The 72,089-nt window shown below is 34.8% G+C and overlaps 4 protein-coding genes and 1 long non-coding RNA gene across 6 annotated transcripts; 3 read left to right on the forward strand and 2 right to left on the reverse strand.

Moving 5' to 3' along the window:
* The first annotated feature begins 11,482 nt into the window (after positions 1-11,482).
* Positions 11,483-19,472, forward strand: LOC105646404 (Mitochondrial import inner membrane translocase subunit Tim17/Tim22/Tim23 family protein). Its single transcript, XM_012232259.4, has 6 exons — positions 11,483-11,881; positions 12,308-12,423; positions 18,397-18,523; positions 18,829-18,983; positions 19,122-19,184; positions 19,263-19,472. Exons 1-6 carry the CDS (start codon positions 11,606-11,608, stop codon positions 19,300-19,302), a joined length of 777 nt encoding a protein of 258 aa, XP_012087649.1. The 5' UTR covers positions 11,483-11,605; the 3' UTR covers positions 19,303-19,472.
* An 11,057-nt stretch (positions 19,473-30,529) lies between these two features.
* BIN4 (double-stranded DNA binding protein) lies at positions 30,530-36,219 on the forward strand. The gene is made up of 12 exons (XM_089721186.1): positions 30,530-30,868; positions 31,012-31,243; positions 31,381-31,430; positions 32,511-32,757; positions 32,994-33,055; positions 33,138-33,191; positions 34,384-34,501; positions 34,828-34,874; positions 35,090-35,116; positions 35,409-35,484; positions 35,591-35,730; positions 35,926-36,219. Exons 1-12 carry the CDS (start codon positions 30,821-30,823, stop codon positions 36,025-36,027), a joined length of 1,203 nt encoding a protein of 400 aa, XP_089577312.1. The 5' UTR covers positions 30,530-30,820; the 3' UTR covers positions 36,028-36,219.
* LOC149496308 (Pathogenesis-related thaumatin superfamily protein) lies at positions 36,018-38,457 on the reverse strand. Of its 2 annotated transcripts, none has more exons than XM_089721188.1 (3): positions 37,554-38,457; positions 36,723-37,002; positions 36,018-36,557 (listed from the first exon to the last, which is right to left on the reverse strand). In XM_089721188.1, exons 1-3 carry the CDS (start codon positions 38,038-38,040, stop codon positions 36,533-36,535), a joined length of 792 nt encoding a protein of 263 aa, XP_089577314.1. In that variant the 5' UTR covers positions 38,041-38,457; the 3' UTR covers positions 36,018-36,532. The 2 variants fall into 2 exon arrangements, with proteins under 2 accessions (XP_089577314.1, XP_089577313.1); XM_089721187.1 differs by having other exon boundaries at positions 36,211-36,595.
* Positions 38,458-38,612: 155 nt separating this feature from the next.
* On the reverse strand, positions 38,613-40,871 carry LOC149496309 (cyclic AMP-responsive element-binding protein). The gene has a single exon (XM_089721189.1). The coding sequence runs from the start codon at positions 40,869-40,871 to the stop codon at positions 40,434-40,436; it is 438 nt and encodes a 145-aa protein (XP_089577315.1). The 3' UTR covers positions 38,613-40,433.
* Positions 40,872-60,217: 19,346 nt separating this feature from the next.
* Positions 60,218-62,766, forward strand: LOC149496310 (uncharacterized). Its single transcript, XR_016320827.1, has 2 exons — positions 60,218-60,772; positions 62,487-62,766. It is a non-coding gene; the product is annotated as an uncharacterized LOC149496310 (long non-coding RNA).
* The last annotated feature ends 9,323 nt before the right edge of the window (positions 62,767-72,089 follow it).

Below are 72,089 nucleotides of genomic sequence, written 5' to 3' on the forward strand. Positions count from 1 at the left end.
CAATTAATAAGCTGTAATTTTTTAATTGGCCATCATTAAGGGTATTTAAGAATATTTTAAATTTTATTAAGGGTGATATAGGTAATCTCATTATTCCCCTCATTCCCACTTTTATATATAGTATAGATTTATATATGTTTTTAAAATAATTATTTTATCAACACCATTGTCTTTTATGCACCTACTTTCTAAAATTTATTTATAAATAAATCTAACTGAGATTAATTGAATTTCATATATATATATAGATATGACCTAAAGTTGGAGTCGTGAGAAGTAGAAGTCCTGTTACATTGAAATTGATGTTGGTTGTCAATCTATGTAATTGAATTATGTACATCTATTTTTTAATCTTTGAATTTTTTTTCTGTTTCCTATTTTAACATGATCACTTAAAAAGTAATTTTATTTTCATTATGATATATTAATTTACTAAATTTTTATGATTTAATTTAATTTAATTTAATTTTAAAAAAATAATATTTAACATATTAAAGAATTTGAATACCTAATCACTTATATTTTTAAAATGTTGACCTTATCATTTAAAAATTAATTTTATTATCTAAATATTAAAAATTGTATTTAGTAACTTCCTTTAAAAAACAATTACTATATTATTTGAAAAAATTATATATACACACATCTATATCTTAAATTTTGAATTTTTTCTTTCACTTATGCTATTTTATTATAGAATAGGTATTTCATTAAAATTAAACATTAAGAATAATTCATTATAGCTTTTACATCTATTCTTTATTTTTTATTATTATTTTTTAAAAAAATAATTAAGATGCATAATTTATTTGGATTATATATTATTCTATATTTTTTAAAAAAAAAGTGAGAAGAAATCAAGTTAAGGTAGAAATAAAAAACTTTGATTGAGCGGTTTTTATATATTTCTTAGTCAATAAATTATATTGATGTTTATTTTTCATTTTTATTTAAAAAAGCTTTATCTAATTTTTTTCTAAGTTCATAAATTAAGATATATATTTAAAATTTTATATAAATAATATATTAATTTCGTGCGAGATTCTGACTAATTATGTAATAGATAGCAGTCCTTTTCTTGGCTCTCATAAAAGTCCTTGGCTCCCACTTTTCATAAAAGTGAGAAGATCAACCGGACCACACTAGAACGGTAAATTATATTACCTCCTTTTCATAATACTTGTCACATTTGAGAAAATAGTTTGTTGTAAAATACTTGTCACATTTGTGATTTTATGGAGTAATAAATATTTTTTTCATGTTTACTCTTTGCATGTGACCGATAATTTAATAGTTTTCTTAAAAAATTAATATTAAATTAAAGATAATATGGTCAATTTAGTCAACAATTTATTATAACTTAAACAAATTTAATAATTTTTTTAAAGAATGTGAAATTCCAAATGTGATAAGTATTATGGTATTTTATTAATAAAAGTCAAAATACTTTTATCACATCAAATTGACTTAATTGCCCTTACTAATTTGAAGGGAGATATAAAAAGAAAAAAAAAAAAAAAAAAGAAGACAAAAACTAAATTTTAAGAGAAAGCAAACAGACCAGCAATCTAATTAGAATCAATCAAATACTAAAATCTACATATATCTTAAAACATGTATCAGTTCTTTCTCAATCGCTATATTTTTCTTGTTGCGTTTTACTTACAAGCGTAATGAATGCTAAGGCAAGTAAAACAAGACACACGTGTAAATGAATCTACGGCTGAAATGAAGATGTGGAAATTGATTCATAAGAGAAATCCGCATGGAATTTCACAGTGAAATGTCAATTCAGGTTTCAGGTTTCAGGTTTCCGATTGACATTACATTCTTATCCAGTGATTTGTGAGGGGGATTCCCCAAACAATAGCAACAGAAATAACTTTACTACTACTATTTTTATGGGCTTTTGATAAAAATAATGTTCTTCAAAAAACTATTTCTGAATCTACTGCCAAATTAAGATTATTTACCAATCTAATGTTTATCCTGCTATGAAGAGAGAGTGTTGCACTGAAGGAAACCAATTCCGTCCTATTGCATTGATCATGAAACAATATATACAAATTACAAGAGGAATGTTAGGCTACAAATCAGTTAACTGATTGCTAAAACTATGGTAACTAAATATATACTAACTAAAAATAGATATATACAATAACAACAGAATATATGCAAGATATATTCTAACACACCCTCTCAGTCGAAGCGGAAGGTTCTCGTATGCATAGACTGTCCCTGAAATCATTAAATAAAACGCGCGGAAGCCCTTTTGTAAAAATATCTGCAATTTGGTAACGGGACGGTACATGAAGCACACGAACTTCGCCACGAGCCACTTTCTCACGAACGAAGTGAATATCCATCTCAATGTGTTTGGTGCGTTGATACTGAACAGGATTGCCGGATAAGTATATCGCACTCACATTGTCACAATAAACTAGAGTAGCCTTTTGAATAGGACAATGCAACTCTAGAAGCAAATTTCTGATCCAGCACGAATCAGAAACAACATTAGCAACACCCCTGTGTTCCGCCTCAGCACTACTACGGGAGAGAGTGGGTTGCCGTTTGGAAGACCAAGAAATCAAATTATCTCCGAGGAATACACAATAACCAGAGGTAGAACGACGGGTGTCAGGACAACCACCCCAATCTGCATCTGTATATGAGATAATACAATTAATATGGGATTTGTACAAGTGGAGACCAAAAGAAAGAGTTCCCTGAAGATAGCGTATGATACGCTTAAGAGCACTCATATGCTCATTAGTTGGAGCATGCATATGAAGGCAGATCTGCTGCACGACATAGGAAATGTTTGGCCGAGTGAATGTAAGATATTGAAGAGCACCGACAAGACTATGATACGTAGTCGGATCATCATAAGGAGTATTTGCGGTAGCACTGAGTTTGGACTTAGTGTCAACAGGAGTAGGACATGAACTGCAGTTAGACATTCCGGCACGTTCTATAATTTTTGCAGCATATTGTGTCTGAGATAGGAAAAGACCATAGGCATGACGAGTGACGGCAATACCCAAAAAGAAACTCAGAGGACTAATATCCTTCATAGCAAATTCAGAAGCTAAGAGAGTCATAATATACTTACGAAAATGATCAGAAGAAGCTGTAAGTATAATATCATCCACATATAACATAATATAAGCAATATCAGAACCGTTCTTGTAGATAAACAAAGAGTGATCTGACTTACTGTGAGAGAACCCAATGGTAGCAACAAAATCAGCAAATCTTTGGTACCAAGCACGAGGAGCCTGTTTTAACCCGTATAAAGATTTCTTCAAAAGGCAAACATGATCTGGATTATTTTTGTCACGAAAACCCATGGGTTGATGCATATAAACTGTTTCATTGAGATGACCATGTAAGAAAGCATTCTTGACATCCATTTGATGAATGGGCTAAGATTTAGAGAGAGCAATGCTGAGAACCGCTCTAATGGTGGCAGGTTTAACCACGGGGCTAAACGTCTCATCACAATCAATATCCTGCTGCTGAGTATTCCCATCACCTACAAGATGAGCTTTATAGCGCTCAAAAGAACCATTAGATTTATGTTTGTGATGAAAAATCCACATAGACCGAATGACATTCACATTAGGAGGTCTAGGCACTAATTCCCAAGTCTTATTATCAATTAAAGCATTAAATTCATCCAACATTGCACTTTTCCAATTATGGTCACTAAGGGCACTAATAGGATTTTTTGGAATAGGAGATATATCCGTAGTGGTGGAAGTGTGGTAATTGGAAGAGTATTTAGGGTTGGGTTTAAAAATGCCATGCGAAGCACGAGTGGTCATGCGTATTGAAGCTGGATTAGTAGGCCTTGGAGTGGTGTGAGGAATGGACAAAGGTGTGGAGTGCATAGACGGGGTTGGGCCAAGGGGAAGAGAGGATGGGCCAGAGGAGTGGACCGGACAACTTGAGGTAGAGCCGTCCAAGTGAGAAGAAGGAGCAGTGGACTGCAGTTGCATTGGGCCCAAAGGAGTGGCAGACCGTGTGTGGGCAGCAGGAGAAGCTGCTGAATTTGGGCCCGTGTGAGATTGTGGCCCAGAGTGAGAAAGAGAGGACGAGTTGGGCTGTGGGTTTGGGTCAGGCTGCAGATTTTGTGGTGTGGTATTTTGAGTGATATAATGTAATACTTGAGGATTAATATTATCACTCAAAAAATCATAATTTGAAGGTTGTGGGTTGTGTAGTTTGGAAAAGGGAAATTCGGTTTTAACAAAACGAACATGACGACAAATTATGATTTTACCACTAGACATGTCATAACATTTGGAGCCACGATGATTAGGAGCTAGACTTAAATAAGCACAAGGAGTCGACCTTTCTTGTAATTTATGAATAGTAGAAGAGGGAAATAATGGGAAACATAAGCAACCAAAAACACGCAAACCCGAATAATCAGGATCACTTTGATAAAGGATTTGAGCGGGTGATTGATAATTCAAGACATTGGAAGGAAGGATATTGAGGAGATATGTAGCCATGGAGAGAGCATGATGCCAAAAGGATGGTGGCATAGATGCATGAGAGAGAAGAGTCCGGATGATATTATTTATGGATTTTATGTGTCTTTCGGCCTTCCCATTTTGAGGAGAAGTATGAGGACATGCGAGACGGAAAAGCATGCCATGTTGCTCAAAAAAATCCTGAAAAGTTCCATTTATGTATTTCGTTCCATTATCACACTGAAAGGTTTTAATATTACGTTCAAATTGAGTCTTGACTAAAGCATGAAAAGATAAGAAGAGTTGTTTGACTTGAGATTTCTTAGGAACAGGAAATGTCCACAAAAATTTGCTATAGTCATCAAGAAACAGAACATAATAGCAATGGCCAAAAGTACTAACAATAGGAGAAGTCCAAAGATCACTATGAATAATATCAAATGGTAGAAAAGTAAATGACACCGAATCATAAAAAGGTAGTTTAGAATGCTTCCCAAGAGGACAAGAAGAACAAAAAGTTTTACAAGCCTTATTACAATCAATAAACTTTTGACTACGAAGAGACTTAAGGATAGCATCGCCCGGATGACCTAAACGGTTGTGCCAGATATCCGAAGGTAAAGCAGTAAAAGCGGACTGATTGTTGAAAGAAATGGCTTGAGAGTTAGAGAAAAGTGGATATAAGTCCCCAGTACTATCACATCTCAATAGTCTGGTCCCCGTTTGTAAGTCATTAACAGAGAAACCAAAAGGGTCGAAAGAGATAGAAACCATATTATCAGTAGTAAATTTACGAACAGAGACCAGATTTTTAATGAGCTGGGGAGCATGTAACACATTGTTTAGGGTAAATGGTGGATAAGGGGGAGGCAATGTAGTGCGATCGTTACCAACAATTGGAATTAAATGGACACTACCAACAACAATGTTATGATGCTTATTGCTTGAATTGAAATAAGAAGAGAGAATACCTGCATCCGTCGTCATGTGAGATGTAACACCGGTATCCATGTAGTAGTTCCCATTGGGTTGAGAGAATGAAAGGGCATGCATAGCGGCCTTAATGTCGGTGGGCGCGTAGCTAGGAGCAGGAGGAGCAACAACATTGAAAGCTTGAGGTCGGGGCCCAAGTAAGCCTGACCCAGGAGAGGTAGGACGTTGGGTCGCTGGATTGGGCCTTGGCTGCTAGGAGTAAGTGGGAAAAGGGCAAGGCAAAATAGTCCACCCACCCCAACCAGGCTGCCACATCTATTGCCAATGTGGCGGAGGGGCCTGCTGACGTGGCTGCCACTGTTGCTGATGATGTGTCGGCTGACTAGCACCGACCATTAGAATTTTGTTGGGCCTTTTTCTTCCCATTGTTTTTCGAATTCCCCCTCTCTGCCATTTTCAACCTCGAACAACAACTCTCAAAGGAGGGCAAAGGCTCTTGATTTTGTATAAAGTCCACCGTACCACCATACGCCTCCGGTAAGGATCCGGTGAGACGTAAAACCAGACGACCATTTGTTATCGGAGCATCAACATCAGCCAACCTGTTCGCCAGAGATTGTAGGTGATTATAATAATTATCAATCGAGTTGAAATCCTCAAAAACAGCGTTTGTAAAGTCCTCCTTGAGATGGGTAGCCCGAGAGGCTTTGTTGTCCTAAAAAAGAGCTTCAAGACGATTCCACGCCCCCTCTATTGTGTCATTGCGTTTGAAGATAGCGTGAAGAAGGTCATTAGAAATGGTGCTGTAAATCCATTGTAAGACAACGGCATCCAAACGCCTCCAAAGAGTCGGATCAGCCGACTTAGCTGCCTCATAGGCAGTCTTAGCTTTCTCCTCCATTGGTGGAACCAAATTATCGTAAAGATCATGCACCCTAGCAAGATTGGTAAACAAGGTAGCCCAAGAATGATACAAACCGTGCTCATTGTCTAATGTTACGGGAACAAGAGATTTAACATTAGTAATGGTGAGGGCGGAATGAAACTTGGGTGAGTCTGCCATATAGAAGAGTTTGAAAAAGAGAGAAGGAGAATGGAGAAGAAGAGAGGTGTGGCTAGGGTTAGGAGAAAAGGATCGTAAGAGGCACTGATACCATGAAGAAAACCAATTCCGTCCTATTGCATTGATTATGAAACAGTATATACAAGTTACAAGAGGAATGTTAGGCTACAAATTAGCTAACTGATTGCTAAAACTATGGTAACTAAATATATACTAACTAAAAATAGATATATACAATAACAACAGAATATATGCAAGATATATTCTAACATGCACTAAAACCACCAACTCAATTGACGGTGTTTCTTAAACCTTAGCCGTTCAATGACTCTGGTTCTCTCTTTTTTGTAATTTTCTAGATTTTGTTTCTACACTACCGTTGACCATCTTCCTTGGTGGACTGTAGTTTCTTTCCATCTCTCACTATCATTTTTGTTTATTTTATTTATTCTCCGTTTGTTTTCGTAAAATAATTTGTTGAAAAATATTTTGATATAAATATTTAAAGTCTTTATCTAATAAGATCGTAAAAAATACTAATAATAATAGAAATTTTATAATTTAAAAATTTGATTGTTAAATATGAAAAGAATGGAAAAAAATGTAAATTATGAAAGTCATCGGTGGCCGGTGATGGGTGGTGGTGGCTGCTGGTACCCTTTGGTGGTGGTCAGTGGTGGTAGCCAGTGGTGGTCGGTGATAAATGGTGACTGGTGGTAGTGACTTTGATGATTAATAAATTAAAAAATATAGATTTATAAGGTTTACCAATGTCTGAAAAATGTTTTACACTCTCAAAAATGGAAAGTTATTTTCCTTAAAAAATGCTTAATTTTCTTTTGACCAGGAAAATATTTTCCTTTGACTTATCTTCCTGAACACCCTAAATAGCGAAAAGTTATGAAAAATATTTTTTTACAAGTTATTTTACAGAAATAAATGGAGCCTTAGTTTTTCTTCTAATAATTTTCAAACCTATGATCATTTGGAACAAAATTTTGATTTAGTCTCTCAGATCTATAATAGTTGATAGATCTTGAGTGTTTTTGATACCTCCTATTAGGATTATTAATTCTCTCCTTTCATGGAGCTGTTCCTTATTATTGAGGCGTTTTTATGTATATCTTTTATTTATCTGGCAATTCGAAATACAAGATGGATTTTTGATTCTTATGGTTGGAGATTTCAGATCTTCAAGTTCGGGTAAGTTTCTTTTACCAATAGAGTCTAGTAATACGGTGTGTTTCTCCATTCAAGTTTGTTATATTAAACTCTTCTGTGGATGTTAATTATAACAAGTTTTCCAAAAAATAATGATCGGGACAATATCGTAAAAAGTTTCTTTTGTCGTACTATTTGAAAATTGATCAGTTTTTACCCGAAAAATTAACCTCTTTTGCTAAGATCAAGAATATATCTAACAGAAGATTTCAATTTTCTATACTTGTATTTATTATTCCTATAGGAATTTTACGATGTACTCAATTTATATTCATTATTAATGAATTATTGACAGTGTCAGTGCAATATAAAAAGAAAGCAATCAGTAAAAAATAATTATATGAATAAATAATAATTTTTATTTTGTACCGAGACCACCAATTCAACTAGTGGTTTCAATACAAAATAAAAATTTTAAATTGTTAAATGGACTTTTCACTAAAACACACAATTCATTTGGTAGTTTTTGTACAAATATAGGATGTAACTACTAATCAGCAAAAATACGCGAAAAAATAATGTTTTGTTAAGAGTCCACCAGGTTAACTAATGGTTTCAATAAAAAAATATTCATTTAAGTATTTTTTTCACCAAAACACATTTGATTCATAAATATTTCAAGTTAAGTAATCAAAACATAAATTTCCTTACATGATACCTGCTTTTAATCGAACATTCATTACACTCTGATGATGGCAACCCAATAAATCCATACTTCTTTCATCGAAATGGGCAAGGGAATGCCATTTCAATATATAGTACTTGCTTTTAATATTTCTGTAGTGTCTTTTGGCACACGTGATGGATTTCTATAGCATGCTAGATACTCATTTAATGATTTCTTTGAGATGATGATAGCATCTGATCAACAAAATCACCTGGTATTTTTCAGCCCACAAAACTATCATGACCCAAAACCGTGGGTCTGACTGACACTAAGGCCCAAGTAAGTTTCAGGTTCCCGAGGCCCATATTAAGCCTAACTCACATGAATCTAGTCCTTTAAACCAGTTTTAGCAACAATAAGCCATAATGTGACATTATTAATTTATACTATCAATTTATATCTCTAGCTCAGCTCCCACATTTCAAATAATTTCGTACTTTTAGAGAGTCAATTGAAAAAAAATCCACAGATTTATTGAACAACACACTAATAACTTTACATGATACATTGTACGAAGAGGACTTAAGGGCTAGGGTTTGCCTCCCTCTTCAAGAAGATTTATGTGATTATCTTAATCACCTAAGTATTACTGTCTCCCAACTCGCCCCTAATATCATTAAAATAGTCTTATGTCTTAGTGCTTTGGCACACCAGATCAATTTAGAGTTCTCCGCTATGCAATAAATGCCTTGTATGCATTAACCAACCGGGAGAAAGAAGACCATCCCCATTTGTCTGCTCGAGACTATTGTGCTATTTTTGATGGGATGCCAGGTTTCTTGAAAGGGAGATGGAAAGAAAAGTTCTTTGTAGTAAAAAACCTGAAAGGTTTTGGCATGGGAATTTGCTAGTTTACAGATGCTCCTACCTTTCATGAGGATAGGCTCCTAACTGACAAGAAGAAAGTAAGCATTGATGGTTTTGGCTAAGTATGCTCATAAGCCTATCCATCTCGAGGGCTTATCAACTTTAAAATATCTTGTGATTTGTTCACGCAAAAGCTCATACATGTGAAGGGCAAATAAAGGTATTGTCTTGTTATTTCTTATACTCGCCTATTTTTGAACTGATTGCACAACGTTTTTCATCCTTTGCAAATATGGTGGACACGGATTATTTGAAGAAAGTGGATGAACAAAGGAAGAAGAGAGAAGCCAAAGCTACTACCAAATCAAAATGGAAAACAGTTAGAGGAGACAAGCGCCTAACACTTAGGAATAAGGAGGAAGAAGAGAATGTAGAAATAAATAGTTTGTCCTTATCTTTTGCTTTCATTGACTGCTGTGTCCTCCTGTAAATTTTTTGTATTTTTTTCATCAATAAATTTGTCCAAATTAACTAATTTGTTTATATAAAAAGTATTAAATATTAACGGAAGAATATAACAGTGCAACGGACGCAAAAAAAATAAAGGTAAAATTATATATTTCTAAAAATATAAGGGTAAAATTATACATTTTTACAAAATATGAAGATGAAATAGTAATATTTCCCTACTAATTTGTCTAAATGTCAAATAGATGCCGAACTAGCAGCGTTAGGGTTCAAATTACCAATACACCACATCAACTAATTATTTATATTTAAAAAATTTCTAAAAATAAAGAGATATATTATAATGGTAAACTTAACTACTATGATTAATAACTCTAATTATAATGATAAAAATATATAATAAATGGGTGGATCTAAATTTGAAAAAAAAAATCTTATGATATTACCATCACCGCCTTCCATTTTCCCACTTCTTTTCTTTTAACTCTTGCACTCTTTCCTTCAAAAAAATCTTTAATATAGAAAAACTGTAATTTAAGTAATCTTCTCATAAAAATCAAAATATTTATTTAAACCGAAAAAATCACATTCGAAGAAATCAGCTGAAATCCATTTCATAAATCCAAAATCAAAATAAAATCTTTAATAATAGGTTGTGATAGAAAGATGTCCATCAATTATAGAAAACAATCGTTTATTTGTGATTCAATCTATTGTTGAATGGTTGAGCTTTAAAACCCTGAGCCAAACACTATTTTTATATCTTAGTGGAAGGCATTGACCTCCTCGGACAAGATCCAACATATAAAAGATGAAAGGGCTTTAGTTTTGGTTATGGTTGCTTTTTAAAGAAAGCGCCATGGAGGAAGAGTGATTGTGTAAAGCGAGAGAGATTTGAATTTGGAAAAGTAATTAGAGCTTTGATTTTCCGATAATCATATGCTGCATTTTATTCATTAACCAACCGGGAGAAAGAAGACCATCCCCATTTGTCTGCTCGAGACTATTGTGCTATTTTTGATGGGATGCCAGGTTTCCTGAAAGGGAGATGGAAAGAAAAGTTTTTTGTAGTAAAAAGCCCGAAGGGGTTTGGCGTGGGAATTTGCTAGTTTACAGATGCTTCTACCTTTCATGAGGATAGGCTACTAACTGACAAGAAGAAAGTAAGCGTTGATACTTTTGGCTAAGTATGCTCATAAGCCTATCCATCCCGAGGGCTTATTAACTTTAAAATATCTTGCGATTTGTTCAGGCAAAAGCTCATACATAAGAAGGGCAAATAAAGGTATTGTCATGTCATTTCTTATACTCGCTTATTTTTTAACTGACTGCACAACGTTTTTTCATTCTTTGCAAATATGGTGGACACGGATTATTTGAAGAAAGTGGATGAACAAAGGAAGAAGAGAGAAGCCAAAGCTACTACCAAATCAAAATGGAAAACAATCATAGGAGACAAGCGCCTAACACTTAGGAATAAGGAGGAAGAAGAGAATGTAGAAATACAGAGTTTGTCCTTATCTTTTGCTTTCATTGACTGTTGTGTCCTCCTGTAAATTTTTTGTATTTTTTTCATCAGTAAATTTGTCCAAATTAACTAATTTGTTTATATAAAAAGTATTAAATATTAACGGAAGAATATAACAGTGCAACGGACGTAAAAAAAAAAAAAGATAAAATTATATATTTCAAAAAATATAAGGGTAAAATTATACATTTTTACAAAATATGAAGATAAAATAGTAACATTTCCCTACTAATTTGTCTAAATGTCAAATAGATGCCAAACTAGCAGCGTTAGGGTTGAGGAGGGATACATATATAAATAAATATTAAAAAAAGCAGGTTTTAAAATAAAAAAAGACAAAACAAAAGCTAACAACTCGAATCAATATTTCCTCTGCTATATCCTCATAGCAACGGCGGCAACAGCATAACAAGAAGAATCAGAAGTTGCAGAGGATAATGGAGCAGGGAAAACAAGCAATCATGGTACCTAATCAAAATCCATTAAAGCAATTGGAGCTTAAGTACAAGGAATTCGAGACTGGTTTCAAGTCTTGGCTATCCAAACAGTCTTTGCCTGTAGAGGCCGCCGTCGTTACTGCAACCTCCGCCATCCAAGGCGCTGCTATTGGTGGCTTTATGGGAACCCTAACTAACGACGTTTCTTCCTCTTTTCCTACTCCTCCTCAGGCCAACTTAGACCCTCAGGCTATGGCTTCTCTCAAGCAAGCCCAGGTATTCTTCTCTCTGCAACAATGTTACTTGTCTGTTTCATTTTTTTTTTAATAATCAAATTGTTGGTTTATAATTGAATTTTATATTTTGATTGATTTGCAGTTTGAGGATATTCATTATAAAATTAAAGATAAACAAATTAATTAGGTCAATTGACAAGAGATTAGAGATGGTATTGTTTTATAAATTATTTTATAGAGAATGTTTTTAATCAAAATTGAAGCACATTTCTGATGAATAGAAAGGCAATTACTTGTATTTGTTTCTTGATATTGTTGTATATCTAACAGTATATTTAATTGAAGCACCATACCAGTTTTAGGATGTGGATTGTTAAGTTTGGCTCCTATTTATGCAATTGGCTCCACTGCATTCTTATTATCTGGTCTGCAAGGTTTTTGGTTCAATGACTTACTTTGACAATAGGCCTTATCTGGAGGTCCCTTGGTACAAGCTCGAAACTTTGCTGTCATGACAGGTGTCAATGCGGGCATTTCTTGTATCATGAAAAGAGTGAGAGGCAAGGAGGATGTTCAATCCAGGTTCTTTTTTTCGAATGATTATTCCTTCATTTATATTGATCTTTTTACACAACAGTTTTGATACTTCTGTTTCCTCTTAAAATGACTGTTTGCGTTGCTTATTTTGGCGGATTTCTGATTTTTTAAGCTTCACCGTCTTATTGATGCAAAGTAGCATAGATAAATCAAGAAGATTATCACAACTATTTTTATTATTTTCAACTACACTTCTTTTCGTTTCTTTTTTCTTTTTTTTCACATTTGTTATGTGATTTGGATGAGATGTACGATGATAATCCTATTTTCAAAACTTGCTCGAGTCCTTTTAAGGTTGATGACTACAAAAATCCAAACCTTCAATCTGATTTTCAGTTGTGGTCAATGGCTTAAATTTGTATTAGTTCATGTAGATAACAGTTAATCATGGTGTCAGTTGTACCCTAGTACTGTTAAATCTCCAAATTGATGTTAGAACTTCAGAAGTATATTTTTATTTCTCCAATAATGATTATTACTTCAAAAATTATTTTTATTGTGTTTAAAAGTTAATTTTATGTCATCTTACCATGTCCTTCTTTTTACCTCTTACTTACTTTTTAAAAATGTCATGTAAAATTCCATATCTGAAAATTTTGAACAAAATATATGCCTTATCAATTACTTGGAATGTATTGCACTTTTTAAGGTCTGGCCACTATTATAATATTAAAGGCTATGTATAGCTACACAAATTTGTTGCACTCTTGCACTCTCTTAGGTCTGGACAATTTTTTTAGCAAATCTGAGAAGAAACACCCTTTCTGAAAAGATTGAGTTTCTTGCATAAAATACATAAAATATTATTTTGAAGTACTAGCTGAGTTCCCAGCTATGCTTTTCACCATTGGAGATGTGCCGAATAAGTGCTTGAGCATTAGAAATAACTTTGGCAAAGGAACACATTATACTCCCATCGAGCAGCCCTTGGCATGTGATGTATAACCAACTTCTAATTTGCTGTATTTGTTTAAAAACCGCCTGCTTTCGTTGAACCTGATTTTTTTTGTGTCATTTCTATGTTGGATTAAAATTAGAAAAAGATGGGATAACAAATGTGTCTATGGAGTTTATTCAGATTATAATTTAATTTTTTCTGAGGGAGGAATACACTGACGTCTCTAAATTATATCCATACTAACACTTACGTCCCTCTAATTTGATGAAATAAACTTATGATTTTGTTAGATTACGGTGTCCCTCCGTCCAAAAAGAGGCCCTTTTTGCTGTCAGATGCCTTAGAAAAGTTGAAATTGCCGATGAAAATTATTTCTTAAATACCATCTCTACCCTTTGTATTCCAGTAATACCTCTAATTGCTACAAAACATAGAAAAGCAAGAGCTGGAGTTGCAGCAAGATTCACCACAGCATGAGAACTCAAGTGCTTCACACCTTCAATCATAAAACTTTTCCCATCCACATGCAAACTACACAAACAATTTAAAAATGAGAAAACCCACCGCATCCTCAACAATAGTGAGAATTTCTCGGCTTATTTTCACCCGGTGTTCCTCAACTTAAGGTCATCACTTTACAGTCCCTCATCTTAATTTTTTTCTCTTTGGGCTTATTTTTATTCGTTGTCCTTGAACTACAGCCTTTATCACATTCGTATCTAGAATTCAATTTGTAACGTAAAAATCCTTGAAATACTATTCCTGTAACAATAAAATCCCTCTGGCCGGAATTAATGGAATTCCAACAACCGAGAAGGCCATGTAGATGATACGTTGCTTTATTTATATAAAAAATTTTTACATGTCAGCATCTTTATTTCTCTCTCTTGCCAATGATCCACCACTACCATGGCCACCCCTCTCTTTCTCTCTCGAAAATCTAAAACCACTATCACATTCTCTCCTAAGGATAACCAAACATTTCCTCTACATTTCTATAACTAAGCCTAGTTCTTTTAAAACAAAAATTAAAAGCATCTAACGAGATATGATACCCACTGTTATATATCACACCATGCTTAATGAAACCATTCCTATTGCAATCAAAGTATTTACTAGAGATACCATAACCTCTTCTTGAAAGATCAATATTCCCTACCACCATGTTAATAAAGAAACTACAATTTATTCTCATTCAAAAATTCAAGCTCAAATGAATAAAGCACAGACAGATAATCAAACTGTAACCCAAAAAATCAATAATTTTTTTAATCAACTTTCTTTTTTTTTTTTTTTTTTTTTTTTTTTTTTTTTTTTTAAATAATCCCTATCAAAACCTTAGATATTAGCAAGATATTACAGATTTGATTTAGCAAACGAACAAAAATATCAATAAATAGTAATATTCAACCAGCTACAGCCATAATGAGAGGGAGAGAGAAAAAAAGCAATCAATAAAATACAAAAATCAAAATTGAAAACTGTAGAACATGAATTATGTGCTCTAGGCCGTCTATCCTTGACAAGACACAAGAACTGAAAGGCCTTACCGAAAAGAAAGAGATAGATCAAAGAGATATAAAGAAGAGGATGGAAACGACATGAAGTGGTAAGATTTTGTAGAGAGAGAGAGAGAGAGAGAAAGGTGAAAGTGGTTTTAGATTTAGGAGAGAGAGAGGAGTGGTAGTGGTTGTGGTTTTTGCATTGTTGCCATGAGAGAGAAATATGGATGTCGACATGTAAGTATTTTTTGATATGGACAAAGCCACGTGTATGACACGTGGCATTTCGGTTGTCAGAATTCCATTAATTCTGTCAAAGGGATTTTATTCTTACACAAATAGTTGTTTAGGGATTTTTTTTTATTACAAATTGAATTTTAGGTATGACAATGTGATATTGGCTATAATTCTGGGACCACGTGTGAAAATAAGCCTTCTCTCTGAAACTGTGTCATCTTTGATATTTTTAACGCTAAAGGACTCTACCTATTTCCGTTAAAAAACACAGTGAAAAAAAAATTATAAATTAAAGCCAAGTCAACTGTGGGTCCCACTCATTGCTATCCACCTCGGTTGTCCATAGAGTCCCCTAAAGCTCTTTCAAAACCCAACTTTAAGTTGAAGGTTGCTCATCTCATCATTCTTAGGAAATTTGTATTTATCAACCAGCAAGTGATCAAGTGACCAAAACTTCAGCCGTCGGATCCTTTTATATCCTCATACCTATCAAAGAAATCCTTGGATTGAGCTCCTCCAATGGCTATCTGCTCATTTAATAATTAAGAGATGAATGACAACAATAGAATCAGTAGAAGATGATGAGTTTAGGTGGAGAGGAGATGAAGATGCAAGAGGAAATGTAAGAGGCTTCACCTTCACATATTTTTGCATTACGTCTTCGGAACTTCTCATCTGAAATGGCGGCAACGGCATTTACTCTTGAAAATCACTTCTCATCTCCAACTTTTAGCTGAAAATCACCCAAATCATAATTTCCTCTTGTTCTTGTACAACATTTGCAAAGGGGAAGTGGACCACCATTCCCCTCAATGTCTCCTTTCATTTGATTTTCTTTATCAAAATGATAATAGTCCATTGCCTGAGTTTCATTTTTATCTTTCACATATGTCTCATTAAAAAGACAAGACTTATTGAAGTCACCATTGGTTGCTTCTGTTTCAAATCCTTCTGTTTTGTCTTGCAAATTCAGCAGATTTTCAAAGAGCATGACAAACTTATCCTTACTTGCACCAGTAAAGTAGTTTGGCCCATTGAAGGTTGGAGTCATGAAGGAGCCTTTGTCTTTCTTATCATACCAATAGAGGTCATTTTTTAAATCGAAATCAGGATAATTGCGTGCAATGCCAAAATGACACAACCTATCCGACGACAGTTTTGAATTAGCCCAAGACACAGAATGAAGTCCATATGGATTTGTAAATTCTGCAAAAATGAAAAATAACAAAGCATGGGTTTGATTCTTCTTTTGTTCAAGGCTTGTTCTCATCTCCAACTGGGTCAAGACCTCCATTCTCCTATAACAAAGCTTGGTTTTGATTCGAGTATTGATGCACAAAATGCATTATCAATCTTATGGCAGTTATTGTTTTGTTGATGTTGCTTTTGAAGTGTTTGAGGAAATGCGTGATAGAGATATTGTCTCATGGTCTTTAATGATTGCTTTTTAGCTAACAATGGTTTTGCTCTCTAGGTTTATTTCGATGAATGTAATTTGACGGAAATGTAAACCCTGATGTGGTGACAATGCTAAGTGTGATATTGGCTATTTCTAACTTAGGATCATTAAAATGGTGGTGTTGGTTGATGCTTATATTTCTAGAAATAACTTGGATCTTACTGTATCACTAGGTATTGTACTGATTGATGTGTATTCTAGATGTGGGTCTGTCGATGATTCTATCAAAGTGTTCGATAAAATGCCTGAAAGCAATGTGTTAACTTGGTCTGCATTGATCCTGGGCTTGGAGTGTATGGGAGACTAAGGCACTTAGAATGTTTTATGAAATGAAGAAAACCAACAATCATATTACTTATAATGGCGTTTTAGTTGCTTGCAGCCATGGTGGTCTTGTTGAAGATGGTTGGCCAATTTGATTTTCCAATTTAGGGTTTCGGGCAGGAAAGGTAGTATAAGAGAGAAAACAAGGGGAGAGAGAAATATCAACATGACACATGGGCGACTGACCTAGCTATTTAATATATTTTTATTCACTCCGGCTGGCCGCATCAGCCGCCTGATGTCCCTTCCAGCCATAGTCATTTTAGTGTTACAAAAATAGAAGATGAGACAGTTTTAAGAGAAAATTAAGATGAGGGACTGTAAAGTGACGACCCTCCCAAGTTGAGGTACTGCGGGCGGAAATGAGCCAAATTTCTTAGACGTCTTAAATTTACAATGAAGTGCAGAAAAGCTCAACATAAACCAAGCTAATCCTTGGGCAACAGGTAAAGAAATTATTAGACCAATCCATAACTTTCCCATTAACAACCTCTCTAATCAAATAAATACCATCAAACCCCAACACCAAAAATTGCAAAAAAAAAAAAAAAAAAACAAACATAAAAACAACAAAGTAAGACCAACGTAAACCAGCTAACAATTATAACCTCTCGAATCTCTTCATCGGCACTACTTCATCGAGTTAGGCTTGCATTAGCAACTGAAATATCATCCTCAATAAATCTAATCCAGCCAACACAAACAAATATTTGTCTAGCAGATATTATAAAAGAAAGACGAGAAAAAGCGTCAAATTAATGCAAATTAAGGCTAGCTCCAATACAGGCAAGCTTTGGATTGCCTTCAAAAGGGAGTGGGTTGATAGCGTGACGTTATTATCAAGCAAGAAGGCAATGCCCATTATTGAAAATGGTGAGTTGATTGAAATGAGCATGAGAAAACCCAAGGAGATAGACAAAGAGATGGGAATCAAATCTCAAAGTATGGAAACAACCCAGTTGAGAAAACACCAAAAAAATTAGTTACCTTGAAAATCATTTTTCAAGAAATGGTGACGATTGCCGAGGCAAGCCTGTGATTGCTAGGTACCTCTTTTACACCTCCTGGTGTAGCTTTTTCTCTGCACTTCCTCTGAAACCATTCACACCACACCCCCTCAAACCGAAAGAAATTGGAGAAGCCTAATGAACCCAACACTAACCAACTCTTCCACAATGAGCTACAACAAACATGAAGAAAATTTAGAGAGACAGATAGAAGACAGGAAATTACTTCACGGGCAATTTTGTCTTTTTCAAGGCATCTGATGGCATAGGGGCCTCTTTTTGGACAGAGGGACTCCATAACAAGATAGAGTCATAAATTAGGAGTTATTTCATCAACTAGAGGGACATAAGTGTTGGTTTGGACATAATTTAAGGATGTCTGTATTTTTTTCTAATACTATATCTGTAGTCAGTATTCAATATCTGCGGGATATTCATACATAAGAAAATTTGAAGTGCTGTGCTTACTAGGTTTATTTACTTGTTGAAGATCTCACTTCTGTTGAAGATTGTTTACTTTTGTCATTGCAGCATGGTAGCAGCTTTTGGATCTGGAGCCATGTTTTCATTGGTTAGTGGCATGGGTGGCCCAAATCAAGCTGCCAATGCAGTCAGTTCTGGACTATTTTTTGCACTTGTTCAAGGTGGGCTTTACCAGGTAAGCGTCAAGAAAGAGAATTGATCTCTTTGCCTTTTGTAGTGCAAATGCTTAAGCGTTTTCCCCCCCAGTCTCTTTGCTTTTAAATACATCTACATGTGGATGGCTATTGAAACTGCATGCCAAAACAGGGGCACCTTGTGATCAATCTTGCCAAGTGTATCTCATCCTTAAGTTCACTAAACCATAACCTCTAATGTCTTATATGTGTGCCAGTTGTTCTGATTTTAAAATTCTGTTCTATAGTAGCATTCTTTTTATTCATGCTTGCCCATATGGAGAGTAATTTTCATGGGATTATTCAGTTAGGGCAAAAGTTCTCTCAACAACCACAAGCAGCTGAAGATACAAATTATGTCAGAACAAGGACCATGTTAAACAACCTTGGCCTACAGAAATATGAGAAAAACTTTAAGAAAGGCTTCTTAACAGACAGCACTTTGCCATTGCTAACCGATAGGTACCTAGATGGGCTATTTTATTATTATTTTTTTCAATTGCTTTGATATTCATCAATACGATCTTATTTTGTTTGATCTTTTGTTAACTGACTGACTATATATTCTTATGGAGATTTGGTTGCTATGATATGTTTCAGTGCTCTTAGAGATGTCAGGATCCCACCTGGACCAAGGCTCCTTATTCTTGACCATATTCAGAGGTCTGACTCGCACTTTGCGTGATAATACTAAATCTCTATGATTTTGTATTCTGATTCCCAGCTACATATGGTGTTTAGGGACCCTGAGCTGAAAGGAAAGCAAGGAAGACGTGCTTGAACTTTTTTGCAGAAGCAAGTGGGTCGTTGGAGAGAACTTTCATTTAGCATGATAGAGTAGTAGTTCCTGCAGTTACTATGTTCTTTTTTCCTTCTGTGACTTATCCTTCCCAACTGTGATTGTTTGTTACGTAGAAGTTTCTCTCTGATGAGATGGTTCTATTTATTGTTTTTTATTTTATATATATATATATATATATATATATATATATATATATATATATATATATATTTTGTCTGTGTTACTCATCCTTTACAAGTTATAGAGTTGTGGAAAAGAACTTGCCATAGCTTCAAGTTTTGCTCAAGTTATACGTTGAGAGGGAGTTGAGACTAAGGTTTTGTTGTTCATAGCTCGAGAAAATTCATCGGGTTCATTCAGGTCTAAGAGTAATTATTTTTGCTTGTTTGAAAATTAGTTTTTTCTCAAATTAATTTTTGGAAGTGTAGGATTCAGGGTTTAGGGTGTCTAGCAAAGAAGGGTGGAAGAAGAGGAAGCAAATCCCATCTAATGCTGAGCTGCTTTTCATGAGATTGTGGAAGCAATTGCAAGTTTTTAGTGGGGCCATGGTGATGGAGGTAAGAGGATTCATCGAATGTGTGAGTTGGGCTGTAGTTGATTAAAGGCAAGTCTGTTGGTGGTCGCCTAATAAGTGAATGATATGAGCTTTGCGACTTCTCGTAGTTGCACTGTATTTTCTTCTTCTTCTTTTTTTTTTTTTTTTTTTTTTTTTTTTTTTTTGAAAAATACAATATAATTGGAATATAGTTCAATCGTCAACAATATGCAAAATTTAAAATATTTTTGCATTTTAAATTATTTATTAATCAATTATTGTTATTTTTTTTCAAAATATCTCTTTTTTTTTTTTTTTTTTTTTTGGAAATAGAATGAAAATTAGTAAAAAGAATCCGTTCAAACTATTTTTTTATATTAAATATTTAATGGTATTATATCTTTGAGAAAATAGAATTTTTTTGTATGAAAAATTGAAAATTTTTTAAATTATACTTTTTTAATTATCTTTCCTTGTTTATACTAAAGATATATATTGTTTTATATAATAATTTATTTCACAAATATTTTTTATTATCTTATTTATACTAAAGATATACATTGTTGTAAATAACAATTTATTTCACAAATATTTAAAAAAAAAAAAAGAAAAGAGTTAGAGACACTCTAATATCATATAAAGTAAACAATTACCCCCTCGATTCTTTTATGTAAATAAAGTTTCCATTGAGTGTTTAATTTAAATAGACAAAGTTATTTAATTTAGACTATAGGAAAAGTGCAAAGTATAAATTGTTTGCTTTGTTACTAGTAAATATTGCCTTAAATGTGGTTGAGTTACTAATGCACAACTATATTATCATTTATTGTTGTATTATCTGTATTTAAATCTTCTAATTGTAATACATTTTTGTTATATGGCTACATAATTCTTATAGCATATTGTCATGTTTGAGTAAGATAAAAAAAAGACCAAATATATAAATTTACCCTCGAACTTTGTTACTTCAATTTTATAGCACCTTCAACTTTTATTTTAACCTATTAAATACTTTAATTTTCGAAATTATTTTATTGAATACTTCAACTCTCAAAATTAGATTAATTAAACACTCATTAAGGTGTTGAAATTTATGAAAATTATTATTTCAAATATCTTGCTAATTATATATCAAGTCGATATTTTACAGAAAAAAGTCAAAAACCTTAAAAATTATCAATATTACTGTTGAAATGTGTGTAATTACAAGTTTAAGTACACAATAAATCATCTGCAAAGTTTAGGTTGCCATAAAATTAAAGTTGCAAAATTCAGAGGTGAATTTAGGCTAAACATATTTTTTGCCCTCGAACTTTAACAAAATTTTCAATTTATGCCTTTTTTAAAACATTTACCTATTGCGCACCCAAACTTCGTGTGTGATGCCCACTCGCTCCTTTTGGTGAAACTTTGATAGAGCGTACAGTAGCATTATAGAAGGAGCGCGTTAGGCGTTAAGTCTCCGTTAGCCATCAAAATGATGTCGTATTATTTACTATTTGTCTATCCTAGAATGATAAAATGGTACCGTTTCACTTACAAAACTCAGCCTCCTCCACTGTGATTATGTTTTTGAAATCAATTTATGCTTTTTAGGAAGACAGAGTATTATTAATTGCCAGCAATACAATGATCTTGGAGCAGGTAGCAATACAATCAATCTCATATTTTTGTTTTGAGCAAAATTATTTTACTTATTGAAAAAGAAGATGAAAAATCACATGCCATTATACAATTCAAAAGCCAAAGTTGCACAGTAACAAACTTAGCAACAAAGCTCCTCCCCTGCAATCAAAGCTCCTTTCCGCAACACAGTTACGATTGAGTTGGGCAATGATGGAAAAGAGAAAAAAAAGACAATAAAAAACTACTCGCGCTGTTGAGATGGTCAACTCATCTTCGTCTACTTCAATTCGCTTCCTCGTCTTGCTTGGCCCCTTCCTAGTGCAATTGATGCGATCTGCAATTGAATTCCTAGCATCATGCAAGTCAACTAGAAGTCCAATTCCATCCTCCTCTTCTCCGTCTCCCACTGCGAATTCTCCCTTTCCTTTATCATCTCCATATCTGCTAGCTCCATTCTCGACAAAGAATCGTAGAAGACACAAAACAGGAGGCGGCTAGATCATCATGCTGCGTCGATTCGTAGCTCTCGGAGTGTCATGGTCAGATAAAATTCCAGCATCGCAGGTGCACTTTAGACTGTTCTCGTCGTTGTTCGGAATTATTTTTACTCTGATTCGAAAGTTTGGTCTGCCATAGTTGAAAAGGTTGGAGTTATTTTGTTTGCCATAGCTTGAGCTATGTAGGATTGGTTTCCCATGAAAACGGTGTCATTTTCATAGTGGAGGTGGTTGAGTTTTGTAAGTGAAACGAGACCATTTTATCATTCTAGGGCAAACAAACAATAAATGATACCGCGTCGTTTTGATGGCTAATGGAGACTTAACGCTTGACGCGCTCCTTCTGTAATGCTACTGCATGCTCTATTAAAGTTTCGCCAAAAGGGGCGAGTGGACACCATGGACAAAGTTCGAAGGCCTAATAAGATAATGTTTGAAAAAAGGGTCTACGACAAATTTGATAAAGTTCAAGGGGCAAATCATGTGTTTAGCCAGTGAATTTATGTATTCAACCTAAAAAAAATGCATAGATATTATAATGTATGTTTTCATTTGTTTATTATGACATCATCTACGTTTAAATCTTCTAATTGCGACATATTTTTTATATATAGTTATATATTCCTCGTGATGATATAATGAGCACATTATACTGCAAGTAAGATAAAAAAAATTCATGGATATTATAATGTATATTTTATTAGTTAAGAATGGAAAAGTTGTTATGTGTTTAGTTTCACATATATGAGCATACTTTATCACAAACTACTCATGAAAAAAAAAAAATTACCAAAAAAAAAAAAGAATTAACGTTTTATATAAATTCGACATTAAAGATTGTTTAACAAATTTTTATGAATGATATAAAAAAAAAGGCAACAATTTGTTGCAAAAACAAAATTCTCCATCAAATTCCTCCATTTTCTGAAGTTATATAAGCATGTCATTCACTAAATTTCTTATTTCTTATATGATTTTTTTTTTTTTTTTGCTTCATTCTTTATACAAGCAATCATGCCAACAGGACAATGTATAGTCAAACTCTTTCTCATGATTCAATAATTATGTGTTTTCTTTTGCATGTAAATCAATCAAGCCCAAAGGATCATCGGTCAGAGTGAACTCATTTTTTGAAGTTATAGACGAATCAGGAGGTTGCAGGTTTAGATCAAAGGGATGTGAAATAGTTGTAGGAAGTGAACTTTTAGTTTTTTTTTAACTATAATTTGTGTGCAAATTCTTATATATATTATTTATGTGTAGCCATTTTGGAAGAATTTGAAGAGACAATTAATATTATAAAAAAATTTTGGCTCCAAAATTAAATTTGCACATACTTTCTTTACAAAATGTGCACATTTTTAAAATAAAAATTAAACATTTATTTCCCACCAAATTTTTCCCATAAAATGGGAGGACAAAATTTAAACATTTGATTAGGCTGTTGGAGTTATGAGCAGAAAATTGGATGAGATTTTACTGTAACCCATCTTTTAATTATATGTATAAGTTATTAAATATGAAAATTTTGACAAAAATAATGCTCTTGTAGAAACTATTTACAAGTATAATGTCAAATGAAAACTATTTATAAATTTAATATTTATCCTACCCTGAAGGAAGAATGTTGCACTAAAACCACCAACTCAATTGGTGGTTTCAGTGCAATATAAGAAATAACTCATAGTCACAAGCAATCAATAAAAAGTAATTAGAGGAATAAACAATAATATTTAGTTTTTTTTTTTAAAACCACCAAATGAATTGGTGGTTTTAATACAAAATAAAAAATTTTTAATTATCAAATTGCCTTTTCACTAAGACGCACGATTCATTTGGTGATTTTAATGCAAATATGAGATGTAGTCAGCGAAAAGTACATAAGAGAATAGTGTTTTGTTAAGAGTCAATAAGGTCAGCTAATGTCTACCATGTGTCCTCTTGTACCACATTTGAAGGCCTCCTATTATGACATGGATTTCAGCATATTGTATCTTCTCTAATGCATTGAATATTCTTCTTCATGCTCAATATTTATATTGACACTTGTGCGAGGAGCTTGAACCATATTTATAGATGGTTGTCGTAGGCTAGAAAATGTCAAATGAGCATGTTGATCGATGCCTTCATCATCTAAAAAGAATTATTAATTGAATGCCTAGCCTGAGATGTAGATCCATCACGTGTCCGAAAAACACTGCAAGAGTATTAAAAGCAGGTACTATATAGTGCAATGGTGTTACCTCATCCATTTCGAAAAAAGAAGTATGAGTTTGTTGGGATGCCATCATTAGAGTGTAATGAGTGTTCGATGAGATTTCTAATGCTGCAAATGGTTTACACTCCACTCAACTTGTGGTGCAAAAGATGATGTGTCGAATATATTAGCGCGATAATCTTCGTAATAGTTATATGTTATAAGGGAAGGGACTTGAAGTAGATTGTTTATCGACGGGGCTTCAAAAATAATCTACAAAAAAAAAAAAAAAATTAACAAGACATTATTTACTTCAAATTGTTATTAATATTTATATTTAGGAATCAAATTTAAAAATTCACTTAAACTAAAAAAAATCTAAAATAAAAGAATTATTTACTAAAATATTTACCTTTACCAACACCTTCTATTTTATGATGCTCCTTCCTTCTTTATGTGGTATGTGTTTTAAGTTTTATGTATTTGAATAAGTGCCATTATGTTTGGTACATTGATAATACAAGTGCAAGGTGAGTGGTTATAGTTTGAAGTATTTTCTTCTTTAACAAGAGAAGGTGAGTATAAGTGAGTGCAGTGTTGTATATGAAAGATTGGGCTAGGTAGCTAAGGGAATTAATTTCTTGCACCATATTTCAATCCATCACATACACCATGACACAAGTCTTGTATTTATTACGCTTGTCCAAATAAAGTATGTATAGCTGACACCAATATGTTGACTAGTGGTGTTAATACAAATGGATTGTACCAAAACCACCAAATTATATGTGTGTTTTGGTGAAAAAAAAATACTTTGAGTAAATAAATATTTTTTTATTGAAACCATTAGTTAATCTAGTAATCTCTTAAAAAAATACTATTCTATACTGTACTTTTCGCTAACTAGTGGTCACATCCGATGTTTGCATTAAAACCACCAAATGAATTGTGTGTCTTAAAAACATTCTTTATATTCAAATCAGAATTCATTTGGTGGTTTCAATACAAAATAAAAATTACTCCCTCCGTTCTTTTTATATAGGAAAATTTTCCATTTTGTGTGTTTTTTTTATATAGAAAATTTTGCCTAATTTGGTAACTTTGGAACTATGCCAATGTGAAAAAGTCTATCTTACCCTTGTTTTAATCCTTTATGAAGCTTTTAGTATGAGAGATTTTCAAGATAGTGGTAGACAAAAGTATAAATGAGCATTTAATTGAATAAATTTTGGTGAATGGATTTTTTACATCAATTTCCATTGTAAAAAAAATGTGCTCATATAGGTTATATGAGCACTATTTTGAGACGATACATAAGAGTAGAAGCAACCTCCCGCAGAGGCAAATAGAGGTTTTGCACATTTTTAAATGAAGTTTGAATGGAAAAAGGCCACAAAATTTTCAAGTTGGCCACATTGAAAGGAATTTTTACGGACTTTGCCAAAAATTTAAATAATTATGCACTATTTAAAATACGTTTTCAATAATCAAAGACAGTTAGAAGGTTAAATGAACACAAATTTTCATATTTTCACACAACTTTTCCAAATAAAAGACAAAAAAATGAATTTCTCTCATGTTAGAGCATAAGCTTCATTTTTGCAGCTATTTATATTCCATTCATTCCAACAGAGCATTTAAAGCCTCATTGAAGATTGAAACATAATTTAAGACATGCATTGATATTCGAGGAGAAATAAATGATATATTAGGGGTAAATTAAGAAAAAAATGACAAAAAAAGTTCGTTAAACTACTTTCTTAATCTTGATAAAAAATTAGTTGTGTCTATATAAAAAGAACGGAGGGAGTATTGTTTATTCCTCAAATTATTTTTTGCTGACTACTTGTCAATACGAATGACTTTTTGTACTGCCCCAAGACCACCTATTGAGTTGATGGTTTTAGTGCAACATATTCTTTCCATGGCAAACAAACATTAGTTTTATAAATAGTTTTCATTGTGCATTATATTTGTAAATAGTATTTTTAAGAGCATTATTTTTGTCGAAAGAGAGAGTCTAGAAGAAAATACTTGTTACACACATCATGATCCAACTAACCCATTTACCATAAAAACCCAATCCTTTCATCAAATCACCTGAAAAATCCCAGTTAACCCTGTCATAGGCCTTGCTAATATCAATTTTTAAAGTATACGACCGGAATCCATTACCAACCCTTCTCCTCATTCCATGCAATATCTCAAAAGTAACAAATATATTGTTTGTAATCAATCTGCCCTAAACAAAAGCAACTTGATTCTCGAAAATCACAATTGGTAAAATTCTCTTCAATCTATTAGCTACGACTTTAGGTCGAATTTTATAAAGGACATTACATAAAGAGTTGAGTATAAAATCTCTCACAATATCAGAGTTATCAACTTTTGAAATTAAAACAAGCAAAGTATCAAACAAACTATTAGAGATAATACCTTGTTGGAACCAGATCCTAAACCCCTCAACCACGTCGCCTCTAATAATATGCCAAAACTTATGAAAAAGGAAACATTCAAACCATCAAGACCTGGAGCCTTATCCAGATGCATTTGGAACACAACATCTCAAACCTCCTTATAACAAATATCAGACACTAATAACTCATTATCCTCTAGAGACACCCATGGTCTAACCAAACCTAGAATATGTTTCCTATCTGACTCTGATCTCTAGAAAGGGAATGAGAATAATTAAATATCAGGTTATGTATATCTAACACAGTGGATGTCCAAAACCCATCATCCACATGCAATCTGGTAATAATATTATGCCTTCCCCTTGCCTTGATCTTTGCATAAACGTACTTGTTGTTTTTATCTCTATATTGGTACCAAAACTATTTTGCCAACTGTTTGCGCCTCAAATCTTCTTGGGCAAGTACATTAATCCACTCCTTTAGTCGTTGATCATCCGAGGGGCCTAAAGAATCTTTCCCATCTTCTAGGAGGTGAGTAATGTAGCATTTCTCCAAAAGTCCATTTTTGTTATGACCCTGACTCTTCAAACAATCAAAAAACTTCTCTTTCTTGCCTATAATATTAGTACTACTCAAACTTGACCATGAAAAAATGATACCTTCTAGTTCTTCACCCACTAGCCACCTGTTATCTAATTTGAATTTTCCCTTAATAGTTTGAAAATTCCTAAAGTTTTTACAAGCAAAGCATCATGATCTGACACTGGAGAAATGATAGATTTCACAACTCCATCTTGGAATAATGAAGCCAAACCATGTTTGACATTGCCCTATCCATCTTTTTTATATATATAATAATATGATTATTACTTTTGCAGCTCTAAATATATTTGTAGTTTGAAGATGGAAAATCATAAAGGTTGTAGTCGCTAAGAGCTTCTCTAAACCTCATAAGAAGGAAATTTGAATAAAGGTTACCTCCTAGTTTTTCATCATTTGAGATCAAATCATTATAATCACCCATGCATAACCACGGTGTATCATCTTTAGCAGCCAAGGCTCAAAGTAAATTATAAGAAACCCATCTTTTATTTCTATCAGGAATCCCGTAATAACCGATTAGCCATTATTGCAAATCGTTAGAAGAATAACTGATTAGCCTTTATTGCAAACCGTTAGAAGAATTAACACTATCAATACAGTTTTGAGAATATCTGGTCACCAAAAGTTAGATAGAATTATTGTAGAGAAGAGCTAAGTCGTCACTCCTACCTACACAATCAACTAAAAAAAATTATCAAAATTAAAAAGCGTTTGAAGCTCCTCCATTCATACCCCATAAACTATCGTTTCCATAAAAAATGCCACATCTGAGCTACAGCACAAAGAAAAATCTCTGAGTACATTCACTGTCGGAGGGTTACCAAGCCCTCACCAGTTCTAGCTGAAGAGTTTCGTGGCCTCCGATTGTCCCTCTTTCCTGGAACAATTGATATCTTATTACCTGATAAAGTGGTATAGTTGCTAATTGATGAATCTTGAACTGGAGGAACAACAACAACAATATTTTATTTCTTGGATGTTTCTAGCCTCCTCGGGCTTGGACATTTTCTCATCTTCTCTAAGGCCTAGTTGCTTATCTTGGCCCAATGATAATAATATCAGTTTCCATAATTTGGAACTAGATCATGCTCGTTATGTAATTTATTAAAATAGAAAGAGTCTAAAATCTTAGGCTTTTATAGGTTCTTTTGATCCTCCAACAATTCGCACGATTATAGACAAAACATCAGGAGACTTATTCTTTCCAAACTCATGTAGCCATTGACTTTGCACTTGTGAATTCCTACGAGCTGGAACCCTAATTCGTTCATCCCAAATTGCCACTAACTCCTCCTTTTTCTAGTCAAGTCTTAAATCACGGAAAGAATCCGAGTGACCAAGTCTTCCACATAGAAAATAGAACGCATATAGGCGTTCACTGCGAAAAAAGAACATAAAAGGAGAAGCCATTGAATATACTATTTTCTTTCTCCCCCTCAAAGGTCATTGAATATCAAGTGTCACTCTTACCCTTATAAAATTGTTTGTGGAAAAGTTAAGATTCCTTGCATCATAGTGTAAAAAAGTTAAACATAGCTATTTTTTCTAACATGTAACCTGTTGGTAAGTCATGGACTTGTACCCAAAAGTTTTTTGATAACATTGGAACTTGCATGAGATCTTCATTCTCTTGAATGAGGCTTCATACCAAAAGATGTATGTTAAACGTCCAAGAGAAACCCTCAATAACTCGTTTGATATCAACATTGTTATAAAAGCGAAAAAGAAATCTTTTTGCACCGAGCTCCATTATAGTAACACCACCCAATCAACAGAAATATTCTTCATTCATTGGAAATTAACAACACTACATGTAAGAAACATCCTCACCATGCAAAACTCATACTTTTGTTGAATAGCAATGGCAAGTGCGGACACATTAAAGTCTTAATCCTCCTTAGCATCGATAGTTAGATTAGAAAAATTGTGCTCCATATATGAAACTAGGGTTTGATAATGAAGATTGAAATGAATAAGTTTACGGTTTAGAAAAAAGAAGAAAATAAGAAAAAGATGAATGGCGAAAGTGTGCTGCAGAGAGCATACGCTAACCATATTTAATTAATTTCATAAAATTTAAGTATCCACAGGGTATTTTGACAAAAAATAAAATTTCTCTCTTTTTAGATTATCATATTCTCTTTTAACTTGTATTTTAAAATCTCAAAAATTAGACAGAAGGACAATATAATATAAGGGACTAAAAAATATAAGAGTATAGCTTTCTAATTTTAAAAAGAAAAATAATTTTTTTACAAAGTATAAGGTGCTATTATAATTTTCTTTAAGACTATATTTGGTTCAATGCAATCAACTATGTAATGGAATGATGACTATATTACATAATTGATTATGATGTTTGAACATAATTTTTTCTTATTCCATAATGTAACGAGTATTACAAGTGTATTTACCATTATTTAAAATAATCTAATAGTCATTCTATTTAAAAACCTATGTAATGACCATTGTATTTACAATTCCTCAAAAGTTGGACCCTAACCAAACTCAACTTTAAGCTTGCTATCACCACCACCAATACAACCACAACCACAATCGCCATTAGATCCACCACTGCCACCACCACCACCACCATCACTGCTACCACTCTACCACTACCATTACTCTACCACCACCACTACTCCATTACAACCACCACCACTCGATTATCACCACCACCTGAACTAGCACACCACTATCGCTGCCACCTCAACCACTACTCCATCTCCACCATAACTATTACCGCCACTACCTCAACCATTGCTCCAACCATCGCCACCTCCTCAACCTCTACCATCACTTTATTATTAATATAAAAGAAATATTTGATCAGTTATTCATTATATCAAACAATTAAAGACTATTTAAATTTATAAATTTATTTGGACTAAAAAATTAAAAGAAAATAGGTAAAAAAATGAATGTAACAAAATAAAAGTTAAAGTAATTGAAAATTAATTTTTTAATATAATTTTATATATTTTCATTAAATAAATTAAATATATGACCAAACATTAAAATGGTGATGGTGGTGATGGTAAGATTATTGATAGTGGTAGTGGTATGATTGCGGTAGTGATAGTGTACTAATTATATTACATAATTATAAAGCAATATAAAAATGAGATGATGATAACATTTCATAAATTTTTTTTCAATTTTGTCATTCCATTACGATGCATTCTTTTATTGCACCACATTTTTTATTATCTATGATCAAACATAACCTAAATAAAAAGTTCGTTTATTAAAGAGATTTAAATAGTAATTTATGTCACAGTTTAGGGACTAAATAGTATTTGTAGTTTATTTTATTTCCCCCTTGACCTCGTTCATTCCTCCCTGTTCCTTAATCAGCGGTCTAATTCTGTCTTCTTTGTATGCCAAGACTAACCCCTAATTTGTCACACAGCACTGTAAAGCAAGCTTTAGCACTAGGATATTCAAGGTACTGCTTCCTATCTCCTTCTATAGAGAGAGGGAAATCAATTTTTTTTGATGAATTACTATGTATAATTGTGACTGCAAGCGGAGGAGTGCAAAGTAGAATCCAACAATATATACATCTTTTCATCTTGGAACCCATTGTAGCTACTTTGAACAATCTAGCTGCTGCACTGAAATGAGCAGTTCTAGGGAGGATTCTCCAGATTGGCTCCGTTGTTTCCAGGTATTTTTAAACGCAATTGATTAATGGTTTTCTCATCAGTTCATTTGTTTGTGTTTTGTTTGTTTAAATCTCGGTTCTGCTTCCTGCATTACCATTACATTGCTTGGGTTCTAATTTGAAAGAGCTTTTAAATTGTTGAACAGGCCCCAACTCGTTCAACTCTTATATTATCCTCGGATTCCGATTCTTTGCCAAATGTTACTCCTTCTAGGGATGTTAAAATTGAATCTCAATCTACAGAGGGAGGAAGCAATCATGATATTGTTCCTAGTGAAAATGGTGCAGAATCTCCGTCCAATAAGATTTCCAAAGCTAAGGCTCCAAAAAGAGCTGGAAGTTCACCAAAGAGGAAGAGGAAGAAGGAGGAAAGACAAGGTGAAATACTTTAAGTGTTTTAGATGAGAAATTTATTTTAATGTTACTAAGACATTTTCACTGTTACTACAGTGAAGTTACTTTGTCATTTGATTGGCTTATATTTATGTATGTTGTGCTTTCTAATTTTTATATAGGGAATGGGGTTGATGCACTAGCTGATGAAGAAGGAACATCTGATAAACATGTATGAGATCTTTACTCCAGCATTCTTTCGTGTTTATCTGAGTTTATATAAGATAATTACTTAACTTTGTTTAGAAAATCTGAGTTTATATAAGATAATTACTTAACTTTGTTTAGAAAATTTGCTTCTACAGTTGTAAAGTACTGCTTTCTGTATTATTAATTTTTAGGTTTGTTTAACTAATGAAAATTTTATGAACAAGACTATTGGAATGGGATGTTTCTTGGGTAGGAAGAATAGTTTTAAATCATGTATCTTCATGTGCAAATGAGAGGCACAACTTTTCCTAAGGAGAAAATGTGGCCACAAAGACTTTCTGTTCTTTTCTTGGTGTGCTTCCTATCATGTCTTTGACTCACAGATATTCTTATACAAGTATTTCATTTTGGCTAGTGGGTGCATTACATGGAATGACTACAGAAGTCTGAACAGATAACCATCATTATGGGCTCTCTCATTTTGAAATTAAAGGACGGCAGCATAGAGTTATTCCAGAGTAGAACAGGAAAATATGGGACTTGCTGCCTTTTCTATTTTGTGTGTTGTGGAGAGGAAAGAAAGGACTTCTGATAGAAAGGTCAAATTAGTTTTTATTCTCTAAATTGAAAGGAATAATATAAAAGTGAGCATAGTTTTCTGTAGTCAAATTGCTAGACACTAAGTTTTATTAACTGGTAGATGTGACATATAGCAACTTATACTCTTTTTTGGTGTTTCATTCTGTTCCTTTTCATTTTCACCTTTTCAATTTCTGTACACCTAGTGTATGGGAGTCAAATTCCTGTTGAGGCACCATATAGCTGATGCACAATAAATATTTGTAGTTTTTATCTAATTATTAATAGATAAAGGCCAGTCATATGCATTGTATACTGCAGTTAGACCATCCTTGCTATGCAGCTTTGAATATTATTGATCTGTAACTCTGCCTGAATGCGTTATTTTCTAAATATCAGAAATGATAATGCTGTTACGCTTCTGAAATGATTTTATAATTTCTTCATTTGATGAAACGTTTAGATTGCTGTCAAATGGTTGGCCACTGATAATAACCTGATAAGCACTTGTGCTGTTAAACAGGCTGCAAATCATTCTGTTTGGGCACTATCATCAGATTCCGAGTCTTATCCTGATAATAGCTCTAGGAGGGAGACAAAAAATAGTCAACTCAAAGAGAGTGTAGAGGACGAGGATGCAGTTGTTGGTAGCAGTGTAAAGTCTCCGTCAAAGAAGACCTTGAAGGAAAAATTTCCAAAAAAACTGTTAAAAGCTGAGGGTCATACAGTGAAGAAAGAGAAGAATAAAACTGATAATGTTCTGAAAAAAGGTATGGAATGAGTGGAGCAACACCTTTATTTTTTTTAGAATGGTTTTTGTCTTTTAACCTTCTAGAATTCAAAAAGAAAAGAAAAGAAAGTAGCTGTGGCCAATTTCTACCTTTTTTGAAGTGCATTAAATTTGATTCACTTTCTCTTTCCCTCTAGTCTCCTGCCCAAAATTTAAAAGTAAAGTGATAGAATTTGTTTACTCCAAGCTATGCAAATGATCATGATGATGCCACAGGAGATCATGATGATGCTGAAGTAGCAGATGAAGACACTTCTGAGAAGCATACTGGTCCTCAGGTGAGAATTATCAGAAGCAGACGTTGTTTGTTTCTCTGGTCATTGGTTCACAAAAATTGGCTTAACATGTTAAGAGTTTCAGGTTTCTTCGACAAGGCTGCCGTTGATGCTCTCTGAGAAAGTCAATCGTTCAAAGGTATGTTTCTGATTTGTCTTTGACATGTATTATTTCTTTTCTCCCCCTTTTAATTTTGTCCGAATATGCTTTCTATGAAAGATTTCGTTTGAATTTTCAAGATGCTGTCTCAAAATTAATGATGAGGCAGATTTAACCCCATGTACCAACAGGATTTATCGTCTTAACATTGGTTAAAGCAAGTCGAGCAGTGTATGTAACAGAGATAATTAAACAAGGGAAAGGAAATCATAAAAGCACTGCTCTAATTGGCATTAATTCAATAAATAAAACGATTGATTTATTTAAAGGCTTTAGCTTCAGTAGCTTTTATAGCGTATTTATGGATAAATTTAATGCATGGTCAAGTTAAAATGAAATAAAGTATTTTATCTATTAATGTTTTTAAATTATTATTTTTTAATTAACTTTAGTTTATAATTTAAGCTAGCAATTCTAAAAGTTGCTATTCCTAGACTCATGTTTCTAGTAATTTGATGTCAATTTCATGCATGAATAAAGAATGCGGAACATTTATTTTATTATTTTTTTGCAAAATTAATTTGTAGTTTATAATTGTGGGGAAAAGAATATGAATATGACTAGAATATTTCTTATTTTATGCATTTTGCATTCATGGTCTCAAGTAAACTGCATTTCTTAATTTTTTTGTTGGTTTGGAGTTTCCATTAATTTAATGCTATTGGATGGTACAATTTCACATGAGGAATTTAGACATGACGTAAGTTTAAATTACTTCGCGGAAAGAAAACTTAATTCTAATTCATTAGATTTATGAAGGTGGTTGAGAATTTATTTGAAGTGGGACTTGAAATTACACGTTCATTGGTGTTTCAGACTCATTCCTAGAAGTTTTTATTCACATTGATGAATTCAACCTAAGTTTGTCAATCAAATTCATCAAAGAAAGCATATTTATTATTAAATTCAAATTGCTTCATCCTATCATAAGGTATGCATTTTATATTTCATATGAAAAATATTGTGCTGCAACCGTTACATCATGGTTGCAGAAGCTTCATTTATATTGCAGTTAACAACATGCGCCATTTAAATCTATGGTCTTTACATGAATAAACATGTATACATGCACCCACATGATAACATGTATGCATATATAATCCATGCACATATACTTTCACATAAGCACTTGCATATAAGTGATCGACTAAAAGTTACAAGGTTTTTGCAGGCACTTGTTGAGTGTGAAGGTGAATCCATAGATTTGAGTGGTGACATGGGTGCCGTTGGACGAGTAGTATTTCCTGATACCTCAAATGGAAATCATGACATGTACTTGGATTTGAAAGGTGAATAGTTTTTGAAATTCTTAAATATCCATTTCTGTATAACTCTGGTAGAACTAGAATATAGCTGAGCTCTTAGTGGCTGAAACCATTTTGACTTACTTTTCAGAAATAAAATGTCTTCATGTTCTATTTCTCCTTCTGGAATCACAATGCTGGTGTTGTTTACTGTGTTTCTTATTTCCCTTTTGCTCTAAAACCCATTTACTTATATTTGGTCTCGTTTTGAGTTCTCGCTATATTTGTTTAGCCTCATGAATTTAGCTAATTGTTGAGCATGTCTTGATAAATCGACGTAGATCTGATTGGTTTAACTTTGGCTGTTTCAGGAACAATATACAGAACAACAATAGTTCCTTCCAGGACATTTTGCGTTGTATGTCATAATCTGTACAGGAATTTTTCAGATTCAAACCCCACCCCACTAAACACCATAAAAGAAAAAGATTATTTAATGTCAACTTTCTTTTTTTTTTTTTTTCACCCCCTTCTTTTTCCTCCTATTTTATATCATTCTACATTTCTCTCTCTGTTGTTTCTTACTTTACTACTAGATTGCTGTTATATAACACAGACACATTCTTGTTTCAGGTTAGCTTTGGTCAGTCAGAGGCAAAGGTTCGTCCACTATTTGCCTTTCTCCTCATTGGGGTCTTTGGTTGGTTTGTGAAGTATATGTATGTGCTCCATTTAAAAAAAAAAAAAAATTTTAATTTCATCCTTATTGTAGCGTGACACGCTATACCTGGCTGCACTTTCAGTATATTAGATTAGGATGAAATCGCTTGTTTTCAATAAAATAGTTTTTCAATGTTTGCTTGTTTTGGTCCTCGTTGGCTTTGCTCTCCAAAAGTGCATGGAAAAATCTGTTGTTATAATCTGACATATTGGACTTGTATTATTTGGTTAGATAGAGGCTATCATGAATGACTTCATTCAGCTAAAAGCACAGTCTAATGTCTATGAAGCCGAAACTATGGTCGAAGGTCAGAATTCTTTTATGTCTGTGACTTTCCTATATGATATTTGGAAGTAAAAGATATTATTCTGAGCTGTAGTTTGTTCTTCCCTGTAATGACTTTGCATAAGCAGGAACTCTTGAGGGGTTTTCTTTTGACTCAGAAGATGAGGTTGACAGGATGCCTAAAGCTATATCTCATCACACTGATCAAAATGAAGGCAATGAAGAACAAACCAATGGAAAAACTAAAAGAAAAGCTGAGAAATCATTTGTATGTTTAAGATCTTTCTCTGTAATTGCATCTCTCACACCTATGGATCCCATATATATATATATATATATATATATATATATAATGAAAAGAATGCAAGAAATGTATAAGAAACAAAAAACAACTCAGCATTTGTTCTGCTTTAATTTAATGTAATTGTTCAATCATTGCTTAATTGCAATCCTGGGAATGCAGGGAGGACAAAAGAAGAGCAAAACTGGAGGAGGAAAGCCGCAGCCTGGAAAGAGAGCAAGAAACAAAGCTCAAGCATCAAAGAAGACCAAGACTAAGAAATGAGAGTGATGTGTTTTCTCCTCCTGTTTTTCATTAAATATTAATATCATGCATGTTTCATATATAATGACTTGCAAACAACCTTACATCGACACTAGCTCATGATAATACAATAGAAAATCACAAGTACATTTTAGTATCTGTACCACTATAAGGTATGCTTCTTGAATGACTTACTAGAAAATGTTGATTCAATTTGGACCGCATTCAATTAGTGCCGAGAATTTCAAGTTCTAATGTAACTATGAATGAATTCAATTAACAACAATTCAATATATATTACATTTCCAGCAAATATTACTGGCTCTAAGATGAGCTGCTTAAAGCTGTAATTCTCATCTATTGGGAGTTCAAAAGCATATTATCCTGCAAGATTTGTCAGCTCCATTGATCTGTTAGATCCATTCTGGTGAGCATTTATGTTCTCAAGGTTAGATTGATGACGAAGAGAAGAATCCACAATGGAAGGGGCAGGATGGCATTTGAGGAAGAGGCCATCTTCACAGTCTCACCGTCGTTGGGCTTGTGAATTACTGTATTAGGGATGGAAGTACCATCAGATATTCTAATCCTGTATTAGAGAAAAATTTATTACTAAATAATTTACATTTTTATAGAAAAAAATGTGATCTGATTAGTGTATTAGGTAAAGTTTAAGGGAACAACACTAGTTTACCAATTCATATAAAGTAGCATACCCGTTGGCATTAGGGCAGAAAACAATATCATAATCATAAGCCTTGCATGTAAAAGTGCTGGTGCCATCATCAAAGGCATAGCTATAAGCTCTTGGGCAAGCTCGTTTGAAAATGCTTGAATAAAAGGAAGGACGACAAGTCGTTGGGTTAGCAAACTCTCCACTGCAGCAGTACTGGTCAAGACCAAATGCTTCACATGCACTCTTACATGCCACAACTCCCCCACTTTCTCCACCTTCCTCACCTTCCCCACCAACCACTTGGAGTTCCTTTGGGCATCCTGTTTAAATTGACAGATTTCAAAGGATTAGGTCACCAAATATGACGCATGTTTTGCTTGTTCAATAATTAAGCTCTTGAAATAATAATAAGGGAATGTCGGATAAAATTAACTGTTTCAGTAATTATTAACTAGCTGTTATAGTAGCGTTTAGCTATTTTAGTAGCTATTAACTGTTTAATTAAATGTTATAGGAGTTAATTTTCTATAATGTACTATTTTAACTTTTAAAAATTAATTCAAATACTATGTTAAATAGCATTTATTGAAACGTCAAAAGCCACGGCCTCCTAAATTTAGCTTTGAACTTGGCTTTTGAAAGTTTTATGCAACACCTTTTAAAATTACAAAAACCTTTGTGACTGATTTTTTTTTTTTTAATTAATCAAGCCTTACAAATTTTATTATAATGTAATTTTTTGGAGGGTTAATTTAGCTCTGGGTAAAAGCTCATTGATATATCAAAGATGGTATCTTTAACCAAAAATGACAAATAGAAGTATAACATATAATCTTGAAGGACATAAAATTGAAAGTGATAAAATCTTTACCCATATTGATATCTGAAGCGCAACCAGTTGCATTACAAGCACCTTGGACTCCACGAGGTGCTGCAAGTAGAGGCAAATTGTAACCATCTACAATGCTCACATCATAGAAATCCTTGTTATTCTCTGTACCAAGTGTTATTTCAAATAGCGACGCAGGTGGAGCTGCTCCATTTCCTTCACATTCCAGTTTCCCCCCACAATCCCCTGTTTGGCAAGACCCAACTCCATACTCATTGAAAGTGCAACCAGTCCTCGCCCATATCCGGCCTGACCATCCCGGAACTGTTGGAATCCTCAAGCTCTGCCCTGGGTCCAACCGGAATCCGGTTGTAGGGAGCTGTGGAGTACCGGAACCTGCTAGTGTACCAGGCCATATGGCATGTGGGCAATTGTTTGTTACTGTGAATGTGCAGGCATATGAGCTTGAAACTAAAAAAGCAGTGAAAATTAAAAGGAGAATTGGGATAATCTTCTGCAGCTGCGACATGTTAGGGTTAGAATGATATTTCTCATGGTACGGCTAACCCTAGATATTGTATTCTGGAGAATCTACAAGAAAGGCTAAACCCCAAACTGAAAGGTTGCTTTGCTTTGCTAATCTCTCAGCCGCAAAATAACCTTATTTGGGTTTGGTATTTTCTTTTTCCATGGCAGCCTCATCAAGAAGGAATTCCTTTCTTTATTAAGACACACTTCTTTTATCTCCTTCCTCCTCAAGAATAATAATATCAGTTTAAAGGAATTAAATAAATCAACAAAAGAATCAATAGACGTAATTTGATGATGCTAAAAGCTTGATGCTAGGTTTCCTCCATAAGAAACATAAATAATTAATTTCTTTAAATACATTGCTGCATCTAACAGATAAAATTTGCTTGGACAACAAGGAATTCACAGTTCAGTGTCAATCCTCTACAAGACCTAGGAAAGAGAAATGTTCTAATTGATGTCAGTTTAGTATCGAAGCAAACTTACTGCAACAGTAACAATGGCAATTCAGATTGCCAAGCACAATTAAGGAAATTTGACTTGAACAAAAATTAGAGCAGAAGAAAGAAATGTAAAATGTAAGATCTGAATTCCATAGTAATAACATAAGATGAGGATACATACAGTTTATACACACACCACATGAGCTGTTATACAAATTGACTATGCCAAGGTAATGATAAAATCCCACAGGAAGAACATGGCTGCAGATCTTAAACATAAATTGAATGACAAAGAATGTGAAGAAGAAAACAACAATATTACATTGAACCCCCCAAGAGTATAGTGGAGAGGCCACAGCCTTTGCCAATCAAACCTTGAGAATACAGATTAGCAAGGGAGAATTACAATCAATCAATATGCATTAAGCATGTTAGGAAATTCAGCAACTTAGAAACCAGGCCAGTGATAAGCTCTATGGTCCAAACATGCTTTCAAGACCATGAAAGGGGGGGCCTCATGAGAACTGTCAAGCTCACCTTAAAAGAGATTCCTGAGTTCCAGCACTTCCACTTCTAATGAGCTCATCAACTAAGCCCACCACAGAAGATTCGGTATTTATATTGCCTCAGCCATTCATCACTTGATGACTGTGTCAATTAACTTTCATCTGTCACAGCCAAAGACATACTACACAGTTAAATTACATTATAACGTAGATGGCTATTGGCTCTTCGGACCAACTCGGACCAACATCAACTCCTGTCAAACATGGCAAGATCTTGGGAAGTTAGACCTTGAGAGACACCACCAACATGAAGCACTGACAGGCAATTCCTCAACAGAAACACGAAGCAAACTAACACAGCATTTCCTCAATTCATCAGCACAATTGGTTACCTTATCATTTTTCCACTGCAAAAAGGAAAACCACCAAAATGAGAGAAAGATAGGTAAACTACTGTAATTAAAGAAACATCTTAAAATGTAATAATTAATTCATCATTGCATAAAACATATTAAAATCCTCTTGAATTGTACATACTTCAATCCCTGCAAAAATAAAAACAAAACGAAACAAAACAAAACTAAACAAAAAAACAAAATGAAAATGAAATTCAAATGAAACAAAACTAAGCAAACAACACAAACAAAGCAATGAATGGCCAATTGTTGCTCTTTCAACCTGCAATAAACTAAACAAGCCAAAGTAAAGAACCAAGTTAAGTTTTCTACCAAAAATAAAGCATAAAGGTCACAAATTCGAATAACTTGAATAAACCTGTGCAGCATTAGTCAATAATGCCCAAAAACAACAAATATCCAAAATCAAGGACACTGAAAATAGCTTAGAGAACTAACATATAAAGAGGAATGTATGAAAGCAGAATTATAAAGTTTAACATGTTTGAGAGCAAAGAAGAGGAACAACAATCAGTATTAACAAATGTCACCACACAATATTCTGCTTCTACAAATAAAAAAATCTGCACTAAAGAAGCATGTACAGAAAAGGGGAAAAAACATAAGGTAGAAAAGAAAACAGCTTAGGAAAGAAGTACATCACTAAAGTTACTAATAAACAACACTGCATTAAAGTCTTATAGAAGACCTGAAAGCATCCTGTCACAGTTAAAGTTCAAAATGAACAATAAGACTAAAATAGAACTAATTCAAGTTGAGTGTCATAAGTGAATTGAGCCTGTCCAATATTCCTACTGAAAGTCAAACTATTGCTACATAGCATTAAACATGAAAAGAAATATCAAGTTCCTACAGGCGGGAGGACACATAAGGTCCACCATTAGAGTAACCGCATTGAGTTTCCATTATCCATATTTGTTCCATGAGGAAAAAGACAAAAAGAAGGGGGGGGGGGGGGGAGTTGATTTCAGAGGAACATTATGAGTAAAATGAGGATGAGTCATTTCAGTTATATGATAGATATATCTAGTTCATATCCATGCCATCCCCAACTTGGCTGCAGATGGGACCAACAGCAGAGAAAGATCTCTCAAAAGGAGAAGGATGAAGCTGTGCATCGCGCCTGCGCTTAAAAGCACAGCTATCAGTAGGGGAACTGTCAGCATCAATCTTCCTTCTAACTCCTCTCACTGCCTGCTCCTCAGCTGGAGAAAGGGGGAAAATCTGACCGCTTGCTCGACAAAGGGAATTATGGTTATCATACAAAATTCTCTGGTTACAGTTCTTGTCGCAGATATGAGTGAGACCAGTTAGTTTGCAGCGATACATATTTCCACACACATGTTCATTTTCACATTTCCAATCGCATTTGTGGACAGGAATTGGCCCATCTCGGCCGAGAATAGTGGACAGATAAATAACGTTGGCAGGACCTGATACCATGGATTTTCCATATACCTCCATTGCTTCGTTGTAAATTTCAACAAATTCAGCAATCTCTCGCGTCTTTGCTCCCAAAAGGCTCTTGCCCCAAATGTCTGCAAAGCCCAACAGAACGGAGGAAACAGTCAAAGCTTGACACAGAGAGAGAGATTCCAAAGAAGTGGATAAAGCCAGCATTCTTTCCTTCCTTTTTATTTTTCAATTTAATTTTTTTGCTCAAAATATTTCTTATTAAACTAAGCTGCACCCTTCATTTCAATTAATGAAATTGCAACGAACATCCTTGCTTTCCCCTTTTTGAGAACCCCAAAAGAACCCACCATTGATTTGCCACTCTTTTGTTTTGATTCTTCATCCCGTTGACTTTTAATTTGTCCCAATGAAATTGCCAAATGGGAATTAAAAAGCATGATCTAGTTTAAATTCTAGCCGGGAAATATTATAAGTAAACTATACAAACAATAATACTGAAAAATTGCAGGAAAACGGATCACATGATAATGGGTATATTTTATGACTATCATAAAGATTCGGTCCCATAAAAAAAAGAAAAAAAAAAAACACAATTTTGTAACATAATATGATTTTCATGCAATGATGAGCAGATCTGAGCTGTATATTAGAGAAAGAGCCAAAAAGCTGAAACAAGATTTGGATAAAAAAAAAAAAATCTAATTGGCATAAAATGCAATTCAGAATCTTTAAGAGAAACAGTAAAACTTAAAAAAGGAAAAAAATTAACTCACTTGATCTCCAAATAAGCGAAAAAAAGAGTGATGAAACAGCTCACAAGCGAAATCCCAGTCGTCGTCTTCGAACGTTGACCTGCAAAAACCCTAACTTTCTTCTTTACCTAACTATCTCTCTTGAAATCAACGAAAACGGTAACAATTAAAAAGAAAGAAACGAAGGCAGAAGGGAAAAGAAGGTAAGAAGAGCATTTATAGAGGAGAGAAAGGATAGTGGATCAGTGGGGTTGTTGACGTCGCACGTACAAACAAAAATGAAATTAAAATTAAAAATAAAAAATGAGTTAGGGGAATTTACAGAAATACCATTAGATTTGAAGATGTGGATGAAATTGAAGTCGTGTTTCAGTATTTAGTGCTGCAAATGTGGATAATATGCGGAAAATGAAAATCTCTTTCTTTTGACTCGTCACGTGCGCAACGGCTCTCTTTGTCTCCGCTTCCGCTGCTATGACTTTTATTTCTAATTAACACTTGACGCGTGTGTCTCAGTTCCTTTATACTCGCTTCGCTGCTGTAATATTATTATTATCTCAGCCCGCAAAGCCCATTTCATTTCCTAGTTCTTGTATTTAAAGGCCCAGCTGGTGAGTTTGATACAGTATTTCTAATAGAGTGACGGTAGATGGATAGTGATGATCCGGATCATTTCACTGATTGAATTTGAATTGTCCTTTTTACCCTTAAAAATTAAGATTTACTATCTCCGTTCCATAATACTTGTCACATTTGAAAAAATAATTTATTCCAAAATACTTATTATATTTATGGTTTCAATGAGTAATAAATATTCTTTTTCGTGTTTACCCTTTGTATGTGACAAATAATTATTACTTTAATTTAATGATTTTCTTAGAGAATTAGTATTAAATTAAGGTAATATAATTAATTTACTCAATAATTTATTATAACTTAAGTAAATTTAATGATTTTCTTAAAAAATGTGAAATTTTAAATGTAATAAGTATTATGGAACATAGGTGGTATAGAAAGAGAATGAAAAATTGAATTCATTGTCTTTCCTATCAACATCCCACTACCTAGTGATAAATACTTGTTTACATTTCTAAATATATATATTAGGCGACAACATTAATTGTTTTGTCCATAGACTTTTCAATCCAACTTAAGTCCATTTTCTTTGTAGGATAACTTGTGAAATGTCCTAAAACATAATACTTGTAAAATGTAACAGACTGATTTTTCTTTTAGTGTCGGTAATAGTGATTTACCGGTATGTGAATAGTACCATCGGTCCGGGACTTGGTATTATTTTAGTCCGGAAAAATTTCTATGCCTATTTACTATTTTATTTACTATTTTTGGAGCATGTTTGCATGATTTAGGTGGGTAGAAAATATTTAATGAATATTTTTGGAGAGTTTATGTATTAAATGCATAATATTTCTAGTGTGGTATATTAAGAAATAAATGAGGAATTATTTTAGTGGAGTTAATTTAATTAATTGGTGGAGTTAAATAAGAAGTAGAAGAGAATTATTTGAGGAATATTTAGAGCCATTGGATGAGATTACTTAGGACTTGATCTTAGCCACACATTCTGCATGATTTTAGGAAGTCAAATTTGACTTTGGCACTTAAAAGTAAACACCACAACATTTTTGTCTTTCTTCTCTTCTCTTCTCCACGCCATTTCCATCTTCTTCCTTCTTCTTTCATTTTCTTCATTTTCTTACCTCCAAATTTACCACCAAACTACCTAATTAAACCATAGAATAGGACTTAATGCTTAAGAATCAAGGAGTAGAAGTTGAGATTTGTGATTAAAAGCAAAGAGAAGTGAAGTTACCATTGAAGCAAGTAAGTTGTGGTTTTTGAGTTTTGTGAATTTTTAAGTAGAATTCATGGTTTAGACATGTTATTGATGCATTAAATCATGCTCCAACTATTTCTTTTGTCAAGTTTTGCTTTTAATGTTGATTTTTCATGCTTTGAAGAGGTTGGAGAACTATCCTCAAAGGGTAAAGAGAAAGCCAAGGAGTAAGGCTTTCCAAGCTTTTTCAAGTTTGTTAATAAGGTTAGTGCAATAATACTTTCACTTGTTTAAGTTGTTTTTACATGGTTAGGGTTTTGCACATATGTTAGGAACTTTGTATGTTTTGTTGAAATTGCTGAATTTTAATGTGAGATGTGTTCTGCCGTGGGATTGGAACTCATTTTTGACCCCTTTATACTTCCCATTTGTTTCTGACTTCTTCATGAAAGTTGTAGATCTATTTCTCAGTTTTCCAAAACATATTCTTATGTCTAATTCCAATACTTGTAGCTCAACTTATGATTTAAATACCAAAACTGGTTCTGTTATGATGTCTTACCTGTCTATCCGAAATGATTGTCCATTTTGACCACTCAAATGGAAAACTAACGTCTTATGTTCTTCATAAAAGTTATATCTTTACTTCTTATCTTTCCAACCCATCCTCTTGTGTCCAAATTGGAGATACATAGCTCAACTTATGGCTAAAACACCCAAACTGACTCTGTTGTGTCGGGCCACATGCATTACTAAATTGAGTGCCCATTTTGACCACTATAATGACAAGATTAGGTTCTGAGTTCTTCATAAAAGTTGTTTCCCTGTGTCTTGAGAATTCTCTCGTTCTAGATTGGTTTCATTTGAGTGTTTGGTGAAGTAGGAATTCAAGAAACATTGGACTTGGTTCTGCTGAATCAGGTCTGATATGTTGGTCTGTGTTCTGAGCTTTTGTTTGCTATCTTACTCTGTGATCTGGGCTGTGGTCCCTTCTGAACATTTGTATCATTTTGTCTTAGCTTTCTAATGAATCTGATTTCATTTAATTTGGAGACCCATAACTCAAATTATGTGTTAAAAACCCAGCAAAGGTCAAGTTTATGAAAATGCTGCAAAGTTCTTGATTTATGTACTTTGATACTATATTAAGTATATATATATCTATAATGTTTTGAGTAATGAGTATTAAGAAATGAAGAGGTTTTGATTAAAAATCATTGCTTTTGTGAAAGAATGATTTTTATTTGGGCTCTACTATGCATGATTGAGACGTGGTATGATGAGATGGATTTTGTTATTGTGAAGCTATGATCATATGCTAGGGTTATCAGCCCTTATAAATAGGCGGACGCGCTTATTTGTGTGATGGGGTGGTGCTTTCATAGGCCACGATTGTGTGATGGGGGTGGTGCTTTCATAGGCCACGGTGGTGCTTTCATAGGCCACGAGTATGTGATGGGGGTGGCGCTAATATAGGCCACGATCAAATCTGCTTATGTTCATTCTGCATGAGTACGAGCCTCAACAAAAAATGAAATTTTATTGTTGCTATAAAAGAATGAAGACATATTTGTATTTATAATCTTCTCATTGATTTCAAAGTATTTGAATTAAATGAATGCGATTTCGGTATTTATATAGTTGAGTAATTTAAGATTTGCCTTGGCTATTCTTGTTAATTAAATTGTTGGTTATTTAGCACCACTGAGTCTTCCACTCAGCGCGTTGATTTTTATCACTCGCAGGTTAGGAGCGGAGGGTGTTCTTCAAGACTAGAGGAGGAGCATCAGAGTAGATATCACATTTTGGATAGGATATTTTGTAAATGGTGATTTTTGGCATGTATATAAATATTGTGTTGTGAAGGTTGGATATAATAAGTTTATAATGTATTAAGAGTTATGATTGTGTAAGGAAATAACATCTTATTATATTTTTGGTGTATGATGATTATAGATTCCTTGAAAAGAATGTGTTTCGAATTTTATGCGTATGCTGATGGATATTTAGAAGTGCTTGTGGTATGTTGTGCTGAATTGGAGTTTTGGGGGTTTGGAGAAAATTGGAAGTGTGTATATTTTCTTTGTGTGGCAAGTTAATTTTTAGGGGAAACTCTTGCGAAATTTTCGTAGGAATTTCCTTAAATATTATTTTTGTAAAACAAAAAAAAAAATGTTAATTACTTGCCTCCTTATGAAAATTTAACCACTTCTAATTTGTGATCTAGCTTTAATAAGTGACATAGGACGGTGCTCCGGCACCGATCGTGGCATCCGCCGTCTGGTTCTCCGGGATTGGCCGGTGGGTGTTACATTTTGTGGTATCAGAGCATAGGTTTAGACGATTCTAGGATATATTATTTGGTATGAGAGTTTATCCGCTTTGGAGTAATGATATAAGTGATTTAAGTTAAATACATGCCATATTAGTCTGTTTTGGGAATTTCTCTCTGATGCGAATCCGCTGGTCTTTGTAGGTATTTAGTGATGTCTCAGCGCCTACCGGATGAGGAGGTGGACAGTTATGTCCCTCCAGAGGGTGCTATGTTAGAGGGCGGTAGGCCAGTCGGTGGTGATGCTGGTGGGATTTTGGGTTCCGATGCAGAGCGCGCCTCAGCTGTAGGGCAGGCTACTGCGGGTCCTGGGGGGCCTAATCAGGGTGATTTGGTACAGCAGTTGGTAGCTGCATTGAGGCAGGCTGCGGGAGCTGTTCCCCAGGCTCCAGTCGCACCAGCCCCTGTTCCAGTTCATACCCCGGTAGAGAGACTGAGGAAGTATCGTGTTGAGGATTTTATGGGTCGGAGAGATGATGATACTTCTGTAGCAGAATTTTGGCTCCAAGCTACAGAGAGGGTTTTGGACCAGATGCAGTGTACTCCTGCAGATAGATTGATTTGTGCTGTTTCCTGGCTAAAGGAAGAGGCTTACCTATGGTGGGAGTCTATGGTTAAGACAGCGAGAACCGAGGATGTTACTTGGGATTTCTTTCTCTCTGCTTTTCGGGAGAAATATGTAGGGGAGTTATACACGGATCAGAGGATAGCAGAGTTCCTTGAGCTTAGGCAGGGACGGATGACTGTCTCCGAGTATGAGCGGGAGTTTCTGCGGTTGAGTAGGTATGCTTCTAAGTTGGTCCCTACTGAGGCAGATCGGTGTAAGCGGTTTCGGAAGGGGTTACTGGATGAGTATAGGATGCACTAGACATCCCAGCCCCACACTACATTAACTGGTTTGGTGAAGGCTGCTACAAAGCTTGAGCTTATTCCGAATGAGAGACAGGCCAGAGGTCAGAGGATCCAGCAGAGCAGTCAGTATAAGAGATTTCAGAGTGCTACGTCTGGACAGACTTCAGGGGTCCAGTCTAGTAGCAAGAGATTTAGAGGCGGACCGCAGATGGGGGTCCGACCGGGCTAGACAGTTGGTCGGGGTATAGTTACGAGACCAGCTCCTCCGGCTTCATCTGTTGCTAGTGGTGGAGGTGCTACATGGCCAGGTCTACCGATTTGCAGTCAGTGTGGCAGGAGGCATGTTGGGGTGTGTTGGGCAGCTCCGAGAGCTTGCTATAGATGTGGATCCATTGAGCATATAATTAGGGATTGTCCTATGACTGTGACTCGTCCAGCTCACCAGGTTGGGAGGCCAGCTCCCTATGTTCAGAGAGGCAGAGGTAGAGGCCGTAGTGAGGGATATGGTACTAGGAGTGAGAGACCAGTGTCTGAGACTGTGGAGAGACCAGAGGCTAGAGCACAGGCGAGGGCTTATGCCATCAGGACCAGGGAGCAGCGGGATGCGGCGGACATCATTGCAGGTACCTTCTCTATCTTTGACACTTTTGTACTTGCTTTGATTGATCCGGACTCCACACATTCATACATATGCACACATGTGGGTAGACTGGGTAGTATGCATGCTGAGACATTAGAGCACAGCGTTGAGGTTACTAGCCCTTTGGGTCAAAGTGTAGTAGTTGATCGGGTGTATAGAGATTGCCCTGTAGCCATTCATGGGTATGTATTTCCGGGTGATTTGATAGAGTTGCCTTTTCGGGAGTATGATGTGATATTGGGTATGGATTGGTTGTCTAGACATGGGGTCATTGTTGATTGTAGACGTAAGAGGATTACGCTTCAGACTCCGTCTGAAGAGGAGATTGTAGTTGTGGGGGAGAGGTCGGATTACCTCTCTAACGTTATTTCTGCTTCTACTGCGAGAAGACTGATCTAGCATGGTTGTGAGGCCTACTTAGCCTGTGTAGTTGCTCCAGAGTTAGAGTCTCCTAGTGTCCATGATATACCCACAGTATGTGATTTTCCGGATGTGTTTCCAGAGGAGTTGCCTGGTTTACCTCCTAAGAGAGAGGTTGAGTTTGGTATTGAGGTTATGCCTGGTACTGCACCGATATCCATTGCTCCGTATCGGATGGCACTTGCTGAATTGAAAGAGTTAAAGATATAGATTCAGGAGTTGCTTGATAAGGGTTTTATTCGTCCTAGTGTATCTCCATGGGGTGCTCCAGTATTGTTTGTAAAGAAGAAGGATGGCTCACTTAGATTGTGCATTGATTACAGACAACTTAACAAAGTTACTATGAAGAATCGATATCCATTGCCTCGGATAGATGATTTGTTTGATCAGTTGAGAGGGGCTAGTGTATTCTCGAAGATAGATCTGAGATCAGGTTATCATCAGCTAAGGGTGAAGGGATCAGATGTACCTAAGACTGCTTTCAGGACACGCTACGGTCATTATGAGTTTTTAGTGATGCCATTTGGGTTGACTAATGCCCCAGCAGTGTTTATGGACCTGATGAACCGGATCTTCCATCCTTATTTGGATCAGTTCGTGGTGGTTTTTATTGATGATATTTTGGTGTACTCTCCGACTAGAGAGGATTATGATCATCACCTACGAACAGTTCTGCAGACTTTGAGAGACCAACAGTTGTATGCCAAGCTCAGTAAGTGTGAATTTTGGTTGACTGAGATTGCTTTCTTAGGGCATGTTGTGTCTGCAGAGGGTATTCGGGTGGACCCGAAGAAGATTGAGGCAGTGCTTGATTGGAAGCCACCTACGAATGTCACAGAGATTCGTAGTTTCTTAGGTTTGGCTGGATATTATAGGAGGTTTGTCAAGGGGTTTTCTCTTATTGCAGCCCCTTTGACTAGACTTCTTCGTAAGGATGTCTATTTTGAGTGGACTGATAGATGCCAGAGTAGCTTTGAGAAGCTTAAGGCGATGCTTACTGAGGCTCCAGTTTTGACACAGCCAGCTCCAGGCAGACCATATGATGTTTATAGTGATGCTTCGCATAATGGTTTGGGTTGTGTGCTTATGCAGGAGGGCAAGGTGATTGCTTATGCTTCCCGGCAGCTGAAGCCACATGAGAAGAACTACCCTACCCATGATTTGGAGTTAGTAGCTATTGTGTTAGCCTTGAAGATTTGGAGACATTACTTATATGGTGAGAAATGCCACTTGTATACGGATCATAAGAGCCTTAAGTATTTGCTTACACAGAGAGAGCTTAACCTGAGGCAGCGCAGATGGTTAGAGCTACTTAAGGACTATGAGTTCATTATTGATTACCACCCGGGTAGAGGTAATGTAGTGGCAGATGCACTCAGTAGAAAGGCATTAGTTGCTCTTCGTGCTATGAATGCACACTTAACTGTGACTAGAGATGGTGCTCTTGTAGCAGAGCTTATGGTGAAACCTAGCCTACTGCAGCAGATTAGAGATGCACAGCAGGGTGATGAGACTCTTGCCTTGTGGAAAGGCCTAGTCAGAGAGGGTAAGAAGAAGGGATTTGAGATTAGAGAGGACTGCTTGTATTTTGGGGATCGAATTTGTGTGCCTAAAATTTCAGAGTTGAGAAAGAGTATCTTAAAGGAAGCTCATAGTAGTCCCTATGCTATGCATCCTGGCAGTAATAAGATGTATCATGATTTGAAATCACACTATTGGTGGCCGGCGATGAAGAGGGATATCACAGATTATGTGTCGAGGTGTTTGACATGCCAGCAAGTGAAAGCAGAGCATCAGTTTCCTTCTTGTTTGTTACACCCTACTTCTATTCCGGAGTGGAAATGGGATAGGATTACCATGGATTTTGTGATTGGGTTGCCTCCTACACCTAGAAAGAAAGATGCTATATGGGTAATAGTTGACAGGCTAACTAAGTCGGCACACTTTCTTCCTGTTAGGACTGACTTCACCATGAAGCAGTATACAGAGCTTTATATAGATGAGATAATGAGATTACATGGGGTTCCTTCTTCCATCATTTCAGATAGAGATCTGAGATTTACTTCTAGATTTTGGAGGAAGCTACATGAGGCCCTGGGTACTAAGCTGAATTTCAGCACAGCTTTTCATCCTCAGACTGATGGTCAGTCAGAGCGGGTTATTCAGATTTTGGAGGATATGTTAAGAGCTTGTGCTATTGAGTTTGAGGGCAGTTGGGAGAAGTACATTCGACTTGTAGAATTTGCCTACAATAATAGTTATCAGTCGAGTATTCAGATGGCCCCTTTTGAAGCACTATATGGCAGGAGATGTAGGACTCCACTATGTTGGTCAGAATTGAGTGAGGGCAAGATTATAGGTCCAGATTTGATTCGAGACACAGAGGATAAGGTCAGAATTATCAAAGATAGATTGAAAGCAGCTTCAGATCGTCAGAAGTCCTATGCAGACTTGAAGAGGAGGGATATAGAGTATGCAGTGGGTGATAAGGTTTTCCTTAAGGTATCTCCATGGAAGAAGGTAATAAGATTTGGAAGAAAGGGTAAGCTTAGTCCTAGGTTCATTGGTCCATATGACATCATTGAGCGTGTGGGTCCATTGGCCTATAGACTAGCTTTACCACCAGAACTGGATAAAATACATAATGTCTTCCACGTATCTATGTTGAGGAGGTATCGATCTGACCCATCGCATGTGATACCAGTTGAGTCTGTTACCATAGAGCCAGATTTGACCTATGAGGAAGAACCAGTGAGGATACTTGCGAGAGAAATCAAGGAACTAAGGAATAAGAGAATTCCTTTGGTAAAGGTCCTTTGGAGAAACCATAAGACCGAGGAAGCTACATGGGAAAGTGAAGATATTATGAGACAACAGCATCCTCAGTTATTTACACCAGGTAAATTCGAGGACGAATTTCTTTTAAGGGGGGGAGAACTGTAACAGACTGATTTTTCTTTTAGTGTCGGTAATAGTGATTTACCGGTCTGTGAATAGTACCATCGATCCGGGACTTGGTATTATTTTAGTCCGGAAAAATTTCTATGCCTATTTACTATTTTATTTACTATTTTTGGAGCATGTTTGCATGATTTAGGTGGGTAGAAAATATTTAATGAATATTTTTGGAGAGTTTATGTATTAAATGCATAATATTTCTAGTGTGGTATATTAAGAAATAAATGAGGAATTATTTTAGTGGAGTTAATTTAATTAATTGGTGGAGTTAAATAAGAAGTAGAAGAGAATTATTTGAGGAATATTTAGAGCCATTGGATGAGATTACTTAGGACTTGATCTTAGCCACACATTCTGCATGATTTTAGGAAGTCAAATTTGACTTTGGCACTTAAAAGTAAACACCACAACATTTTTGTCTTTCTTCTCTTCTCTTCTCCACGCCATTTCCATCTTCTTCCTTCTTCTTTCATTTTCTTCATTTTCTTACCTCCAAATTTACCACCAAACTACCTAATTAAACCATAGAATAGGACTTAATGCTTAAGAATCAAGGAGTAGAAGTTGAGATTTGTGATTAAAAGCAAAGAGAAGTGAAGTTACCATTGAAGCAAGTAAGTTGTGGTTTTTGAGTTTTGTGAATTTTTAAGTAGAATTCATGGTTTAGACATGTTATTGATGCATTAAATCATGCTCCAACTATTTCTTTTGTCAAGTTTTGCTTTTAATGTTGATTTTTCATGCTTTGAAGAGGTTGGAGAACCATCCTCAAAGGGTAAAGAGAAAGCCAAGGAGTAAGGCTTTCCAAGCTTTTTCAAGTTTGTTAATAAGGTTAGTGCAATAATACTTTCACTTGTTTAAGTTGTTTTTACATGGTTAGGGTTTTGCACATATGTTAGGAACTTTGTATGTTTTGTTGAAATTGCTGAATTTTAATGTGAGATGTGTTCTGCCGTGGGATTGGAACTCATTTTTGACCCCTTTATACTTCCCATTTGTTTCTGACTTCTTCATGAAAGTTGTAGATCTATTTCTCAGTTTTCCAAAACATATTCTTATGTCTAATTCCAATACTTGTAGCTCAACTTATGATTTAAATACCAAAACTGGTTCTGTTATGATGTCTTACCTGTCTATCCGAAATGATTGTCCATTTTGACCACTCAAATGGAAAACTAACGTCTTATGTTCTTCATAAAAGTTATATCTTTACTTCTTATCTTTCCAACCCATCCTCTTGTGTCCAAATTGGAGATACATAGCTCAACTTATGGCTAAAACACCCAAACTGACTCTGTTGTGTCGGGCCACATGCATTACTAAATTGAGTGCCCATTTTGACCACTATAATGACAAGATTAGGTTCTGAGTTCTTCATAAAAGTTGTTGCCCTGTGTCTTGAGAATTCTCTCGTTCTAGATTGGTTTCATTTGAGTGTTTGGTGAAGTAGGAATTCAAGAAACATTGGACTTGGTTCTGCTGAATCAGGTCTGATATGTTGGTCTGTGTTCTGAGCTTTTGTTTGCTATCTTACTCTGTGATCTGGGCTGTGGTCCCTTCTGAACATTTGTATCATTTTGTCTTAGCTTTCTAATGAATCTGATTTCATTTAATTTGGAGACCCATAACTCAAATTATGTGTTAAAAACCCAGCAAAGGTCAAGTTTATGAAAATGCTGCAAAGTTCTTGATTTATGTACTTTGATACTATATTAAGTATATATATATCTATAATGTTTTGAGTAATGAGTATTAAGAAATGAAGAGGTTTTGATTAAAAATCATTGCTTTTGTGAAAGAATGATTTTTATTTGGGCTCTACTATGCATGATTGAGACGTGGTATGATGAGATGGATTTTGTTATTGTGAAGCTATGATCATATGCTAGGGTTATCAGGCCTTATAAATAGGCAGACGCGCTTATTTGTGTGATGGGGTGGTGCTTTCATAAGCCACGGTAGTGCTTTCATAGGCCACGATTGTGTGATGGGGGTGGTGCTTTCATAGGCCACGGTGGTGCTTTCATAGGCCACGAGTATGTGATGGGGGTGGCGCTAATATAGGCCACGATCAAATCTGCTTATGTTCATTCTGCATGAGTACGAGCCTCAACAAAAAATGAAATTTTATTGTTGCTATAAAAGAATGAAGACATATTTGTATTTATAATCTTCTCATTGATTTCAAAGTATTTGAATTAAATGAATGCGATTTCGGTATTTATATAGTTGAGTAATTTAAGATTTGCCTTGGCTATTCTTGTTAATTAAATTGTTGGTTATTTAGCACCACTGAGTCTTCCACTCAGCGCGTTGATTTTTATCACGCGCAGGTTAGGAGCAGAGGGTGTTCTTCAAGACTAGAGGAGGAGCATCAGAGTAGATATCACATTTTGGATAGGATATTTTGTAAATGGTGATTTTTGGCATGTATATAAATATTGTGTTGTGAAGGTTGGATATAATAAGTTTATAATGTATTAAGAGTTATGATTGTGTAAGGAAATAACATCTTATTATATTTTTGGTGTATGATGATTATAGATTCCTTGAAAAGAATGTGTTTCGAATTTTATGCGTATGCTGATGGATATTTAGAAGTGCTTGTGGTATGTTGTGCTGAATTGGAGTTTTGGGGGTTTGGAGAAAATTGGAAGTGTGTATATTTTCTTTGTGTGGCAAGTTAATTTTTAGGGGAAACTCTTGCGAAATTTTCGTAGGAATTTCCTTAAATATTATTTTTGTAAAACAAAAAAAAATGTTAATTAATTGCCTCCTTATGAAAATTTAACCACTTCTAATTTGTGATCTAGCTTTAATAAGTGACATAGGACGGTGCTCCGGCATCGATCGTGGCATCCGCCGTCTGGTTCTCCGGGATTGGCCGGTGGGTGTTACAGTACATATGAGGGTCAGTGAGTTTACAGGCCAAATTCGCAAGCGCGCAATGAAAGTCGCGAGCGCGAGAAGTGCAAAATGAGAGTCAGAGAGTTTACAGGCACAATTCGCGAGCGTGCAATGAAATTCGCGAGCGCGCGTCGTGTTTTTCAGCCTGCGCAGTCTGTACTCTTTTGGTCATATCTCTCAATTTACAACTTCGATTTGGGTGATTCAAAAACCCATGGAAAGATAACACATAGAGGAACAAATAACTCTTCTATGACACGTCCTAATTCCATCATTAAATAGGGTCAAAATCATGGTGAAGTTACCAGTTACTTTTCCAGCAAAACTTGTTTCAGCATGAACTCAATATCTACTTCATTTATTCATTTCATCTCATGCTTTTTCACCATTTCCAGTCCTCTCACTCAACATTAAGCAACATATCTTCTCATTATCAACACAACACACAAATTCTCATGCAAGGAAATGAATTAAACTAAAAGAGATAGCACACCTTCACTCCAAAAAGCTTGAGCTCTTCTTTTTAGCTTCCTTCTACCTTTGGCTCACCTCTCCTATACATAAGAATTCTTATGAATCATCTAAAAATATCACCAAATGATTCAATTATGAAATTCATGAAGGTTTACTTAGTTGGATAAAATAGAAGTTGAATGGAATGCTTAACTCCCATTAAAATCTTCACTACCATTAAAAGTGATGGAGAAAGGAAGGTGAAAGAGGAAAGTAGAGGAAGAAGATGAAGATAAGGATGAAGAAATGAAAATGAAATGGAACTCACGGGTAGGCTCTAGAATATCAATGATTTTTATGTGAAAATTACCAAATGGTACCTCAAGTGTCAAAATGGTACAACTCAATACCTCAACTTTATACTTTAATGCAAGTAAGTCCTACACTACAAAAAAAAAAAGCCATTTTGCGACCGACAAATCGGTCGCAAAATGGCAAAAATCAGTCGCTATTTATACTTTGCGACCTATTTGCGACCGACAAACGTCGGTCGCAAAATCACTGGTCGCAAATGTCAATTGCGACCGATGAGAAAATCGGTCGCAAATTAGAGACCGATAATTCGGTCGCGAGACGGATAATTCGGTCGCAAATTTTGGTCGTGGTTTAATTGGAAATTCAGTCGCAACTTTGGTCGCAGAATATCGGTCGCAATTTTTTAAAATCGGTCGCAAATCGGTCTCAATTTATAAATTCAAAATTTTTTTTTTTGGTATCAAATCGGTCGCAAAAATGAAAAAGGGAATAAAAAAAATTAAATATTATTTTGAAACCAAAATTTTTCTACACCTGTGAAAGTTGACATAAATGCATATATACACACACGCAATTCAAGAACAGTATAAAAATGTAATTTTTATTGTTCTGAACAAATTAAAAAATGAAAATACAAATGAAAAAATAAAAGGTCGGAAATCAAATCTATATATGCTGCTGCTCATCTGCAGGATCCGATGTCGGACCGCCGGGAGGAGTACCTGCTGGATGTGATGTAGCGCCAGGAGGGGTGAGCAAGGTATCGCCTGCAGCATCGGGATCAGGAGCCGATAGTGGCTGCTGCTGAGACGTCGAAACATGTCGGTCTGTAGCAGGCGCAAGATCAGAGGAAGAAGTACCAGCACGGTCCTCACCGGACAGCCGCAGCACATGCGCTCTAAGCTCTGCAATCTGTCTCTGCTGATCAGCAAGCTGAGCCCGTATATCATCATCATAGTGCGAGCCAGTGTGCTCCGGCTGCGGTGCTGCGCTGGCTGTAGAAGCGTGAGCTGCTGAGCCAGTGTAAAACTGTGATGCCTGAGACCCGATGCCGTATACCTTCCTCTTCTTCTCGCCCCCTACAGCCTCGAGATAAAGCGCTACCTCGTCAATTCTTGACTCAGCTTCGGATTCATCGGTCTGAGAAGTAACAATACGCTCCCGAGCTGTAGTATAGTTCTCCTGAAAATAAAAAATTAATTAATCAATGCAATTGCAAGCTTTATTATATTGAACTTTGTACATCTTCGCAATGATTAGAGGGTAAATGTAAATATTATTCATTGTTACTTACATTGACGCTCAGCGCACGTCTGTCGACAAAGGTATTACGATCGTGGTCCTTCGTGTGAGTGTATGTAAACACCTCCATCGGTGTGGGCTCACGACCTAATTCTTTAGCCTGTAATAAATTTTTATTCATGATATATTAATATATATAATGTACTTTCATTAAACATCAGTGTATTGTAAATGGACTAGGTCACTTACTAATAATCGAGCTGTCTCTATAGTAGATATAGATCCGCCTGTGTGTCGCGAAGGTCCTGCTCCATCACCGCCAGTCTCACTGCGCCTGTTTTGTGCAAATATCTCCCGCTTTCTCTTGAATGCAGGATCCTCCCAAGCCTTTTGCCAGCTCTCCCATATCTCCTGAGACACGCACTGCTGCTTCTTACCGCTTTTTCTCATCCTATACGTGAAGTCAGCGTATCGATCGGTGCATATCTTCTCCCAGGCTACTTTCAACATAGCTGTAATGGCCTCGTCCCATATGAAATGTTTCTGCAAAAAAATGAAATATAGTGTTTAAACACTAAGGATTTATCTTGAATTGTAAACATTGAATGATGATATAACTTAAACCAAAGAGTACCTGGAACTCCTCCCAATAAAAGTCTCTCGCCTCTTGTGGTACGGCATCCCATGTGTATCCTTCTTTATGCAGCTGTAGCTTGATTATCTTCAAAATTTGCCTCGCTGCTCGAGAAGATGGATATATGCTGAAAAAAAAAAAAACAGAAGTGAAATATAATTACACGAAAGCATCACAGAGATGAACAAGTACAAAATATAATTACAAAATATGCCTACAGAAAATCTGAATAAGTACTTACTGTCCCGCTACCAAACTGAGGGTGATACGTGGATCTGATGAAGCTGCAAAATAAATGACAAATGTTATACATTTCTAGATAATTAATATATAATTAAAATGACAGTTATGACATTTATGATTACCTTGCACAGTGGGTGACTGTGCAGCTGCTGGAGTCTGTAATGGTCCAGAAACGGGGGTAGAAGAGGAAGGAGCAGAAGAGGAAGGAGCAGAAGGCTGTGATGGCGGCAGTACTGGACGCTGAGCAGAGGATGAAGCCCCAGACGTACCTGAAGAAGGATGTGATGGCGGCAGTACCGGTCGCTGAGCAGATGATGAAGCCCCAGACGTACCTGACGAAGGACGAGGGATCGACCCTACTCGTCCACGGGCACTGCGTCCAGGTACACGACCTCCACGCGAACCACTGCCGGACGCGTCAGAATCAAACGCTCTGCCTCTAGCCATCTGTACTGCAGATATCAGAACCTAGATAAAATGAATTTATACAATTATATGAATTGTAGAACATGTGGTAAATACGAGTAAACAAAGTGAATACCATTGAAATTCTTCATTAATAATATTAATTGCATATACATTTATCAATTTCTAACAGTAAAATTGCTCTAAGTTTTAAGTGTCTTCAATATCCCCGAACTAATTTTTTTGTCTGATAAAAATTATCAACCATTGAATGGCCTTCAGGCAACATTTCTTTTGCTAACTGAACAAAATCATCGTAACACCTTTCTGAAAAATGGTGCTCTGCTTTCATGTGTAGTAATCGTGCAACAACAGACAGAACTGAATGATTCTTGCATCCAGGCCACAGTTCAATGTTAGCTGCACTTAGCATGTCAAACAATTGTTGTGCTGCTACATTTGGCGATTCCTCCATATTATCCCAATCAAATTGTACTCTACTCGCATCGATTACCATATCATTGCATTGATTACCATACAGAAATTGATAAGGCTGAACTTCTAAACTTACCGGAATGGAGTGGCCTGACCCACTGGCAACTCGAGCTTCACCATGATGTATCCATTCGTAATAATTTTCCACGAACCCATTTTTGCACAAATGAAGTTTCATTGTATCGATGTCTAAGAAGGCTCGATTTCGACACTTCTTGTGATTACATGGACACCTCAACTTATTCCCATCCATAAAACTGGGATTACCAACTGCAAACTGTATAAACGCCTCCAATCCGTGCAGGAACTCTTGTCTTAATATCCCATTGACCTCGAACCTCCAGTACATCCAATCTCGATTATTTTGCATTTTTGTTACCTAATTAACAATGTGTTTATCAAGGGTAAATTATATGTAATTGCATTAGTCTGATCTAGCCTTAAAACATGCCACTAATGTAATGTTCAAGTTACACTTATAACTAACTAAGGTTATTTCTATAATAAGGGGGAACTATAGATAAATGTAAAATAACTAAGTTCATTTATTCAATATAAAGGTTATATATATATATATATATATATATATATATATATATATATATATATATATATAAAGGTAAGTGTACTATTCTACATATTGAATTTATTGAAAAAAATTCGGCAGCATTTCGGCACAACACTATCAAATCTCAAATAGAAAGACACTTCAATAAACACTTCTATAACATATCAACATTCTCCAAAGGCAAAATGGCCACTACTAGGCCTCCAATCCAAACTCATCATTAACAGGACTTGCTCAAACAACAATTATCACAACAAAGTTGCACGTTAGGATAAAAAACTGCAGCACTCATTACAATTATCACAACCCTGATTCAAATTCAATTTCAATTAACCTAAAACGCAAAATTCAATTCTAGTGAGGGTTTCTTTTTAATTTTAACTTAGGCAGTAGTGGAGCAAGTACATGTTGATAATTACTATAACTAAACAACGCGTATTTATAAAAGCCCATAATTCTTTGGGCCCTTTAAACCATCGCCTTATTAAATTGGGCCCCAATGAGCCCACCTCTATCTTTTCTTGTTAACTAGCCGTTTAACTTTTTCTTTTTTTATTTAACTTATAATGTTAAAATTATTTTATAAAATATTTTAATTGAAATATAATGAAAGCATTTTCAAACAAGTTGTCGTTATCCATTAGAAACGGTGGAAATTATTAAAAAATAAATTAACAAAACACCACTTTTGTCAATGCAACTGTAACAACAATGACAAGTAAGTTTATTATTGAGAATGACAAATAAATTATATATATATTTGTTGTGTTCAACGTATTTTTATCTTATATTTGACGTAAGATGGTTAGACTTGCGAAATAATTTCTGAAAGTGACATAATTATTAAATAAGAGTTGGTGCCACATTATTTCATAATTTAACAATTATTAAAAATTAATAATAAAAAATATTTATCATATTGATGTAAATATGCTAATAGAATCCCCCAAAAATCAATACTTTCCTCATCCAGGTAACCAATTACGTTTGGGAATCTTTTGTTGTTTGTTTATTACTATAATTTTATATTTCTATAATTAATTAATTTTATTTAAATATTTTAAAGAATTCTTTTTTAATGTTATTTGGAATCTTTGTACGTATGATTTTTTACCAACTCCATCCCTCTATTATTGATGGTTTATTCTAATTTCATAGATAAATTATTCATGTATAATTATTGATATAATTATATATATATTTTTAATAAATTTAAATGAATGCCGATTTAAATTTGTATTTTTTAATTTAAATAATTTACTTATATGTTTTCATTAAATAACAAAAGATGATATTATATGATCATTACTTAAATATGATCATTTTTCTGCCAAATAAATTGAAATATTTATTATTGTAATTAAATTATTTTAATTCAACTGACATAATTATTTATTTTTTTTCATTTTGAAATTCTCATATATTCAATTCAAATCCTTATTAATTTTTTTTATAATTACAGGACATATATAAAGATTTAATGATAATGCAATTAATCTTAATGAAATGAAATTATATTTTATTTTATTAGTTAATCTTATTATTATAAATCCATTATTTGATTAATGTTATTAATTATAATAAACAGTCACAGTAACAATAATAAGAAATCGAAATAATAATATTAACAATAATAATAAATTGAAAAATAATAACAGTAACAACATTAACAATATTAACAATATTAATAATATTAACAATAATAACAGTAACAATAATAATAAATTGAAAAAAAACACAAAAATCGCAAAAAAAAAATTTCGAAAAAAATAATAACAGTAACAACATTAACAATATTAACAATATTAATAATATTAACAGTAATAACATGAGACACCCCGAATTTTTATTTTCGAAAACTTTCGAATTTTTAATAAATCAAAAATCTCGATTTTCAACTAATGGGCTATATATATACCAAACAATCTCAATTCGAGCCCAAAATTTTACGAGTCAGGCCCAAGCCCAAATAAAATATCGAAAAGAAATTTTGAATCGTAAACGGTTAAAATTTTTGAGAATAATACGAAACCCCGTAATTTAATCTATTATGAATATATATAAAATCATTATCCTAAAATCAAATATTGTTACTATAAATAATTTTATAATTATTGAGTAAATGGAGAAAATATTACGAAACCGAATTAAACGGTTAAAATAAATTGAATCAGGCCCGAAAATCAGTTTAATTTGTCGAGAACCACCCAAATAATCCGAGAACCGAGGGAAAAACTTGAAAATCAAGCGAAATGAGACCAAACCACTAAATCGGACCAAACCGGTTTGAATCGAACCGGAATGGCCTAGAGTTTGCTAGAAACCGCCTTACTTTTTTTTTTTCCTTTTCTTTCTCCTCTCCTTCTTCAGGCGCGCGACAGCCTCCCTCCACCCTCTCCCTCCGTTTCCGGCCACCGCTCGACGAGAGCGAGATGGCGATCGTCTCCGCTAGAGCTCCTGGTCCGTTTTTCGACCTCCTTCCACACTGGCAGAGTCTCCAGTGACGCGAAGCGGGACTGTCTCCATCGACAATTCTCCTTCTTCGATCTCCGACGAGATCGAGCAATTCCGGCGACGTCAACACGAAAGGCAGGCGTCGATCGAGTCACCTCCACCTTGTGAGTGTTTCTCCTCCATTAATTCCGGCTACAAAGCTTGAAATGGCGAAATCACCATTAATGGCGGCACCAAGCTACTGTCGGACTAATTCAGCCAAATGGAGGGCCAACCTCGCACAACCGACATCAAAAACGGACTCCTCGATGAAATTTGAGTGGGGTGGCGTGAAGAAGGGTCAATTCTGGGTGGCCCCAACTTTTCCGGCCACCGTGGACGGCGGCGGCGGCGGCGGTCCGGCGAGTCTCCGGCGAGGCACCAGGGACAGAATGTTCCTCTCTTCGCAAGGATCGTGGAATCGTCGCTTGAATTTCAATTGGTATGCTCTAAGACCAATTTCCTATTTTGGTATAAATTCTAAACTTAGTGATCATTAGTCAATTAAATTGAAAATTTGAATGAATTGATTCATATATCATATACGAGCTAGGTTGAGAATGACCTATTTTGATGAACAACAACTAATTTGAATAATTGAGAACATTTAGATAAACTAGTTATAAGAATTGATATATATATATATTAGTATATATATAAGGGCGAGTCGAGCTACTTATAATTAATTATAATTATATATATAATTAATTGGATAAAAATTAATTGAATTATAATTAATTGAAGCATTTGTTCTTATTGGCTAGTATAAAATTTAACCAAGGTATAAAAAAAAAAAAATGTGACGTATTAGCTTTAAGCAAGAACGAAGAAATGAAAGTAATTGAAATTAACTTACTGATATAAGTTTTATTTGATTATATATGTATTAAAGCTTTCATTTGTTTGGTAATTAGCTATACTAGCTAGTTATAATTATATGATGTAAATAATGATTGTCATTATCATTGAAACATAATTGTTGTGAACTAATGGTTGAGCGTTGATATCGTGGTTTTGGGAGGAGGATGGGGTCTTAAATTGATTGATTGCCCGATTGATGGGCTGTGTGCACTGATAGATAAATATATAATAATACTGTGTTATCTAAACAGGTGGATAGTCCAAATTATAGGGGAGGTGCTGCCGAAATTTCGTTAGAACTTAAACTAGTTTTAATTAATAACATAATTAAAAAGTTTATTTAGATTAATTCTATAACCTAATGCATAATAAACAGAGTGCTCTAATTATTTGTTTATTTTCCTTATTATTCATTTAATTATTTAAGTATTTAATTATTTTCATTGTTACTGTTTATTCTTATCATTGATTTTATTGTTGTTGTTTGTTGTTAATGGTAATTATTTAGCTATTTAATTGCATTTGAGAATGAATGTCCAATTGTGCATTGCATTACGATGTCCAACTGATCAATATGTCTGCATTTGATTGCAATGTTTGATTAATTGTGTTGTGAAAATGCTGTGCTTTGTTTGTGTGGAATTGGGATGAAGTGGACCACCATGGGTTTGTGAGGACGGTCTGTGATATGGATCCTGAATACGATATGATACCTGACCGTCGGCTGGGAAAATGGGAGATCGGCGCCCCCTTGTGCACCTGATGATATAGATTATATGGGGATTTACAGGATGGCTACTTGTTGTTGCGCACCTGATAATCTAGATTTGATTGTAGCCCGTAGGGTGGCCTCCTGTTGTGAGCACTTGATGATCTAGATTGGATGGAGACCACCGGGTTGCCTCCTGTTGATATGGAAAAGAAACGAGAGAGTAGAAAAACAATGAGAGGACTGGTCAGTGAGGATTAGACCAGTTGGCCGTATGGGGGATCGGCTCCCTGGTGCACATGTACGAGAGGGCGAGCCATGTGTGAGGACGGCTCGTTGGGGTTTCAGGTGGTGCCACTGACTAATTACCACTTGCTTGATTACTTGAAGGTGACATTACGTGTGAGTGCTGGTATGTGCCATTTGTGTGACTGGCTGCGTGAGCATATAACTAGTCGAATGACTAGATTGAAATGTTTACATATTTGTGTGACTGCGTGTGTTGTGCAATAATTATTACTCCTTAGAAAACTCACATGTCTTATTTGAATTTTCAGGAAGTAAGTTTTTCTTTAATCCGATTTAGGCTATGTGTCTTCGGCGCAGGGCAATAGAGAAATTTTTATAGTGCCATAATTATTTTACTATGTAATTATGTGTATAAAAAAGCCATGTATACCAAACAGTTAGTGACTCCGCAGTTGTAAAAATTTACATATATTTAATTGTGTATTAACATAGACAAATTAATCCTGTAAGTCCATATTAGAATGTGATGTATTGTAAATTGGGCCCGAACTTTAGAATGCTATAGGAGATAAACTTGGGCCGAGAAATAATAAAATATTGAGGTTTATTGTTCATAATCATATGGGCTGAATGTTGAAATTTATACCGAGATATTGGATTCTAGTGTTTCAGGTTGACTACGGGCCTCGGGGGCCTTAAGCTTACCTGGGCCCTAGTGCCGGTCCGGCCCATGGAATCGGGTCGTGACAACAGTAACAATAATAATAAATTGAAAAAAACACAAAAATCGCAAAAAAAAAAAAATTGGAAAAAAATAAAATGGTCACCGGCTTACCTCAAATGCTGTCCAAACGGTGGCGAACGCCGTAGAGGAGTGACTGGAGCGTCGGTGGCGGCGTCACAGTGGCTGGAGCGTTCTTAGGAGGGCTGGAGGCGCGCTGCGGACGGAGGAGAAGAGAGGAGAGGAGAAGGAGAAGAGAGAAAGAAGAAAAAAGGAAAAGAAGAGGGCGCGTTTAAAGCCCTAATATTTGCGACCGACTAATCGATCGCAAATGTCATTTAAATCGGTCGCAAATTTTAATTGTCCGACGTCGTTTTAATATGCGCCAAAATTGCGACCGATCTGAGACTGAAATATGCGGTCGCAAAAAATCGGTCGCAATTTTATCTCATTTCGGTCTCAGATTGTGTCCCTTTTTTTGAGGCGCCCATTTTTGCGACAGAAACAAAGTTGGTCGCAAAGCGGTCTCAAAATCGGTCGCAAATGCGCAGTAATTCAGTCGCAAACTGAAAGGCAATCCCGCGCGAGTTTTCCGCGCTAAAATCTGCGACTGTTTACCAATCAGTCGCAAATTGGTATCCATATTGCGACCGAATTTTGTCGGTCTTAAAAATCGGTCGCAATTTGAAGTTTTTTTTGTAGTGCTAATCCTTATACTTTGATCTTTTTGTTTCCTTTAAGTAAATCCACTTCTTTTCCTTATTTCAATTACCTCCCATTCTACCCCACTCTGGACTCTAATAGCTCGAACCGGGTTTTGGATCAGCCCAACTCAACTTTAAGCAACAGCTCGATTCAATAGAAAATGGGACGTTACACATCAAGTTTGGAGCTTTAAAGCACATGAGTCACAAAGTCAATCCATGTGATTGGATCTTGTGATTGGGGAAGGATCTTTATCTCTCAATAATACATCAAATTTAGACTATGTATTAATTATTCCATCTTTGGATTATAATCTTTTATCTGTTTCTCAGATTATCATTGCTTTATATTGTGTTGTGATTTTTTAGCCTAAATGTCGTGTGTTTAAGGACATCCAAATAAGGCAGATGATTGGTTATGGTACTAGAAAAGGGAAGTTATATTACTTGAACTTGGATTTACAAAGCTCCAGTAAGTTATGTCAAGCATTATCGATGGACAATTTTGACGACAAAAGAAGGAAATCTGATATTTGGCTAGGGCATCAATAGTTGGGACATGCTTCTTTTGGCTATCTTAAGAAATTATTTCCTAATTTATTTACAAAATTTGATGGTTCTAATTTTTGGTGTGACGTTTGCAAACTTACAAAGAGTCACCGTGTGTCTTTTTCACTCAGTATAAATAAAATTTCAATTCCATTTATGGTTATACATTCTGATGTTTAGGGTCCATCCAAGGTGAATACCCCGGGTGGAGCACGTTGGTTTGTTACTTTTATAGACAATTGTACCAGAATGACTTGAGTGTGCTTGATGAAGTTCAAAAGTGAAGTGAATGTGTTATGTCCAGATATGAACTCTAACAATATTTGGAAGGAATTGTTCATCAAACTACTTATTCTAATACACCCTAGCAGAATGGAGTAACCGAGATAAAGCTGGGCTAGCTGAAAGTCAAAGTTTATCCGAAGCTTGGTCTAAAATTCCCGAAAAATTAGCCTTTTATGATTACATCGGCAATAATCCGGCAAAAGGTGGATTGTTCAGAGCAGGCTCAATGGACAACGGCTCCGGTGGGTTCCCTTAACCAAGCCACTGCCTATGAGTCGCCGGCTCATTCTTCTACAGGCACGCGGTCAGAGCCCCGGGCTCCTCCCACTGCTTGGGAGCTTACGGTTTCATGTTCTATTTCACTCCCCGATGGGGGTTCCTTTCACCCTTCCCTCACGGTACTACTTCGCTATCGGTCACCCAGGAGTATTTAGCCTTGCAAGGTGGTCCTTGCTGATTCACACGGGATTCCACGTGCCCCATGCTACTCGGGTCAGAGCATAAGCTAGTGATGCTTTCGGCTACTGGACTCTCGCCATCTAGGGTGCAGCACTCCACCGCTTCGCCTAGCAGCACGACGCTTGTATTGCTCTCCCACAACCCCGTGAAAATCAGTATTTGTTAGAAGTTGTTCATGCCTTATTAATAGAAGCTCGTATGCCATTATCTTACTGGGGAGAAGCACTTACTTGCACAATATATTTTATCAACCAGGTACCTTCTAGCAAAATTAGTTTTACAACACCATCTCAAGCTCTTACTGAAGCGATTATTGCACCGACTGTCCCAAATTTAACTCCCTATATTTTTTATTATATGGTATATGTACATCTTTATAAGAACTAGTGTGATAAGATAGCTCCTCGCATATTCATTATGTCTTTTTGGGATATGCTACTTATCAAAAGGGGAAATGTGCTTTCACCCTCCTACTCAATGAATGCTTGTTATAATGGATGTTGTTTTTCATATAGATTCTATGTATTTTTCCATTGAGCCAAAACTTCAGGGGGAGGGTCAGAAGGAAGCTTTGTTCTAGATTATGAAGAAGTGAGAATTTCCACAACTAGCAGCTAGGTTATAGATGAATCAAATTTCTGTGGCGATGAACATCATGAAATGGGAGGTAATTCGGATATGATAGAATCATATTAGAGTTTGAAATTTAAGAAACTTATGAAGCAACACAAGAAAGTAATGTACCAAAAAAATCATCGCCGACTGAGGATGCTCCTGAGTTAGTATCCGAACAAGAAAAAAAAATAATTACCACCACGACACAATAGAGGTATTCCTAAACCCATTTATGAACCTTGAAATTTCTAGTAAAGCTAGATATCCAATGAGTCATTATGTGTCTCATCATCATTTTCAGGATCAATCAGTCATTTGTAAATCAATTATCTATTGTATCTATTCTTAACAGTGTGCAAAAAGCCTTAATTGATCCAAGGTGAAAAGTAGCTATGAATGAGGAGATGAAATTCTTGCGAAAAATAATATATAGGAACTTATTGATTGTGCACCATGAAAGAAAATAGTTGGATGTCTATAGGTGTATACAGTCAAGTACAGATCAAATGGTACGAAAGAATACTTTAAAGTGAGATTAGTAGCGAAAGGGTACAGTCAGACTTATGGAATTGACTATATGTAAACATTTGCATCGATTGCTAAAATCAATACAATGCGATTTTTATTATCTTTGGCTGCAAACATTGATTGGCCATTACAATAATTTGATGTGAAGAATGCCTTTCTACATGGTGAGTTGTTTGAAGAAGTCTATATGGATCTTCCTCCAAGGTGCATGATACCAAACACACGTGATCATAAAGTGTGCAAATTAAAGAAATTGTTGTATGGGCTAAAATAATCTCCAAGAGCATGGTTTGGAAAGTTCACAAAATCCATAAAGGTATTTGGCTATAGTCAAAGCAACAAAGATCACACCTTGTTCTTAAAGAGACATCAAGGTAAAATCGCTGCTCTTATCCAAGGAATTCGAAATGAAAGGCCTTGGTCTATTAAATTTCTTTCTTGGGATTGAAGTGTCTAGATCAGCTAAAGGAATTTTCTTGTCTCAAAGAAAATATGTTTTATATTTGTTAAAGAAAACCGGCATGATAGTAATACACTTGTTGAAGAAGGTTTGAAAATATGTATTGAACCTAGTCAAGTTTCAATTGATAAAGGGAGATACCAAAGACTTATGGGAAGGTTGATGTAGCTAGCACACACAAGACCTTGCTTATGCTTTAAGTGTTGGAAGTCAATTTTTATTCATAATCTTGGAGAACAACATATGAATGCAGTTATACACATATTGAGGTATTTGAAATCTGCTCCAATAAAGGGAATTTTGTTTACAAAATCAACTGATGCTCAAGATCTAAATGTGCCCTCAGATGTCGATTGGGTTGGAGCTATAGATGATAGAGGATCTAATTCAGATTATTTCACTTTTGTGGGTGGAAATCTTGTTACATGGAGAAGCAAAAAAACAAAATGTTGTTGCACGCTCAAGTGTAGAGGCTGAATTAAGAGGAATGGCACTTTGAATATCTAAAGCGTTATGACTAAAACTTCTCTAAATGGATTTTGGCTATCCAACTAAACAACCATTCATCTATATTATGACAATAAGGTTGCATGTGATATTGCTCATAATCCAGTTCAAACACGATTGTACCAAGCATGTGGAAGCAGATAGTTTCTTCATCAAGGAGAAATTGGATGGAAAGATGCTAGAGTTACCTAAGATTTGATTAGAGGATCAATTGGTTGATGTGCTTACTAAAGTTATTTCTAGTCAAATATTCTCAAAGTGTGTAAGCAAGCTGGACATGTGTGACATCTATGCACCAACTTAAGGGGGATTATAGAAATATTTTATGCTTGATTCCCAGTGATCTGTTGGCTTGATTTTAGTAATCTTTGTAAAATAGGAAAATGTAATTTAAGTCATTGTTTATAGGGTCAGTAGGTTCTACCGATTCTTCTATAAATTGACAAATATACCTTGAAAATATATCAGAATAAAACGATTATTATTCTACTATTGATTTGAACTTATTATACATCTATATACAAAATTTACTCAAATTTGTACTCATATGATCCAAGTGTCTACATTATTAACTCTACGTATTAAACAATTACGTGAAAACATGAATAAACATATGCTTCATAATTAAAAGTATAGCACATATAGGGTTAAATGGAGAGAGAGTACACCTTAAATTCTGATTTGAAAATATAAGGACATTAAATGCATAACTCATGTTTTCTCTGCCATTATCTCATTTCTCTCACAAAATTAATGTAGATAACAAAGTTAGGTTAAGGGCATTATAGTCATTTTCTTTTAGCATTTTTCTCAAAGTTTTCAAATCAAGTAAATTTCTCTATATGAAAAAGTACCCTAATTCAAAATTTTCTCTATATAAAAAGAACAAGGGAGTACTTGTGCATGTGAAGTAAAGAGGTGATGATATGATGGGGGAAAGATCCAGAATTGAATAATATGATCTATGTTATTAAATGTTTAACAGTGAACTTAAGATCTAATTCAGAACAATATTAGATTTGCATTAAATGTTTGACAAATTAGCCTTACTTTGAACTTTGATAGCATTAAGCATATGAAGTCTTAGCTATATTAGGATTTCCAATTTATATTAGTATATAAATCCTTTCTTCTAACCTATTTAGAATTAGGATTTCTATTTATTATATATAAATATAAGTAATATAAATTGCTTTTTGTTTTTTTATTGCATTGACTACATTTCTTCAACAAACGAGGGAGACGGGTGATGAGAATAATGAATATCGATGATGGAGGGTCTTTCAAAAAAATGCTATCAAAAATTAGAGAAGAAGAAAAGATGAATCCAACATACTAGAATTGCTTCATCGTACTTAGAAATTTTATTCGTAGATTTGAAAATGAAGCCATTAACAGAACTATGAGGGGACGCGATCTTTTAGGTGCTTCTGTAACTAAAAGAAGGAGAGGAAATAGTGGAAAAGGCATATTCATAGGGGGGATTTACAAAAACAAAGAAGAAAAATGACAGCAATTAGTTGAGAACGAAAATAGAGTTTTGAAATTTAAGACTATCCAAAAGAAGAAGAAAGGGAAATTAAGAGACTTGAAAAGCCGAAGAAGTCGACTAACAATAAGAGAGTAAATTTAAAAGAACTGGGATTACAGGCAAAACCAGGCATGCCAAATGAATGGAAGAGGGAAATTATAAAAAAAGAAGGTACTGAAATCAAGTTAGTGATAATGAAATAAATATTTAAGATTGACAGAAGCACCCATCATAATCGTTTTATGAGTCCTTAGAAACAAATAAAAGATCTCAACTTTCTTATAGTAGATGATAGAAGAAAACTAGATTCGCCTAAAAAGACTTTTACACTGTTTGGAAGAGCAAAGGAAAGAAAATTTGGATGGAAAATATAGAAGGAAAGTAACTTTCACCTGTTTGAGAAGATAATAGAAAATAACGGAGGAAGGATTTTTAAAATTATTTTCCTTTCAGGCCCACACGATTCAATTCTCTCCAAATCGGAGAGAAAATAGGCGAATGAGGCTGGAAAAATTCACTGTTTAATAAAAAATTACAAAAATGCCTTGAATTAATTGCAAAATCTTTACTGATTCTCTCACATAAATTAAAGACCTACAACAAACTTTTGCTAATGGTCACTAATCATATATTGATCATACCACATAAAATTAATCAATCTCTAATCTTTCATAGTGTTACCACCGGTGGCTTTCTCTCTATGCGACACGAAGTTTGAGCATCGACTTGGTGGATGTTTTTGGTGGATTTTTTCTTAACTTTGGTTTTTGGAGCTGGAATTGTACTTTTTAAGGTTATCAGTGTTCAACAAAACATGCCTATTATTATTAATGATTTTCTCCCTGCTATGGCTGGTGGGCCTAGATTCCCTATGGGTATTCCCGATCAGCTCCAACCCCAGCCTTAGCCTGTGCAAGAGGTGGCGTCCACTAGTGAATTTGAATTAAGTTATTGGTTTGGAGGAAATAAGGAACTAGTTGCTAGCGCTAGTAGAGGAAGCAAGGCGAAAACTTTGGGGAGTTTGATGCATCACCAGTACCAAATTTTGAGTACCTTAAGGGTGAAACCTGTCTAGAATTAAATTCATGTGATTCATAATTTCAGAATCAATTATCCATGTACTATTAGAAACAAGTGCAGATGAATTTAAAGGCTTACCAACATTACTTTTTGTTGTTACCAGGGCTGTGGATTTTTTAGCAACATCTTTCTCAACAATTGTTTCTACAATTACAACAGTGGATAGCCCAAATCTGTTAAGAAGACTTGTAGTTCATCTGACCCATCAATAGAAGGTTTTTGATAGATTCTTCCAAATATCCCAAGCAGTTGGTAGGCGAGTATATATTGCTTCATGATCTCTGGAGACATAGACATCAAAAGTCATCTCTTAACCTTTTTATTGTCTGTGTACCACTTCTCATATCCTTCATCTTTTTCTTTAGGTGGTTGTGTATTTTCACGAATAAATGAGAGTTTCTCTTTTTCAACAATGTGCATCTCTATACTTTGAGACCACATATCATAATTTATTTCATTTAGAGTAATTCCTACAATGAAAGATGAATTTTCAAATTGAATGATGATTGGAACAGATTGAGCTCTAGAAGTTTCAACATCTGCCTTGCCTATGACTCTGATACCATGTTCAAATCAAGAGCAGAATAATAATCTTTTTATTTTGATATATTTTCAAGTTATATTTACATCTTACATCAATATATAGAAGAATTGGTAGAACCTACTGACCTTACAAACAAAGACTTAAATTATATTTACTTATTTTACAAAGATTACTAAAATCAAGCCAACAGATCACTGGGAATTAAGCATGAAATATTTCAACATAATATGGTCACAAAATTATCTAGAAACATACTAGTTTTAACATAAATTTTTGTGCCCCATATTTTGCATTTAGACCTTGTCAATATGCGCACGAAATTTATTTATATGTGGACATATTTAAGAAGTTTAAGAGATTGTGTCATGAATAAAAAAATTTTGCTTCCATAAATTTTTTATTTTTGCGCACATATTTTTTAAAATGCACAACATTTAATGTCAAGAGGAAAATGCAAGAAAAGAGCAGGGGAGACACAGATGGGTTGAGAATCAAGTTTTGAAAACGTTGATCGGTGAGTCACATGTCGTGATTAAGCACTTATAGATAGATTTGAAGGAGACATGTGTAAGCCACAGTAACAAATGATGTTTCCAAATTATATAAACAACTAAAGACGCTCCATAAATCATTGGTTAGGATAGTTTAGCAAACTCACTCACTTACACATTGCCAGAGGGCTGATAAACTTTTCTTCTTTTTTTGGTCAATTTTTGTGTTAAAAAAATTCTTTAGTTCAATTTATGCCCTTTTCCTTTGCAAAGCTACTTTTTTGCAATTTCCCTACCATCTTTAATGACAAAGCTATTTTATTTTATTTATTTATTCTGGATATATCTATAGTTTAACATCCTTAATTATTATAAAATGAAAATAATGAGTTAACTATATATTTACTAAATAAAGCAAAAGCCTATTCTTGATCAAACAAAAAAGAAACTGAATCTTATTCTTGATCAACCTCAGTACTGTTGTGATTAGAACTTACACCATCTCCATTCCCTTTGTTGCTACTATCACTACCAATCTCATTTCCAATGGCATGATGATGATATAGTTCTTTTAGAATTATAATCAAAGACAACCAAAGTTTCTTATTAACTCGAAATGAACAAAGTTGTATTATACTAATTTTTTCCATCCCAGTAAAATCTCTTTCTAAAACTTTCTTCTAGGAGGTATTAAAATGGGTCATGACACATATACATGATTCGCGTAATACGCGAAATAAACAGATTAAGATTGAAGTTAAACAGGTTCGTGTCATAAAGAGGTCACCCATTTATGACACGAATATAAATATGTCGTGTCACGAATTGACACGCGGGTTAAACGGGTGACCCATTTATTTTAGGATAAAGAGATAATTTCAATAAGAAATATAAATGCCCCAACTAAAACACTATTTAAAATTTATTGTTATATTAATTCTTTGTTATTTTAGTTATAAATATTTACGAATCTATATATTTTATGTATAAAAATTCATTTTTAAATATAATTTGAGTTAAATAGATTAAAATTTAAAAATATCATAAGCTGGTTAGGTGGGTCATGTATAGGTCAAAACAACCCATTTAACCTGCTCATGATATTAGGCGGGTTACACGGGTCATATATAGGTCAACACAACCCACTTAACCTGCCTATAATTTTAGGTGGATTACACGTGTCGTGTTCGTGTCACCTACTTAATTTTTGTATCTTTTCATGTTGAAAAATTGGACATGATTATTGAATGGATTGTGTTCGTGTTGACCATAATCGTGTCGCGTGTTAGGCGAATCCCGTCGAACCTGACACGCTAACCCATTTTGACACCCTACTTTCTTCCAACTAGTATAGTTAAAGCTAACATAAAGAATTTATTATTTTGGAAGTTTCATCACCTTAAAACCAACTCAAACTCGTACCCATGTGGTTCCATTAGTCTAATCTTAAGTCTTTACGAGCGAAT

Source organism: Jatropha curcas, chromosome 5, assembly GCF_041381405.1.
Source record: "Jatropha curcas cultivar XTBG-Jc1 chromosome 5, XTBG_Jcur_1.0, whole genome shotgun sequence".
In the NCBI taxonomy this organism is placed as follows: Eukaryota; Viridiplantae; Streptophyta; class Magnoliopsida; order Malpighiales; family Euphorbiaceae; genus Jatropha; species Jatropha curcas.

Bases quoted from the DNA above. Each gene is read 5' to 3' on its own strand.
- LOC149496308 (XM_089721187.1), bottom strand. From the start codon at position 38,040: ATGTCGCAGCTGCAGAAGATTATCCCAATTCTCCTTTTAATTTTCACT. The intron at 37,003-37,553 runs GTAAAGATTTTA...CAATTTAAACAG, and splicing joins CGCTTCAGATATCAATATGG to GATGCCCAAAGGAACTCCAA. The intron at 36,596-36,722 runs GTATGCTACTTT...TCTCTAATACAG, and splicing joins TTCTGCCCTAATGCCAACGG to GATTAGAATATCTGATGGTA.
- LOC105646404 (XM_012232259.4), top strand. From the start codon at position 11,606: ATGGAGCAGGGAAAACAAGCAATCATGGTACCTAATCAAAATCCATTA. The intron at 18,524-18,828 runs GTAAGCGTCAAG...GGGATTATTCAG, and splicing joins TTCAAGGTGGGCTTTACCAG to TTAGGGCAAAAGTTCTCTCA. The intron at 19,185-19,262 runs GTCTGACTCGCA...TATGGTGTTTAG, and splicing joins ATTCTTGACCATATTCAGAG to GGACCCTGAGCTGAAAGGAA.
- LOC149496309 (XM_089721189.1), bottom strand. From the start codon at position 40,871: ATGGAGGTATATGGAAAATCCATGGTATCAGGTCCTGCCAACGTTATT.
- BIN4 (XM_089721186.1), top strand. From the start codon at position 30,821: ATGAGCAGTTCTAGGGAGGATTCTCCAGATTGGCTCCGTTGTTTCCAG. The intron at 35,485-35,590 runs GTCAGAATTCTT...TTGCATAAGCAG, and splicing joins AGCCGAAACTATGGTCGAAG to GAACTCTTGAGGGGTTTTCT. The intron at 35,731-35,925 runs GTATGTTTAAGA...CTGGGAATGCAG, and splicing joins GAAAAGCTGAGAAATCATTT to GGAGGACAAAAGAAGAGCAA.